Genomic DNA, 68,493 nt, shown 5'->3' with positions numbered 1-68,493 from the left:
AGAGAAATGGGCTCAAGATACCTCTTCCCTGTCAGGAGATCAGCCATAGGAAAGCGACTTTGGCAGGCTCAGCACCCTGCCAAAAGCCTTCAGGGGATGGCTATACCCAAAGCGTGAGTTGGGATATTGCTCCCTGCCTGTCCCCTTGAGCAAGAGCTGGTCACAGCCCCAACCTGCCTCCCCACCAGGGTGCCCCAGCCTGGGGGCACTGCCCGCATGGGGCACATCCCCTGCGTTCTCCTCCTCTGCCTTTCTGCCTCCCCTCCTTTATTTTTAAGCGGTCACCTGTGACCAGAAGAAACTGCACTGTGGCTGCTGGATAAATGAGCGACCTGTACTTTGGTGCTCACAGGTACGGTGGGTTCAACCCCAATTTGCGCTGCGATAAATTAACCTCTGCTGGGTCTGGGCTGAACTGCTCCTGGTGCCTGTGTCTCTACATAAAATCTAGATGGCTTGACTTGTAATCAGTTAATTCTTTAATTCAGACCACAGATACTGAGAACAAACCACTATCACCACTGTCACCAGGCAAGTGGGTGCCCTGAGCCACCACGTGTGGGTACGTTGTGCTGCCTCTGCTGAAGTGAGGTGGGCTGTCCTCAGGAGATGTCCACCCCCATCTGCCCATCTGGGTGCCAGAGGAAGGGCAGATTTAACTTTAGAGGGCTCGAACCAAGTGAAAGGATCCCTTCTTTTTGCTTCTCCACTTTATTACTTCCTCTGTCACAGCACATTGAAGTTCTCCTAATCAAAATACTACACTAGTAAGTAAAACAAAAACAAAAATGATTGCTCTTCTGATGTAAAATGTTCCAATGCAATGTTTGCTTGGTGTGCAGTGCTCTTACATGTCTGTTGTCATCCCTCATGAGAGACAGGAAAGGAGATGTGGGCCAGTGGTTCCAGCTTCCCTGGCATCCACTGCCATTACACAAGTGTGATGTCCTTGATGAAAGGCCAGCCGGGTCCTTTCATGGGGATTTCCCACCTCAAGGGGAATGTGCAAGAGGAACAAGTATGTTGTTTGCAATAGGATCTTTGCGAAGCCTTTCTTGCTGTTTGTTCATGTTATTTCTCCAAGGCTTGTTTATAGAAGACGGTGGTGATGTCAGCTCAGAGCTGTGGAACTCCTTCAAGAGCCAGCACTCAGCAGAAACATTTGGTTTGGTGAGCAAATCATTACTTCTGCACCCCAAAAATAACCTCCCAGAATAAAGTGGGCCATAAAGGGACTGAGGCATGGTCTCACTGCCCAACAGGAGAGTTAGGGTCTTGCACAGATGACTGTACACTGGTGTTTCTCCAAGGCTTGCTGCATTTGTCTGCCCCTGGGATGTGGTCCTGGTGCACTGTGGCCATGGTGTGTGACCAGGTTTTAAACAGTAGGACAGTGCCCGGGCTTCCTGCCTGCAGTGGACACCACTGGTGGGTGCAGGTGGTGGGAGAGGGTGCTGGTGACCGGAGGAACATGTGCTTAAGAACTGGTAGAGAGGAGAACAATCTCAGCTTGTTTATGGCAAAGCTATGGGCACAAACCTTATTCACTGGCAGCTCCCCAAATGGATTTAATTTCCCTTTTCCTCTGTGATTAGATTAGTGGCATAAAGCCATTTCTCTCCATGCAGTGACCTTTGTCTACAACATAACTGATTATTATCCTATGGAGCAAAACCCCACCTTATGCAACTTCCAGTAAAGCATCCGAAGTAGGAAATTCTTCTGGTTCCTTCCTTATTCTTGCAACAGTTTTGGGGAGCTGTTAGGGCCACGTCGCACTTCAGCTGGGCTTTGCCTTTGCTTTCCCCAGTGCTGAGCCACCCACATCAGCAGGGCACGTCCCAGCTGGGAAGGGGGCCGATAAATGATGCTGGGGGGGCTCTGCAGGAGGGCTGCTGCATCCTGTTCAAATCAGCCCAAGCCAGGGAAGCTTTCCTTGTCAGACAAAATCAATTGCCAAGTTGTTTTCTGTCAGAACATATATATTTTTTTCCTGATAGCTTTTTTTGGGGGGGAGGGGCTGGGGGGGGGGCCGTTGGGTTTGAATGAAAATAAACAATGAATCAGCTGTGAAGTGATGCCCCTCATAAGAGCAGGGATGAGGGATATGAGGAAGCAGGAGAAAATGCACATGGTGCAGAAAAAAGAAGGGAAATTCTTGTCTTGATTCAGATCAGAGATTCGGGCAAAGGTATGCATGGAGGTGCCCCCTGCTAGCCCCAGCTCTATCTCTGGGGCAATCCTACCCCAAACCACCTCTGACCCTGACCCCAAGCCCCCTCTTTTCTGCTTCACCATCCTACCCCAGAACTCTCTCCCTGGTGCCAGCCCCAGCCAGACACATGCCCTCAAGCCCCTGTACCTCTCTGTAGGATTTCTGCTCCTTTACTCCCACAGCTGGAAATGCTGAGAGGATTAAAATGCCAAGGGGGTCTAAAAGCCTTCAGGAGGGAATTTGAAATCTGCTTAGCTTGGCCTTTTGCTCCCCACTCCCTGCTCCTCCCAGGGCTCTTAATATTCACAAGAGTTTTATTATTTACCATATTGCAAAACAGCATTTTCTGGAAGGGACGGAATGGTTTGAGAGCCAGGGTTTGGAACTTAATGATCTTTCAAGGTCCCTTCCAAGCCAAGCCATTCTGTGATTACATGACCTGGGAGCATCGTGGTGAGGACAGGAGGAGCCGTTCCCCTTGCCTGCCTGTGCCAGGGCTTTATCTTGAGAACATCTTGAACGATGACTAGGAAACTAATGTCTGTGCCATCGGGAAGGAAAGGGGGGATTGAAGGGTCAAACCTGCCCGTGAGCAGGTCTAACCAATAGTGACAGCATGCCAGGAGAAGCTATTTAATACATAGGTCTGAACAAGGAAAGCACACGTTCATGGAAGCGTGGTTAATCTTGTGATGCCTCTCCAAGGAGTCTGGTTTCCCAAAGCAGCGCTGATGGTCTGGTCTGCACCGTGGGGTCTGAGCATCCCAAGCCAGGATTCCTTGCTTGCCTCTTGTGGCTTCACATTCCATCAAATGGAGCATTTCCACGAAACTTCTTTCTACTTTGTATCTAGCCAATCTGTAAAATAACTCCCAGCAGCTAATGAAATAAAGACGATCATTCCTCACTTTCCCCTTTGCATCAGTTTTTCCAGAAGAAAAGCGCTGCTGCGTTTTCAGGGGCAAGTATTTAGTCATTGGTGCCACATTTTGACTAGGCAAAGGGTCGGGTGTTTGCACAGCTCGTGGCTGTTGAACTGCCCTAACCATGTTTGAGAATCTCAAGCACAGAAGAAAAATTAATTTAACTAGAGTTCAGAAGGTCGCCAGTAAAGGCTAACCCTTGCTGTTATTCTGAAGCCAAATTTCCATTAATTCTGTTCAATGCTGATTCAAGATGACAAAATGTAAGGGAATGCTGGCCAACCTATTTTTCGTTGATTTCAAAACCACCACTACTAATCAACAAGAAAATGGAGTGGCCGTAGGAGCCTTTACATGCAGCCAGGGAAGGTGGCTTCAACCAGGACACGTGTAACAGCCTGTAGTGGCGGTGGCAGGTTAAAAATGGGCTATTGTGAGGCTCCGCGTACAGACAGGCGTTTGGTATTAATGATTACCGTAAATTAGCTAACTGGAAAGGGCTTGAACAGCAAATGGTAGAGTTCATCTTGACCCATTGGTGACCTGACCCTTTTCCCATTCATTGGATGCCCAAACCTCGTTTCTGGCCAGAGCGGCTATCCCAAGGCTGAGCACAATGCCTGGGCCTGGCTGGGCCAGCCCGGCCGGGCTGCCCACGGGCTGCAGAGGGTGATAAGAGGTTCGGTCCTTGCTCCTTGGGCTGCTTCCAGCAGCGAGAGCTGCTCCAGCGGCCATTGAGTGTTGCCAGCCCTGGGATGTCCCCCTGCTCCTTTGGCAACCAAGGGAGCTCCGAAGCATGGGAGCCGGCAGGGTGTCCCCTTGTGCTGGCCGGGTTTCCCCAGGGAACAGCGTGGTCCTGGGCAAGCAGCTCTGCTTGAGCAGGGATCGGGCCAGGTGGACCCAAAGGTGCCTCCAGCCTCAGCCGTTTGGTGAGTTTGTGAAAGAAGCCCCTCTCCCTCATCCTCTTCCCTGGTTGCATCCTTTGTGATGGCCCAGCCTCTCCTCATGGGTACCTGCCCCCATGGAAACAGACTGGTGCCCTGCTTTGTGGCCATGAGAGTTGTGCCACCACCCAGGGCAGAGCCTGGGCACATGGGCTGCAGGAGCAGAGCCAGAGGTGGCCTTTCCTGATAGCAGTAGACTTTCCTGATATGGCAGTCTTTCCCGATTATCAGTATTTGCTGGTTGGTTCCCAGAGATCTTTGGAAACTACTCAAGAAACAGGGGTGAACGTTGTCAGGCTCCAGCAGTGCTTTTGCAAGCAGGTCTTCAGCAGGAATGATTAACCCACTGCACTTTTCTCTGCTCCCCTCCAAAAGCCCACCAAGAATACTGCAATTCCCAAGGTTGCCTGGAGTTGCTGTAACCCCTTTAACCCTTGGGTTAATCAAGCAAACTGGAATCTTTCACTAGGAGGAATGTCACTAATTACACACCCGAGAGGCTAAGAGAGTTTTGCATTGGCCTCTGGCTGCCAGAGCTTAAACCACCGCTGACTTCAGCAGCAGGAGTTGCTGGTGGCGTCTTTGAAGGCAGCTTCTCCACCAAGAAAACCTTGTTCCTCCTGATGCTGGCCCGGCTGGCACTTGCTGGAGAGGAACTGTGCACGGAGAGGATGGAGGCACTGTCCTGCAGAGCTGCTGTGCAAGGCAGAAAGGGTTGCAGTGCTGGTACCTGCCAGCTGGGCTGGTGTTAGCAGCTAGCCAAAAATGCCAGCCCGTAATGGTATGAGACAGTAAGCAGCTCTGGAAAAGAGGCTACAGCCTGTAGCTGGGTTTAGCGATCTGAGCCGGAAAGAGCTGCTTAAAATCGACAGAGAGCTCTTTGTTTGCTGTGTGCAGTTTAGAAATTAAGCAACATTTAGAAGCAAATATTGATTCAAAGAACATCAGCTCCCACTCTCCACTGGCCAGTTGAGCTCATCCCAGGTAGAAAACAGCATGTTGCAACACAGTCCAAACCTGACACCAAATATTTCTCCTAACCAGTGGGGAAACTGGTTTGTGGCGTTTCCTGAAAATAAACTAACCACAATGACTCTGGAGCTGGAGCACAGCCTTGAAAGTGGCCCCTAGGTCCAGAGAGGGGCTGAAAACAAGTTTCTGGAAAGACTGAAGGATGCTCTTGAGGCTTTGGGAGCCGCAGGGAGCTCCAGGCCAGTCCCAGTCCACTGCTGGCCACAGAGAGGCTTGCAGGGCTGATGCTCATGTGTTGTGGATTCCAACTCCTGCAAGACTGAGGGGACAAGCGGGTGGCCCCTCTTCCAGGAGGTGCTGTGGCACTGGGCAGGAGGGCTGGGCTGTCCCTCGGATGCCTCTGCTGACCAGGTATGTGGGCCCTGGGGAAGATTTCTCCCTGCCCCTCCTGGTACCCACACATCATCCCCACCTCTGAGGTGGGAGCCTTTGCCAGCCCAGTGCCTGTCTCGGTCTCGTGTCCTACCCTGGAAATCAACAGAGAAACAGGCAAAGAAGGTCTGGAAGAACGGGTTCCCATCAGGCTACTCTGCTCACCTTCACCTGCTGTGACATGAGCTGTGGGAGAAGACAGATGAGAATCTGAGCCCAGCTTTCGTGGTTGACCATGGTATCTTTGTTGTGGACAGGCTTCAGCCTTGCCTGAGCCACAAACTAGGTAACCCATTTCTAGAGGGAAACAAGCCAAGCTCTCCAGATAAGCCTGAAGTCCTGGTGTATATTGCCCTCTGCCCTCAGCTGATCCCACCTCAGGGTCTGGATTGATTCCCTCCTTTTTTTTTTTTGTGCTCATTTTCTATGCTTTTTCTCCTTAATCTTTCAAGGTGAGCCAGGTCTTCCTGCAAATGCCAGTCCGGTGACCCCTGGACATGGCAGCATTAGCTCCGACGGCCCCCACTGCTGGGAACATCGCTATGGAAATAACTGCTCCAGAGAGTCGGGTGGGATGGCTGTGTTGGTGTGGTTCCCCTGCCTGGTTAATGTTTTCCCCACGTATCTGCACAACCCGAGCTCGCATCCAGCTGTGTTGGCTGCAGGGCGAGCTGTGCTGTGGGGAAGGGCCAGCACCGTGGGGATGCTGAGCCCTCTCCCAGCCGGTTGTGCCAGCTCTATCTTTATCCCAGCCCAATCACAACAAATGTTCCCTCCTCAGGACGCAGCCAAAACTCCAGCCTGGCCTCATCTCAACCACAAACCGCAGCACATCCATGTGGGCTTAGAGTAATAATTTTTTCCATGAAGGGATGTAGAAATAAGTGGTATAATTTTATCTTCAATTTTACCCAACTTGGGGCCAAGCTCCCCTCTTCTCCTGGAGGTCAGATGTGTTTATGCCTCACCAATGGCCTGCAGTTGGTCAGAGGGTGTGTAAGTTGGTATTTCTTCATCATTCATGTAATTTTTAGCAGCATCCTCTTTCTGAAAACAGAACAGTCAGGATCTGTAGAGTTGCAACACAACGAACCTGTGATGTGTAATAACAACTCAGCTTGTCTCATGAAGACATACTGTAGAAGACTTGATGCTTCCTGAATAACAAAGCTAAAGCCCGAGGTGCACTGGCTGAGCAATCTTCTTTCTGATAAAGCTGCCCCTGCTTGCACGAGCCTGAGCCTTGACCTGTTACCTTGAAAGACAAAAAGAATTTCCATCGTTAGTAAGAATTGGCCCTCACTGTTTAATCTCAGGCCTTTCATGCACTTGGGCAAGGCAAAAGTTCTCTTTTTGCACCAAACCGTGCAGCCAGGCAGTGAGGTATGCATCTAACCAGAATTTGTTGAAAGGCATGTGTCTATCTCTGTACAAGACAGAGGACTCTCTGGGTCGCTAAGTGTGCATTTTCTAACACAAAATTTGGAAAGGGAGGGGTCTGATAGACTTTCAGGGGAAGAAGTTGGTTGCACCAAGACATTTGTCTCTCCTGGGCTCCAAAGGGATGTCATTGCAGCTGAAGGCCACCCAGAGTATTTTGCTCTTTGCATCCAAGGTTTCCCTTGGTGGAAGGCACACTCCAGAAAAGGGCATCTTAGAGGCCTGCTGGGTCCTTTGGGGACCCAGGTCTGGGCCTTCAAGCCGAGGTGGTCTGGAGGACACAGCACCAGCCTGCTGTGCCTCTTCCATAGGTCACCTTAAGGTGAGTTTCTTCTCCCCTAAGCTGCCCTGGGGCAGGCTGGGGCAGCAGATCTTGGCTGTGGAAGGCAAAGCCACCCAGGGAGCAGCCACAAGACGGAGAGTGGAAACCCGACATGGAGAAAGGTAGCGTCCAAAAGAGGCGTAGGAGCTGCTCTGTACACGGCCAGTGACATTTGGGGTGACTGGAGGCTGGGTGTCTGGAAATCCAGGAGGTTACTGGCTAAGCAGTAAAGGAGTATATGAGGTAAGCAGTAAAATCTCTTGCAGTCCGAGCCTTTCTCCTCGATGCACTCTGCTGACACTCTTGTATGACAAGGGAAGGGGATGTGGAATGAAAACCACCCCGGCAGCCCTGCCATCCCCTGGGAAGGTACAGGGATGCCTTGGGGATGGAGGTGGGATGTGCGATGCAGGTGGGAAGTAAGGGGGGGTCCAGGTACAAAAAAAAGGCTGGGAACTGCCCCACTGAGCACGGAGCTATCTCAGCATGAGCAGAAAGCAAGGGAATATGGCCCTTTCCACCAACTGCTCCTCTGCTGCTTGAATCAATCCTTTAGGATTTCCAAGTTTTCTTCTGCATCTCTCCACTTTATCTGTCAGGTGGCAAACACTCCGCCTATTGCTGTAACCACTTAGTTTGTGGAGTCAAGACCTCTAGCTTGCTGGAGTTGATATGGATGGGAGAACACAGTTTTTTAACAGGGAGGGAGGTGGTTTAGGAGTGGCGCTGCCTTATAATGGGAGCAAATCCTTTCCCCCCTTGTATATGGCGTGTTGGAGAAGCTCTGGCCACAAGAAGCGCTGCCCTTCTGGGAAAGCAGGGGATGAAGGGATGAGAAATGGGAACTAGCCAAGCTGAGGGAACCACTGCAGATGCTGCTGCCATATCCCTAGGCTGGACCCATGCGGGGGCATCCAGGAGACCACAAAGGGGGGCTGGTGCTCTGGAGATCAAACCCCAGAGCTGGATCCCACCACGACAGCACTCGCGTAGCTGGTGTCTGGTGGACACAGCAGCAGGACCAGCCCTGGCAGCTGCTGGCCAGGGATGCTACTGGGGCACGTGGGCCAGCTGCTGTGGTGCAGGGGCTCCCATTTCGTGTGCATCTGTCAAAGTCATCCTGCAGCTGGTCTTGTAGCCTGTACCAAAGATGGGGACGTGGAGCTCGTGGCAGCATCACGAAGCCAGACATTCATAAACCTAGCTGTGCCCCCCAGTCCTGGCTGCAGGGAGGGAAACGGGGAGTGGTGCAATCGGGTAGAGAGGGTTTGCAGAGGAAGGGGACCCCTGAGCTCAGCATTTCTTCCCAGGATCATCACAACAACAGCTTACGGAAGATGAGGTGTGGTGTTTCCTGCTGGCTGCAGGGTGCTATCGAGCTATCCGGTTGCGGCCACTGGCTTTCTCTGCCTGTGCAAGGAGCTTGCCAGACCATCTGGAAGGAACATTTACTGCCTCTGAGCCCTGCTGCCGCTGCCAAGGGAGTGCAAGGGAGAAAGCAAGCCAAAGACTGTTGGGCACAACAGTAAGTTACTGGCAAACACGTGAAACCGAGGGCTGGATCCAGCAGGGACTTTCTGAGATTAGGCTGTGCAAGGCAGGAGGTAGCCACCACAGAGAAAACAGTCCCTCCTGTGGCATTTCAGCCTGCAGGGGAATTCATATGTCACGACTTGGGAATTTTCCATTTGGAGCCCCTTGTAAAACAAAAACCACCTTGCCTGCTCCGACTCCTGCCTGCGAAAGGGGTTCAGTGCCAAAGAGTGAAAGGCGTCCTAAAAATGGGCTGATCCAGGGAGGGGGGCGATTTAGCGGCTATTGAGAAACAAGGAAGGACAAACAGTGTTAGGTCATTGCTTCTGCAAACACAGCCAGGGCTGCTTCTCTATAAAAGGGGGAGAAAGCGGCTCCAGAGCCATCACAGACCCGGAGGGGACGGTCTGTGACCACGACCACCGCAGCCCCTCCTCGGCACCCGACTTCCTGCTCCAGCATGAAACTTGTGCTCTCCGCTGTGCTGTCCCTAGGGATAGCTGGTAAGTGTGTGCTGAAAGCAGTCTGGGGGGGAACGGAGGAGCCCAGACCTCCCAGGACCACAGGTTTTCTCCCTATCCCAGGCTGTTTTACAGGAGCAACTGCAGCATGTGCCAGACCAGACAGCTCCTAAGTTAAACCTGGCAGCTGAGTAATTAAAACCTGACTGTTTTGGCAGCTATGGGTACCTGTAAATGAGGATGCCTATTCTGAACACTAAAAACAGCAGCTCAGTGCAGGGCGAGGGGAAAAGCTCCCCTCTCTACGCCCCCCCCCCCCGCCCCGGCAGCTGCTGTGCCAGGAGAGGAGCATCCCCATGCGTGGGGTTAAACCAGCGCCAGCCTGCCTGTGCGTTGGGTTAAACCTGAGGGCAGCTGCACTAAAACAGAGCTTAAATAACGAAAAGACCCCTGAGAGGAGTCCCTGCAGGCTTCCCCTGCTGCTCCCCCAGAAGTTTGCTTTGGGGCTGCAAAGTGGTGCTGCCGTTCCTCACCTCTCTGCTCGCCCCTGGGGTGCTGCTCCCCTCATGGACCTCCGAGGCTTCCTGCAGCCAGGGGGGAGGCTGGTGTCCCCCAGCAGCTTGCCCTGTTCCCAGCCCTTCTCCGCTGGGTTTGGGAAACTCCTGGACTGCTTTCAACAAGCGGAGCGCTGTGCTGCTGCCACCGCTGTGCTTTTGCTCGTGCATTTCACATGCGGAGTGTGCCGCTGCAGAGCTGGCGCTGCTTGAAGCACGGATTCCTCTCCTCTCTCGATTCGGGCAGGCAAGGGGCAGCGAGCCATGGCAAGGATACTGCTGCTGCCTACACCCAACATGGGAAGGAGGGAGCAGCAGGTCCTTTCTGACCTCCCATAAAGCACGGTGATGACTGATGTCCTCTTGGGGACATCCCTCCTCCCTGCTGCATGGAAGTTACCCAAATGCTGTGCCACAGGGACTGAGGCACTGGGGCTGCCCTCACCTTTCCAGTGCTCACCAGTGCTGCCAGGCTGAGCAGTGCCATGAGGCAAAGCAGTGGTGTGCTGGCTGTCACCGCTGCTTGTGCCACGGCCACTGGCCAGCATCAGTGGAGGGGCCCTCAGGAGGACCCATACCAGCCCCTGCCCAAGGTGGAACAGTTGCCAGCCCCACATTAAGCTGGCCATGGCTTTTTTTTTTTCAGCCAAAAGGTGAACAATGTAGATTTAGGCAATGAGAATTAGGGCTATGAATTCCCCGTGTGGCCAAAGTCAGCATTTCCACTGGGAGGAGCAGAAGGTGTCTGCTGGTGGAGTTATGGCTCGAAAAGTCAAAAAGACAGAATATTTCAGAGGTGAAAAAAAAAATGGGAACTGCATGGGTTAATTGGAAGATGCATGTGAACAAAATGTGCCTGGAGAAAGGGAAGTGTGCGTGTCGTGGTCTGCACGATCCTGCCAGGAAGGGGCAGAGCTATGTGCAGGTGTGGGACCAGTTGTGCACTTTAACTGCAAGCTTCCAACATCTCTGGTGCTCAGGTTGCTGAAGGAGTCAAGCGTCTGCATTGACCTTCGGTCTTTGCTTGATCAGCCTCCCAGCACAGCCAGGCAGCTGCATTTACTAGTGGGGCACCCTGAGAAGAGGGGGCTGTGCCTGCGTGCGGGCAGTACGGCACCTTGGTTGCTGCCTGTGCTGGAGGAGATGGGGAGTAGAGAGGTAAATAAATCTGATCTGCTGGCCACCAGGGAAGCTGTGTGTGGCAGCTTACTGAACATAGTCCGGCCAGATTAGAGCTGCTCTCCCTCTGGGGTTATTTGCAAAGAGACCGCTTCAGGGGACAGTCTTTTCTTTCTGTTTGGAGTTTGGTTTCTATTGGATTTGTTCTCCTGCCCCTGTGGGTGTTGCCGTGAGTTCAGGCTGCTGGAGTCACCATGCTGAGCAGGGACATCCATTACCCAGGGATGGGGATGGTCCTTCCAGATGCTCCTGAAGGTCCACACGTCAGGTGAGAAGGAAACTCCTTTCCTGTGTGACTTAGGAGATGCACAAAGGAGATCCTGCTGCTCCCCCAAGGCCATGGCTGCAAGGAACAAGAGATGGTGTTTCTCCCCTATTGGTGGCTTTCTCCCTCTCTGAAATGACTTTTATTATTATTATTTTTTTTTTTTTTTCCCACAGCTCTGTGTTTTGCTGTTCCTCCCAAGACAACTGTCAGATGGTGCACAATATCCTCAGCAGAAGAGAAGAAATGCAACAGCCTAAAGGACCACATGCAACAGGAGAGAGTTGCATTGAGCTGCGTGCAGAAAGCAACGTACCTGGACTGCATCAAAGCCATCTCGGTGAGTGGGCAGCAAACAGCTGTGCCGGGCGCTGAGGAGGTTGCAGCAGCACCTTCCACCTGGAGAAAGGGTTTCCTTCGAGTCACTGGTAGCGAGCCTGTGGTCCTGCTGTGGAGAAGGATTCACCCACAAGGATCCAGGAGAGACAGCTGGGAAGTGTTTTCCCCTAGTTTTGTTTATTGATTGAAATCTCTTGCTCTTTAGAATAACGAAGCAGATGCCATTAGCTTGGACGGTGGTCAAGTTTTCGAGGCAGGCCTTGCTCCCTATAAGCTGAAGCCCATTGCTGCTGAGGTCTACGAGCGAAGTGGAGGTAACATTTTTATGTAGCATTTTTAAGCCAAGTAGTGGTAGCAAACTGGTAGTGCAAAGGCCTTCCTTTCCACCCAGTGCTCCCAGTGTTTCTGCTGGGTGTCTGAGCTATTGCCCCTGGCTTCCAGATCCCCCAGGGGAAGGGAGGGAGCCAGTAATGCCAAAATGCAAATCATTTGTTGCTGCCCGTGACCACTGGGTCACTAAAATGGAAGGGGACAGAACCAGTGCCCTGTTTGTGCTGGTAGCTGTGCTGAAAGTCACCAGTGATGCGGTGATGCAGTGGCCGTGGATGGAGATGACCATCAGCAGAAATGCCAGCCCTCCCAAAACTTGGCATGAAAGTTGTTCAGAAGAGATCCCAGAGATATTCATTCTGCTATCAGTGACCTTGAACGGCGCGGGTAAAGCACAGCGGTCCCCACAGCTGGCTGTGCAGCCATCGGCCAGACCAGCTTATAGCCGCAGCAACACTGCCATTAGTTTTTTCCCCCTCTGCCCAGGAGGTCAGCCTGCTTGTACACAATATTCAGGATCAAAGCAACACGGGTGGGTCATTCCTGACCATGTCTAAGACTTGGTCTCTTTATTCATATGTAACTGATGGAGTTGGTATAATTCTAAAGACTAGACGTGGAATTTCAGACTTGTAACGCTTGCATGAATGCTCCAGTGGGCAATGGTGTTTGAGAAAAGACTCTTTTAGGCAACCTTATAAGTATACGTCCGTAACATATGTCCAGTGACAGAGCATTTTGCATGTGATAGTGTTTTCAGGATGCTTTTGACTGCTTGGTGTAATGTACACTGCTGGTTCAATATTGGCAGCATAGCTCACCCCTGAGAAAATGGGAAGACCAGGCTTGTTCAAGCAAAGCTATTAATTACCTTTTCGCACTGCAGGCTCCACAACCAGCTACTATGCTGTGGCTGTTGTTAAGAAAGGAACAGACTTCACAATAAATGACCTGCGAGGCAAGACCTCCTGCCACACAGGCCTGGGCAGATCCGCTGGCTGGAACATCCCCATCGGGACACTCATCCACCGGGGAGACATCGAGTGGGAAGGCATCGACTCAGGCTCAGTCGAGCAAGGTGACGTGGGGAACAGCATGAGAAACGGGCTGATGTTAAGCTGGGGGTGGTGGCAAGGTGAAGGTGGCATTGCCTGATCTGCAGAGGTTCAGAGGCAACTTGGAGAGCAACCGAAGCATTTACTTTCTTTCCGTGTTCCCCCCCAAACCCTTCTAGGTCCTTGTAAAAGGGAGTTTTAGACTAACCATTGCATGTTTCTCCCCTGCAGCGGTAGCCAAGTTTTTCTCTGCCAGCTGTGTGCCTGGTGCCACCACGGAACAAAAGCTGTGCCGTCAGTGCAAGGGGGATGCCAAAACCAAATGCCTCCGCACAGCACCTTATTCTGGATATTCTGGAGCTTTTCAGTGAGTGAAAGTTATTTTTTGTTATACTAGGGACTGCTGTGCTGTAATCAGGGGTCCTGATGAGGTGGAATGTATAGAACTGGGACTGCTGGTAATTAAAGACCCAATTAGCAATAACTGGCAGGCAGTCAGCAGGAGCTGAAAGAAGGAGCTCAGCTGTCTGATTTTGCACAGACCTAAGGATATGTAGCATTAGCCTTGTGGTAACTCTAACTGGGTCTCTTGAGCATTACTTCTCTGCCATTATATTTACCTCCCTGCCAGCATAGCTTTTTTGGGAAGACTGTTGCTCTGCGGTTGCAGTTTATGCCAAAGTAATTTGCTGAAACAGGAGACAGGGAGCCATGATGTCTGTTGTTTTTTGTTTGTTTTAACATTTCTTCGGTTTCCTCTCACCTACAGGTGTCTGAAGGATGGAAAAGGAGATGTGGCTTTTGTAAAACACACAACTGTTCAAGGTAGGCCTGCAAACCACTTGTTTCTTCTTTCCATTCCAACCTGTTGCTTCCACTCCATCCTGGGATTAGTCTACGCTGTGCAAACCTTTGTTTCTCTCCTAGCTTACTTCATACCTCAGATCTTTTACACTCTTGAAACATGTTTTGTACACTGTATTAATTACAGGACTAACTTATCCTTGTTACTGAAAAATATGATTGTGGTGGGGTCTAATTCTCCTTTGGGATTCTTCTCTGAGGAAGGAAAACCTGCTTGATTTAAGTTCAGAAGCATTACCATTGGTGCCATACTGCAGGGGCAGCTGTAGCGTTATGACAGCAAATGCAGGGTGAGCATGAGGTGGGTAGAGGAGCTCACCCATTCCTCTGGGAGCTTTGGTCCACAGCAAGAGTTCACTACCTGCACCTCTCGGAGAGGGAACATGGCCTGGCATTGGCAGGACTGGCAGTGAGCTCGGCGGAGGGCCACCAACAGGGCCACGTGGCAGGGATGCTTGTCTTGTGAGGAGAGGCTCGGGGAGGTGGGCTTGGTCGGCCTGGAAAAGAAAAAGTTTTGGGGGACCTCAGAGCAGCCCGTCTGTACCTACATGGACATTAGCAAGGAGGTGGAGCCAAGATTGTTACAGGGTTGGACTATGGAAAGATGAGAAACCATGGTCATAAGGCAGGGTTTGTGAACTGATTGAAAAGAGAGGTTCGGACCATACGCAAGGAGAAATTGTTTCCCTGTAAGGACAGTCAGGCAATGGGACAGGCTGCCAGGGACAGCCGTGCAGTCTCCATCCTTGGAGGTTTTCAAGATCCAACTGGAGCAACCTGGTCTGCCCTGCTTTGAGCAGGGGGTTGGACCAGAGATGTTCAGAGGTCCTTTCCTACCTGAACTCTCCCATAATCCTGTGCCCTCTGACCTGGGCTCTATTTTCAGCCTTGACACTGGCTATCTGCTGGCCTCTACAGACCACACGTGGGGTCTGACCTCTTAAATCTACTTGTAAGGTGTTTGTAAATCTATTTGTATTCGTATCTATATGCATGTGCCTGGATGTCCAGGCACTACTGCTACATGAATAAATACTGATGGGCTAGTTATGGCAGCAGCAGAGATCATCTCATGTGCATGTGGATTCTTTCTGCGCTGCCTTTGTATGACCACAGTGATCCCATCTCTCCTAACACCTTTGCATTATTGCAAAGAGGTTTGTGCAACTTGTCTGCAGTGAAGAATTCTTCCCTGAGATTCAGCTGGAATAAATCAATGAGAAAGTTGCCCCATGCTGGGCCGTTGTCTGTTTTTGTGGAGATGCAACTCATGGTTCCCCTCTCCCTCTAGAAAATGCCCCAGAGGAGAAGGATGAGTATGAGCTGCTGTGTCTGGATGGCACCCGTCAGCCTGTGGACAGCTACAAAACGTGTCACTGGGCCAGAGTGGCTGCTCACGCCGTTGTGGCTCGGGATGATAGCAAAATTGATGACATCTGGAGCTTTCTCTCAAAAGCGCAGGTACCTGCAGGCTCTGCTTTCATTCCCCTGACATCCGTCTTCTGTCCCCTGGCTTTGCTTGCTCTCTTCAGTTTTCTGAATGCTTTGGTGTAGTTATTTGCTGATTATTTTTTCCCTGTGGCAGAGCAACTTTGGCGTGGGCACAACCAGCGACTTCCACCTCTTTGGGCCACCTGGCAAGAAGGACCCAGTCCTCAAGGACTTGCTTTTCAAAGACTCTGCTATAATGCTGAAACGTGTCCCAGAACTGATGGATTCCCAGCTCTACCTGGGCTTTGAGTATTACAGTGCCATCCAGAGCCTCCGGAAAGGTGGGCAGGATGTGATGTACAGACGTAGTGTCAGTGGGAGATGCATTGAAGGGTCATGATCGTAAAACACATCTGGGGAAAAGAAGATGACTTTCTTTCCCCATATAGTGGGGAAAGTATAGAGTGTATTCTCCATAAAATATTTCCTGTGAAAGGTATTGGCTTGTGTGGTTGGTAGGGAATTGGCATGGTCAAAACTGCTGCTCTGAATAGCTGTTTCTGGGATGTAAGAGTACAGGATCAGGAGGAACATCCCAGGACATCAGGCCCAGCATTGGCCATTCGAGGGAAACAGGGTCCTTCACTTCCATCCAGACTCATCAAGCATTTACTGATGTCCTAGCTGGCTTTCTGTGTCAGATGTCCAACAAATGACCCCTGAAAGCCACTTAACATCCACAGCTGGGCAGAGGTCTCTGTGGTAGGCTCAGCCACCGTGGCCTTTATGGAAGGAGGCACATCGACTTCATATAGCATCAAAACAGGTTATTCAAATGCTACCTCACGAAACCATGAGCAGGTGGTGCTTCTCCACCTCCCTCTGGTCCCAGTCCCAAGGCTGGCTGTGTGCAGATGGCATCGTGGCAGGGTTCCCCTCACCCAGAAACCGCCTTCCCATGGCCCTGTTGTTCGGCAGAGCTCTGGGCTTATTCTTTCTTCTCTGGCCATTTTTTTGCAGATCAGTTGACTGTCAGCCCTAGAGAAAACAAGATTCAGTGGTGTGCAGTAGGCAAGGATGAGAAGAGCAAGTGTGACCGCTGGAGTGTGGTGAGCAACGGCGAGGTGGAGTGCACCGTGGCAGACAACACGAAGGACTGCATTATTAAGATCATGGTAGGTTTTTTTCCTTTTCTTCTCGCCAGGATTCTTTCAGCTGGAGAGAGGCATTGCCTCTTTCAACCTGATAAACCTGATAATAGATCTGGGGGTGAGATTTTACCATAAAATGCTGGGGGCTTTCTGAGAAATAACAGCAGGCAGAAACCAACCTTATCATTGGGAAAAGGCTCAACTAGCTCTTCAATGATTAACATCTTTAAAAAATGTTATTAGACAGAGTTCTTTGATGTTTCCTAAACAAGAAATAATTTTCTGGTGTGAAGTAACCTTTTATTTAGAAAAGCAAGGTGACTGTAGTAAAATATAAACAGAAGAAAGTGAGAAATACATTTTAAGTTCAAATAAAATGAAGTGGTTGTACTGCCCAGAAGCCTTAAAAAACAAACAAACAAACAAAAAACAACGTAATTTGTTGAGAAAGGTTTTTTTAGACTGACTAGCTTGCATCTGTCATGCCTGTTATTTTCCTCTGTACTTAAAAACAAACACGTTTCTGGGATCCAACCAGGGAAATTTTCTGCAGTTAAGAAGTCTTGTTCTCTGATGCAACCAGAGTAGCTGTAATGTTGTGCTTAGTCTCCTGCCATTGGATCTGGCAAATCCTCTGAAATTCTTCGCCTCTAACAACCAGTTTTCCCTTAGACTTAGAGCGTGCCCTGCTTGCTGATCCAGCCTGCAATGCAAGCACTCTCCCCTTTGAGTTGAGTGTCCCAGCCTACAAAGAGCAGTTCTTCTTGCCATTTCGGGGTCACACAGAGAAAGGCCATTTCCTGCTCAGGAGGGGATGGGTTCCGTGGTGTAGATGATGTTAGTTCAGAAAGTTGGGTCAGTACTGTGGAGACAGCACAAAATGCAAACTCCAAAGGACAGGTGAGATAAGGAAACAGGCTGGGAGATGCACCCATGTGAGCCTGTGAGTGCCTGGAGGTGAGAGCTGCTGTGGGAGGCGGCTACAAGCACACGTGAGAGGTAATTTCAGAGCACCCTCTCTTTGCATCAGCAAGAACTTGTCTGGCTGTGTGCTACCCTCTCAGGCCCCTTTGCCCCCAGCCTGTCTCCTCTCATTTACTGTTTCTGCTAAGATCCAGTTTCCAAAAAGAGCTGCCCAGGGGAAATACAGGGTCATTTCATCACTATGTGGTTTTCATTGCAGAAAGGTGAAGCAGATGCCATCAGCCTAGATGGAGGTTTCGTCTATACTGCTGGCGTGTGTGGGTTGGTGCCGGTGATGGGAGAAAGCTACGAGGGTAAGTGCAGTCCTGGTGCTGGGGAAGGGGTAGGTGCAAAAGCATTGGGTTTATTCTCAAACCTAGAAAGCAGCCTCAGTGTTGCATCCCACAGAAAACACATGGCATGCAGGGCAGCTCTACTTGATGCTACATGCCTGAAAAATCAGGATCGTGATCACCTCCAGCTCCTATCTTCTTCATTTTAATCATGATGCCCCTGTCCTTTAGCACTGGCCTTGGTGAAACTAGTTGTCTTAGCACTGAAGAACGGAGAGAGGCTGTTCTTTGTTCTGTCAATTTACTCAATGCAACCTTAAATAGCCACTTCTAGAATGAACTTTCTCCAGAAAATAGTGAGTTTGACTTATTTTTGGATTTACCATATGTTTTATCTAATAGCTTCTTTTTCTTTCCCTCAGATGACAGCCAGTGCAGCAAAGAAGAAGGACAACCAGGTAATTACTGCCAACAGAGGGATAGACAATTGTCCGTTCAGATATAAGAGGAAAAATACATATACAGTCATGAGCTGAGAATTAATGGCCACTCTCCACACAAAGAGTTTTGTAAGAACCACTGTGTACAATACAGATGTGAAAAATCTGGGTGAGAAACTAATGTTTAAATGGAAACTCTGGGTCTGCAAGCAGATAACAAGGCAAAGCATATGGCAGCAGCAGAGATTTGTGCAGAGTTGCTGGAGCACACTGTGCTGTCATGGCCTTTGACATTGCCAGGGCTGCAAACAGAGAAAGAGGGACTGGGCTGTAGCACTGGGGAATTGTTTTTTATAGAAATAGAGAGAGGAGGGAAGGTTTTGTCCTTTGCTAAAGAGGATATGAAATTGGGAGGCACGCATCGTGTGCATCTTGCCACAGCCTTCTTGCATACCTGAGTGCCAGTTTTGTGGGGGAGAAAAGTCAGAGGTAATAATTTCCCAGGAGCGTGGTGGGAATAGATGCATCACATCTGCAAACTGTTTTCCTGTTGCTGTGTGGCCAGTCCTTCATAAGGACAAAATATTTCTGCTACGCTGTGCGTAGCTGCCCTCTCCTAAGTGTAGCTGATACTCTGGTAAGGGAGCACAGTGGGATCCTTGGGTCAGTCCTTAATTCTCCTCTCTTTTCCTTCCAAAAGCATCATACTTTGCTGTGGCTGTTGTGAAGAAATCTGATGGTGCCATCACATGGAACAATCTGCAAGGCAAGAAGTCATGCCACACCGCTGTTGGGAGAACTGCTGGCTGGAACATCCCCATGGGCTTGATTCACAACAAAACCGGGAGCTGTGATTTTGGTGAGTCAAGACATACATTCATTTGTCTGAGTTAGAAACCTGCGAGCAAAAACGTTTTGCCATGCCTCCTCTGATCTTCTTGTGCCTCGAAAACTCTCACTTGGAGAAGGAAATGAGGACAAGTCTGTTATTTAAGGTTTCAGTGAGCAAAGTTTCAGGCTGTTGGTGACTGATTCTGACTAGGATATGGCACATCAGCTGTTTTGTGGGGGCTTCACTTTTTCACCTCTCTCCCCTTCCCCTTTCAGCAGCCCAAAAGGCATTCCCAAAATGGGAACACAGGCTGCTCCGGGTACAGGGCGGCTGCTCCTTGTGCAGGACTCTGTGTAGGAGTAAGGGATAGATTTCTGAATCCCAGAAGGGCTGAGAATAGGGGATAGGGGCTGCTCTCAGTTCAAGAAACCTTAAGGGACTGATCTGACTCCCTTGAGAATAGTGGGTAAAAAGTCTGCATTGCTCAGAAGAGCAGTCTCTATACCCAACTTTCAGTCAGTGAGAATTATGTTCCAACAAAAATAATACGGAGATATTATGGACCAAGGCAAATTAAGCATATAATTATTATCAGCAAATCTAATCTCAAGAACATACTATTGTTGTTAAGTTTTAGACTCTGCCTCTCCATCCTCCTACCTGCCTTTCCTAATGTCCCTTCTTCCCCCTAAGTTCTCATATTGCTGCCAAACACAGTCATGCCTGCCCAGAAAGGCTGGTTCCACACGAGCTGGAAATGGTTTGCAGAAGACACATTCTTCTTTCAATGCCAAGATCATCAGTCACACCAAGGGACAAGATTCCTAGTCAAAGCGTGATGCATGTGATGTGCTGTCTGCTGAGGCACGCTCCTCCTCGCATCGCAGCCTGTTCCCAGTCCCCTCAGCCTGCTCATATAAGATCACCACAAGAACATATTATGAAAGGAAACCCCAGTTTTCCAGTGCAGGAAAAGTAAATTTATTTTATTCCTGTTTTATTCAGATGATTACTTCAGTGAGGGCTGTGCTCCTGGTTCTCCTCCTAACTCCCGCCTCTGCAAGCTGTGCCAAGGTTCAGGGGAAAACCTGCTGGAGAAGTGTGTCGCCAGCAGCCACGAGAAATACTATGGATATACCGGAGCTTTACGGTAGGTGGGGAAAATGCTCAGGTACCTGGGGGGCTGATCAGAGAGGTGATGGGTAGATCATGCATGGGGTTTGGCCTCATGCTGACACTAGTCCACTGACCTTTTCTTTTTCTCCACAACACTGCTGCAGGTATATAAGCCTGCAATATTACTTATGTACTCCATATGTTTTTTCTTTATGCAGCTGTCTTCCCACCATCTCTTCTCCTTTTCTCCGGTGTAGGTGCAAAATGTACCCGTTCTGTAAAAATTAATGTACTGGTCCTTCCAGGCAAAATGGGAGAGACATGAGCATTTTGGCCAGAGCTCCTACAATGACAGTGGTGCCACGCTTAATTACATAACAAATTATGTAAAATAAAGAACGTTAAAAAGTGGAAACCCAGAAACAATGCTGCCACTGCATGCTCCCTGTTAAAAATGTTCCTTGCCTTGGTTAAAATGAACAATTCCCTAAAAAGAGAAGGGACCAGAGGTCAACCCCAGTGCCATCTCCTCTGTACCAACCAGTAGCAGATCAAGTCTAAGTAATTTGTATTGGGCACAAACTTAAGAAGAGAATTTATTTATTTATTTGTTTATTTATTCAGTTACATCTAGTAGCAAAGAGACCCTCCTGCAGGATTTGCAGTCATTTTGGTGCAAGTTTTACTTTTTACATGGCTATTGAAAGGTGCAGCCAGGCACTGCAGAAAACAATGCAAATTCTGCTCTTGGTTGAACTACTTCTTTCTGACAACAAAATACATCAGTTACTTAGTATGTTAAAAGAATGCGTGTGTTTTTCCAGGATGTGTTAAAAGATTTTGTTTCAGATATCCTTAAAATATTCATGACAGGGCTCCTAGACCTGACTATCTTTAGAGACTGATTTCACAAAGTAAGATATGGGTCAGAATCCAACCTGTGGGAAAGGACCAGGACTCCGGCACCCATATCACTTGCCTTTCTTTGTACTTCACAGGTGTCTGGTCGAGCAGGGTGATGTGGCCTTTATTAAGCATTCAACTGTTGGTGAAAACATTGATGGTATGTGGTTATCCTCTTGCAAAGGACTTGGCAGGACTGCTTCCCCCATCTGCGTTATTTTCATTCCCAAAACACTGACTTCAGCTGCACAATTATTCTGGTGGCCTGTTAATTACAAACTCCATATGGCTTCTTTTCTACATGCGAAGTATCTGAGTGTCAGTGCACACACGTGCAGGGACAAATGCTTTGCTTGGGTGTTGAGAGGGTGATTATGCCTCTACTATACAAGATCTCTGAATCTCCAAACCAATTCTCTTCATAGGCAAAAATAAAGAGGACTGGGCCAAAGGTCTGACAGTGGATGACTTTGAGTTGTTGTGCACTGATGGGCGACGAGCAAACACCATGGATTACAAGACCTGCCACCTGGCCAAAGTTCCTACCCATGCTGTGGTTGCACGCCCTGAGAAAGCAAACAAAATCCGTGAGCTGCTGGAGGGACAAGAGGTTAGTGGTACTGACAGTGGGAGGAATGATCTGGGGTGGTTTTTTACACAACACGTTTACATTTTTAGAGCAATGATGCTCTCCAAGTGAGTGAAATGTGGAAGATTTTGACTTAGTGATATGGGGTCAGAGCCTTGTCCCTTAGCCTCCCACACCCTCCATCCCTTCTGTACTTACAGCTGTGTTTTGGAAACTCCTCTGGGGTGCCTGATCTCTGACCCAGCTGTGTCAGGCACAAGGTAGGCAGCAAGCCATCCAGCCCCACTGGAACACACACAGTCCTCCAGCTACTGCTGTCAGCATAACCAGGTTATGTCAGCTCTTTTTGATTTCACACCAACAATGCTGAGATTTTCTCCGCCATCTGGATCTGTTAAGAGACACTTTGGAAGTCAGCTCCTTTTGCTTTCAGCTCATGGTGAAGGCACAGAACCTGCTGGCAGCTCCTCCCAGTGGGATCAGCAGATAGTGAAATACTAAAAAAGAAAAAATTTTGTTTTGCCGGTCATGCCACAAGTGTGCTGCTTACCAGTGAGAGTCCTGCCACCTAGTCACACGGACAGAAGATTCAGTCCTAAACTTTTGGAGCTTGACTGGGGGCTCCCCAGGACAAGGAGTTCGTGGTGAAGAAGTAGTACTAAAAGTGAGGCTTGTACGAGCTGAATCTTGCTTTCTTTCTACTTTTTACATACACTTACCTCTTCATGCCTTATTTCAGAAACTGTTTGGATTACATGGAACCGAGAAAGAGAGATTCATGATGTTTCAGTCTCAAACCAAGGATCTTCTGTTTAAAGACTTGACCAGGTGCCTGGTTAAACTCCGCCAAGGAATAACACACAAGGAGTTCCTCGGAGATGAATACTATGCTTCAGTTGCTAGCCTCAATACCTGCAACCCATCAGGTAAATGTAACAGCCTCAGGACAAAGTCAGTGAATCACAGTTCTTAGCATCAGCCATATGGACAGTTATTTCTGTTGCTGTCCATTTAAAGAAATTTATGTCCATTTTTTTTAAAGAAAAATGAGGATAACTCATAAAGCTGCCAGTATACTTCTCCCAGAGTTTCCTGAGCTAACTTCTGCCAGATTGGAAACTTGTTCTGGCATCAATGGGAATGAAAGATTTTTAATTACCTTTAGAAAACATGGAGTTTGAGAAGTGGTAAAAAGAACCCACCCTGTCCTGTCAGTCTGTGTTCAGTGTGATCTGTGGTTAATGCTCACTTCTGGTGGTATGGTGGATATGTTTTCCACGGTATGACAATGCTGGCACAGTTGGCTGTGCACTGGTGGGATGGGAGCGATGTTGTGTTTTCTGTTTAAATGCGAGGTCTGAATTCCTCCCTGTCCTTTCCCTTTTCAGATCTCCTCCAGGTGTGCACCTTCCTTGAGGACAAGTAACAGGATGGGAAGGGCCCTCATTGAAGGGGGAGGAAACCTAGTGCCGTGACTCCTTTTGTGCCCTCAGCTCCAACACTGACCCACAGAGGGCCCTCTGCCTTCACTGCTTCCTCTGCCCTTCTCCATCACTCTGAAAGTGGCTATTTGAAACTTCACGGTTTTCTGCTGCTGTCACAGCAAGGAATAAAATCTCAAAGTCTAAAGAGGTTTCCTGAGATTTCTCAAAGCAGTTATTATGCCCACTCCTTCCCTGGCACCTCTTGCTGCAGGCCAGTGGCAGACTCCAATCTGGCTATTGCCATTCAAGGCTATTGTTGCCCAATAGCGAAATTCCTTTCAATATTTTCTAAAGCAAAATGGATTAAAGGTGTCCTAGAGTCTAACTGACAGACATTTTATATTATCTGTGCTTCTGCTTTACCCAGATTATCCCATTATGTCCCCAGGAGACAACAGCTGCCCGTTGTGTTTGGGATATAGAAAGAGAGAGAGTGTTTATGTGAGGGAAGCTGAAGGGTAGAGAGTATAAAAAAACAACAACAATAACAGCAATAAAAACACAAAAATATAGTGGTTGTAAGATGGAAGGTGTGAATGGAAACCACTCCATCTCATATCTCAGTTGGGTGGATATGAATAGTGCAGAAGCAGAGTTATTTCCACCAGGCAGTACATTTAAAATGCAGTATGTTGCTGTGGAGAGCCCAGGCTTAGACTTCCTTTCATGAGAAAAATTGAGGACCTGTTTGGAAACCTGCATTTTGCTGAGCTTCTGCTGAGCTACAAAACAAACAAACAAACAAACAAAAACAGCAGGTAGTAACCCTCTTTTCAAGGCAGGCATAGAAGAACTGCTGAGGACAGAAAAATGTTGAATTCCCGTTTTTGCAGGAATTAATATTTTGATGGATTTGCAGTGATGATATTTGAATGCATATGGCACATATTGCAAGACATCCACTAGCCTAACTAAAGATTACTTTTGAAGACAGAAAGTTAAAGTGGAAGCAATGATATTCTGTGCTTTGCACTTTTGTAGGTTCAAGTATATTGGACAGATGGTTTGTTTAATCTGTTCTTAAGAATCAGCAAAGAGAGACAGTGTCCCTGAAAGAGCCTGTTTCTACAGCTAACTACTGCTACAGGTGGAAAGCTTTCCCCGAGAACAAAGTTCCACAACCTTCCTGGGCAGTCTGTCCCACTGCTTGCCTGTCCTAAGGGGAAGAAGTTTATCTCATATCCAGTCTGAACCTCTCTTGTTTCAATATGCTTCCCTTGCTTCTTATTCTGCACCACTGTGAAGTGCCTGGATCCATCTTCCTGCCACCTGGAAGAAATGTGGCAGCTGGTGCCAGGTCTGCCCTGAAGCCATCTCTTCTCCAGCCTCAACAAACCCTGGTCCCTCAGCCCCCAGGGTCATGCTGGTGGCTCTCTGCTGAATTTGCTTTTGTTCACCAAGGTCTTATTGAAGTAGGGGCCCAAACCTAGCCACAGCAGCTAGGTGTGGTCTAACAAGTGCTAGGCAGAGGCCAGCAATCACCACCCCAGCCTGGCTGTGCTCCAGGGATGTGGTTGACATCTCTGCTGCCTGGGCAGATGCCGGCTACCCATGCCCACCACCACTCCATCACCTTCTGGTGACAACCTGGCAGTGGGAAGAGCCTTCAGGGTGCCAGCAGCAGCTCTGCCAGCAGCGGCTCTGCCCGCAGCCACCCTCCAGACCTCCAGCAGAGCTGGGGGATGATGCTCCTTCAGTTTTAACCAATTTGGGATGTTTTTTGCCATCTCTCCATGGTGGCCTCCTCCCTCTGCTTCCCCACCTATGTCCCTTTTCCCCCTCTGGCCATCCCTGCCTCTCATTGTGGCTTTCCAGTACTTGAAGGGAGTGTGTAAACAGGAGGGGGAACGCCTGTTTATATTTGTTGATAGTGACAGGACAAGGGGACATGGTTTTAAACAAAGATGGGAAATTTAGGTTAGATATCAGGAGGAAGTTTTTCACTCAGAGGGTGGTGAGGCACTGGAACGGGTTGCCCAGAGAGGCTGTGAATGCCCCATCCCTGGAGATCATAGAATCATAGAATATCCCGAGTTGGAGGGGATCCGTATGATCTGTGGAAGAACTCTATAACTCAAAGCAAATAAGTTATGAAGTAGGTATGTGGTTTATTTTGGGGCTGGGCACATAGCTCCCAAACGCATGCACACCTTAACGCAGCAACCTGCTTTGGTTATATGCAGTAAAAATTTACAAATGCAGGAAGTTTCCCAGTGTGCCCATACCTATTCATAACCTATCCCCGCTTTGTATTAAAATTAGCTCCAAGCAGCCATTTCCATAAACTCCTCCCATCTGCGCCTGCGTGGTGGTGGTCGTCGAGGGGCTGTGGGGATGAAGGCTGAGAACTCCATCACCACTGCTTGGCCCCCTGTACAAAGGTACAGACTCAGCTGCTCCTTGGCTCTTGTCCAAACCACAAGGTGGGTCTGGGATGGTTTTTGAGGCAGGTTCCCCATTTTTGTCAGGAAACGCCTTCTGTGAGGGGCTGCGAGACTCCTTATTTTGGTGAGTAAGCAAAGACACGCGGCAGTATCAATTTTAATGGGATTAAGTAAGCAAAGACACTCGGCAATATCTATTTTAATGCGATTAAGCAAGCCCCCATTCTTCTATCCCAAGGACCACCGAGCCCAACTCCCGATGGAGACACCCAAGACCAAATTGGACGAGGCCCTGGGCAGGGGTTGGCCCTGGAAAACCCTCAGGGTGCCTCCCCCGCCAGCCCAGGACTACAACTCCCAGCAGCCCCCGCGGCAGCGCGGCGGCGCCTCAGCAGCGGCGGCGGGACGAGGCGGGACGGGGTGAGGCGAGGCGCGGCCATGGCGGGGGCGCTGGAGCCGTACCTGGACTCGCTGCGGCGGGAGCTGCAGGCGCCCGGCCCCGCCGCCTTCTCCGTGCTGCTGGCGCTGCTCCTGGTCGCCCTCACGCTCCGTGAGTCGCGGGGCCGGGCCGGGGGGGCGGTGCGGGGCGGCGCGGGGCGCGGCGCGGCCCCCGGTGTCTGAGGCCGGCCTCGCTGTGCCCCGCAGTGCTCTGGAGGCTCGCGCAGGCCGGGAGGAGCGGCCGCAGGGCCGTGCTGCTGCTGGGGCTCTGCGACGCGGGCAAGACGCTGCTGTTCGCCAGGGTGAGTGCGGGACGGGCCGGCCACGAGGCTCCCTGCAGGCTCTGCACTCCCTTTAACCCCCTCTCGTCGTTTGGTTCTGGTTTTTTCTTTTCTTTCTTTTTTTTTTTTTCCTTCCCTCAGCTGCTGACGGGCAAGTACCGGGACACGCAGACGTCGATAACCGACAGCTCCGCCGTCTACAGGGTCAGCAGCGACAAGGTGAGCGAGCCGCCGGCTGTGCGCTCCCAGCGCTGCGGGAGATTTTCTGCTTTGCCGGCTTCCAGCTCGGAGCCAGCCCCTTGCTCGGCCTCAGCAGGGAAGGATTCCTTTAGGCAGTGTGCAGGCAGGAGGAGGTTGGCAGGTATTGGGGGCTCCTTGTCTGCAGAGGTGTTTCTTTTTCCTCCTTTTTTTTTTTTCTTTTTACAAGAGGAAAAGGAGCATCTTATAAAGCTGAGTAGAACATGCAGCACTGAGTAAAATATGCAGTGGAGAGAGGGGTCTGGCACGGAGCAGGAAGAGTTGTGAGGAAGCGTTGTGCTGTTGCGTTGAGTTTGTTTGCTTGGCATTCATTTCACTCCCAAGAAAATCCGTATTTGGAAGGTTTGCAGGCTTAAAAATGGCCTTCAGCTGAACTTCATCTGGCCCCCAGAAGGGATTGGTTATTTCCAGATGCTAGGCTGCTGCGGTTATTTTCCATTTACAACGATCTCTTTAGTTTCAGAAGGGTTTCTTTTTCTTGCCGGGTGCACACGTGGCAGTGAAAGCATGAGCTGACAGCATGTTACCTGCTGGTGAATTTTAAAGGTAGATGTTTTTCTGCTTTTTCTGTGGCAATCTGTGCTAACAAAGGTAATAATAAGGGGTTAAAAACTTAGTAAAAAGAATTGCAGGGCTTTTTAGTTTTTTAAATTAATGTCTCTTGAAGATTGAGCAGACAGATATTTGGGGTGATGGAATGCTGTAAGACAGGCTGCTGTTTTTCTGATCAAAGGTTTCCATTAAAATACTAAAGCAGTGAGCAGACGGGATCCCGTGTAGCGGTTTTTCCCCTCTCGGGAACAGCACGTGTTTTGCTGAGAACGGTGACGTGGCCCTCTGTGGTCACATCTGTCAGGAACCTGCGAGAGGCATTTGTTCTCTTTAATGTCACTGCTTTGGCTGGCTGGCTGCCCGTGGAAAGAGAAGTGATTGCTGCTTTTAATTGAAGAAGTATCTTGCAAGGCTGCTTTTGCCTTATTTCCTAACAAAGCTGTGTGCATGTAGGTTGGCTTGCAGTTGGGTAGCTTGTCTGCCTGAATAGATGTCTCGATGCAGAGCGGGAGGCTGTGGTTTTGCTGTGCAGAGGTATATTCGCCAACAGAGACGGTGTAAATCTGCCCTTTACTGAGTGAAGCAGCCTTCCTAAAGCTCTGCCACTCGCACTGTGTGCGTGGTGCTCGCAGGGATGGCTGTCTGGAGGAGGAGAGCGTGGAGCGTGCTCATTTCTGCGCGGTTGTGCTCCGTCCTCACTGCTCTGCCGGGCGGTTTGCTGCTGTCGCTCTCTCCTTACCGAGTCCTGGCCGCGAGTGTTGTTCCTCAGTGGTTCTAAGACAGCACCTCAGCCTGTCATTATTGTTTGGGCCGATGGAGAGACTGCACCCAGGGGAGTGTTACGTGCTTCTGTGCTGTAGGGGGTCACTCCCCACTGCTGCCCCAGCTGGAGCCCACCACCAGACTGGTTTTCTCCAGGTGCAGGTGTTGCTAACAACCTCTCGCTTCTGTTCCTAGAACGCTAATGTGACTTTAATCGACCTCCCAGGCCACGAGAGCCTGCGGCTTCAGTTCCTGGAGAGGTTCAAGGCTGCAGCCAGGTAAGATGCAGGCGGTTGGCAGGGGAGGAGGACGCGGGGGATGAGCCAGGTGAGGGTGCCGTGCGCTGGGTTGTGAGTGTGTGTGTGTGTGTCCTGAGAGTCAGCTCTACTTTGAGGCACTGGGGGTTCTGCTTCCCCCACTTGCCTGCCTTTGTAGTGCATCAGGAGGCAAAGCAAATGCAGCAGGGAGGGTTTGGGGATGCGGTATGTCTTTGGGACAGAGAGGGACAGGTTTCCTGCTGGGTGTGAACACGGGGTGTGTATCAGCCCCCATGTCCTGACCTGCTTTTAGGTTGAATGACGCTGGGTGTGGAAACAGCTGTCTTGGCCTAGGCTGCGATATCTGCAGGGGAAGGTGGTGACAGAGGTTTGTGCACAGCACCTGCTCCCTTCTCTCTCCTCCAGAGCCATTGTGTTTGTGGTGGACAGCGTAGCTTTCCAGCGGGAGGTGAAGGATGTGGCAGAGTTCCTGTACCAGGTCCTGGTCGACAGCACAGTGCTCAAAAATGCGCCCGCGCTGCTGATAGCTTGCAACAAGCAAGGTACTGTGGGAGTCCTGAAGGTGGGAATGGAGGTTGTTCAGTCCCTGGGTGACTGTTGGGGTTAATGGCCATGTGTGACAGTGAAATCACGATTTAGGAGTGCTGCTAGATTTTCAGGTCTCTACAACTTTCCCCATGGAGGTGTGGATCCCTGTAAGTTAATCAGAAGCTTTTTGCCAGAATCAGGTTTGGTGCTTTCAGACAATGAGAAAAAACAAATTCTCTGCCTTATATCAGGCACTTGACTTGCTGCCATTCGTTCCCACGGACACAAAGCTCCTCTCTCCATTATCTTAGCACAGACACTGTTGTTGTGCCGTTAGGTCTAACGACAGCACGGTGTGAGCAGGCCTTGCTGTAACGTTAGGAGCCTGAAGCAGGTTCTGACTTCTGACAAAACCAACGAGCTAATTTCCTTTTCTCTTCTCTGTCTAGATGTCACAATGGCAAAATCAGCGAAACTTATTCAACAGCAGCTGGAGAAAGAGCTGTAAGTGTGAAATTGGATCTTAAACCTCTCTGTGTATTTCTTTCTTCTCCTTTCTGTCTCTTCTGCCAATGCTCAGTGAGCCCCTTGAGCCACATCTGTTCTTTGAAGATAAAGAGCATTCTGTTTTGTCTGTGTAGGTGTAATCAGGATGTGAGAAGATTGCTTGATCTAGGACTGCTGCAGTCTTGGAAAAAAAAAAAAGGCAGTGTGTTCCTTGCTAGAAGCTGTAGCGTGGAGAACGTCCCAGTCCTTACCTAAAAGTTTCCAAACTAATGCGTGTTCCTGGAATGCAGCTGTCTCGTTGCCCTGCTCTTTGGCCGGTAGATGGCAGCAGGGTGATTTGTACCGCTTCCTCTTCACTGCTGAGTGCCTAACCTCCCGTCTGTAAGGCAGTTGAAATCCTGGGCAGAGATTGCTGTTTGTCTTCCCTAGCCTGGCATTTGGGAGGCAGTCAAATCACAGTGCGTGATCCCCGATATCATGGTGCCTCCCCCTGCCCAGATGACCTGTTGAACTAGTGAAGGTCTTGAGCACTGTGGGCCTTTGAACTTCAGGCACCTATAGTCAGACAAGCAGCTCTCGCAGCCCAGGTTCATTCCCTAGAACGAGAACAGGTTTTTGCCTCTTCTGAAGTTCTGCTTCTCTCTCCAAATTGACACTTGTGGTTGGAAGTCATGCCTCGCTGAGGAATTGAGCAGCAGCACTTCCCTGCGTTAGCCCTTCCCACCAATTTGCCCCCACCCATTGCAACTCAAATGTTTTTGACTTTTTTTTTCCCCTCAGCATCCTAAATTAAGTCTAGTACAGTCTGCAGTGCCTCCAGGTTCATGTTTGCATCGGATTCGCATGTTTTTGCTGAAGAGGGGTCAGACCTGGGGATGAATGAATTTGCTAATACACAGCTCAATAATTCTGCTCCCTCTAACGTGCTTGGTTTGTATCCATCTGTGCTCTTGGCAGGCTGATCACATTGATGGATAAGATTCACTTTGTGCAGAGACCACATCTCAGCAGCTGTCACACAGGTAATTTGTTCTGGTTCATGGTTCTTGATCCTCTCCTTTCTCTCTCTGCAGCAACACCTTACGAGTGACCCGCTCTGCAGCCCCCACCAGTCTGGATGGCTCCGCCGCAGGGGGCCCCGCTCAGCTGGGGAAGAAGGGCAAGGACTTTGACTTCTCCCAGCTGCCAATGAGGGTGGAGTTTGTGGAGTGCAGCGCCCGTGGCAGCAAGGGAGAGGAGGGAGATGCTGACTTCGAGGGCCTTGAGAAGTGGCTGGCCAAGATCGCTTGAATGGAGAAGGGCAGGGCAGGAGGGAGAGATGTGGGGAGGCTGGGTGGGTGGGACACGTGGAGAGTGAAAGGAAAGAGATGGTTTGAGGCACTTAAATCTCATCTTTTAGAAGATACTTCTGGAAATTTCTAGAAAAAGCTGGAAACAAGCATTGCGGTGTCTTCCTGTGCTGCTTATGGCCTTGGGAGTAATGTAATATCTGGTGTGATTTCTCTGACTGTGTCCATCACGCTGCAACCTTTTTTTCCTCTTCCTTCATCTTTCTCTGGGATGCTTACCCTGCGGGCTTCTGTGTTTCCTTGAAATGTTTGGTCTTTTCATGTGACAGCTGCCAGGCAAAACAGGGACAAGAGCACTGCCAGGTGAGTCTTCTAGAGACTGGAATCTTTGTCCTTTTCCGCTTTGGTTTAGCGTTGCATCGCTGTTACTTCTGCTTACTTACCTGCTGCCCTGTCTCTGTTGTGCAGTTGCTGAGGCGAGTAAAAAAAGCTGTTTTCCTCTATCTCCTACCTCCCCATTCTTCCAGACTGGTGCAGTCCAGTTTCTGTGGGACTGGAGCGACTTAATAAATCCCCAAAGCAGGCTGGCTCATCTACCTCTGTCACTGTGCACTGCCGGTGTCTGGCTGCGGTGCCTTTGTCCTTGGGTGATTTCTTCTGTTGGATGGTTCTTGGGAGTTTTTCTTTAAAATGAGGGCTACGACCTGAAAGCTTGTTTCCCTCTCCTCTGATGGACATGAATGCACACTTTCCATATGACAGTTACAGAAGGGTCTTAGCTTCAAGCAATGAGGAAGACGCATTTTTAGATAGATGCCTATGTTGTTGGTGAGATCTGTCATGCCACATTGTTGGTTGTGCGATCCCCTGCCCGTCTCCTCCTTAGTGACTGCAATAAAGAGACCTTTTTGTGTTTGTAATCAGCAGTTGCGGCGAAGTGAGAGAGAATACTGGGCAGATAGCACACTCGTGTGCAAGCGTGATTCCTCCCTGCAAAAAGATGCGTGGTGCAGAAGGAAATGTGATTTTTTTCCAGTGCTTGTTTGTGGTGGTTGAAGCCAGAGGCGCTGCTGTATGCGTGCTCTCACTCGGGGAGTGCTTGTTGCTCTGGCTCTTGCAGCGGCTTGGCTGGCTATTTGGAGGCTGGAAGTGATGGTGGTGGTATCTTAACTCAGCATGCGTTAGACCTGACCTTTCCAAAGGACCCTTGCTCTTGCCAGGAGTGTTGGTTATCCAAAGGGAAATGTTGCAGCAGCATTAGTGCTGGCCGTGTGGGAGATGAGACCCTGGTGTCATGCTGGCTATTCGGCTTCCCTTTCCTGAACAACAAACAGCCTTAAAACACCAGGCAGTCACCCTGCCCAGCAGCTTTGTGCTTTTTTGGGGTGCTAGTTCAACATGGCTTTTCTGTGAGGATGATTGCTCTACAGGATGCCGTACTGGATTTGCAAGGTCTTATTGCATTGAAGCTTTTCCTCCATTTTTCTTGCTTCCTTTTTTGTTTGAGGGAAGGAGGGACTGAATGGTTCCTGATAGACCTTTTCTGTCCTCTGCAGACATCTCTGGTTTGATGCTTCCTTAATCGCTCAACTGATCTGTTGTGTTCTTCTCCCTTCTTTCTGGGCATCCTCTACCTCCCTCCCTCCTCTCTTGCATTCTCAAGGGTTAGTAGTGGTGGGAAGAGCAAGAACAGCCTTTTCTGCAAAGACCTGTGCTTGCGATGGGGCTGGGCCTGGCACTTCTAGTCTTGTGAACCTGGTGTGTCTTCATGGGCACCTGGCCCTTTCCTCTGCAGCTGGGAGTGCTTGGGGGTGGTCCTGAGCAAGGAAGGGGCTGTGGCCTCCCTCCTGTGTAGGGAAAGCTCCAGGCTGGCTGGTGACTGCAAGGGAGAGCTGAGGCGAGGCAGGCCTCCAGAGCAAGCCAGGAGGTGTTGATCCGTATGGGAGGTGGGGAGGGTTCTCTTGATGAAGTACCTTCTATCTATCCTTCTATTTGCAGCCAGACCATTGCTGCAACTTGTTTTGCTTGAACTCTCTTTGCTGGAGCCCCTTCACAGGACACCGGATTTCAATCCCTAATGCTGAAACGAGAATCTTGCTGTCTTTGGGTGGTAACTGTGCATAGACCCTTCTTCCAAAGCGGAGGCTGAGCATCAGCTTCTGGTAGGAGAAGGTAGTTCGAGACCACAACCAGTTTTAAGTTATTCTTTGATAAATATATTCCTTTAATAATAATAATAAAAAAAAAGTGTTTGGGTAAATGTTTGTGCTCCAGTCCTGATTTGGTTGTATTCCTTAAATAAAAAGTGTTTGGGTAAATGTTTGTGCTCCAGTCCTGATTAGGTTGGTCTGTCTCTGCCTTGACTCTTCTCAGAGTTGTTCAGGTGCACACGTGCTGAGGCTTTGCTTCTGCTCAGCACAGCACTGGGGGTCCCCTTCCTGCTTGGTGGTCAGGTCTGTTTTGGTAAATAGCAGTGCCTCCTTTCTTCTTTTTTCTTTCTTGAGGGGTGAGTGTTTTGTTTGCATTTATGTCTTAGTCTGAGTGTTCAAGAAGTGATAATCACATAGACAAAAAAAAACAAAAACACTTTTTATTTGTACAAGAAAATGCACAGGAAAATGCAAGCGAGCTGCAGCACACTGTGTGCTGAGTGGCTGAGGGAAGGAGCAGAATGGGAAACAACTGAGTTGCTTTCTCCTTTTTGTCAGCTTTGTGCGCTGTTTTTGTTCTTACTGGTAAACATTGTTCTCAGGCTCTGGGTTAGGCTAACGACCTGCCTCTGTGCTGTAGGGACAGTTTACAAACATAGGAGAGCACTGGTGGGTCCCTTCCAACTTGAGGGATCACTTCCTGCCCAAGCTCTCTCCCTACCAGCGTGGCTCTGGAACCATCCCAATTCCATCTCTGTCCTGGCTCCATAACCCAGGCCCATTTCTGTCCGGGAGACCCAGCTCCATCTCCCCATCCAGTTCCAGGCTTGGTCTCGCCTCCATCTCTTCTCCTGGCTCCGTCGCTCTTCCTCCTCAGCAAGTCCCAGCTCCTTTGCCCTGTCTCAGCTCCATCCCCTCATCTCGGCAGGAGCTGAGTGCCACCCCTCGCCCGCCTTTGGGTGCGAGCGTTCCCCCACTTATCACCTCCTTGATGTCCTCTCCGTGAAGGACGCCCGCAAGTGCACAGCCCGACCCTGTCTGGCAGCGGGACACCAGGATGGATCTTCTGTCCCCAGGCCAGGATCAGGGCTGTGGCCGGCTGTAGGGGCTGTGGCGCTGGGGCAGCACCCTGCCACGGCCGGCTCTCCTCTCCGGTGGTGAGGGTGAGGAGCTGGGAGCTGCAAGGGGAGGCAGGAAGGTCAGCGGATCTGCCCACCCTGCCTGGCCTGCAGAGGCCCCAGCTTTGCGGTCCTTCCCTGAGAGGGCACGGAGAGCTCTGCTGCCCTGAGCCTGAGCACGCCGTGCCCCTTACCAGTGCCCGGGCCAGCGCAGCCAGCGCACTCCCACTGCTGGGTGGTGTCCCCAAGGCCGGAGCATCGGCGGTGGGTCCCGCTGGCGGCACAGGAGGAGCAGAGCAGGAGCTGCCAGGGCCTGGGGAAGAAGTTGGGCTGGTGCCTACGCAGACCCCAGCAGGCAGCGGCGCCACAAAGGCCCCCAAGGCTCCAGAACCATTGCTCATGGCTCCCCAGCAGAGGGGAAGGTGCCTGGGCAGAGCCCCAGAGCCACTGCACGGCTTGGTGGAGATCTGGCTCACAGCCCCCAGCAGCCGCGGAGCTGCTGCTGTGGATGCTCACCCTTCCTCTTCCCACTGCTCCCGGCCTCCCCTGTACAGGCACTGCCTGGCATCGCAGCGGCCATGCAGCTGTGGCAGTGCCAGCTCCTCCTCCTCCTCCTGCTCCCAAGCCGGCTTTCTTCAAGAGAAAGTAGGAAAGAAAGGTCACGAGCTCATGGGGCACTCAGCAAGTGTCAGTGATGATGCTGGGACAGGGCTCAGGGGCATCCCTGGCAGCAGGCCAGCGCCCTCCTGTCCCCCAGGCAGCCCCTCTTGTTGGGGACAGTCTGCCTGGGGGGATTAGGGCCAGCCTGGCACAGCGCTGGGGCTGTGCCCTCTCCTGCCTTGAGTGGGGTGGGAAGGAAGGAAGGAACGTACATGTCTGGCACGCGGATTCCCATCTGCGCCATCTCAGGGACAAAGCGCTCCTGGTCCCGGCAGTGGGGGCACGCAAAGTGCCTGAGGCCCGCCCGATACGCCTGTCCCTGTGGAAGAGAGACTCCCCGTGTGAGCAGGATGCCGCTCTGGGCACATGGTGTCCCTGTGGGCTGGCAGAGGGAAGGGCCTCCTACCTGGATGCAGCCCCGGTGGAACCAGGCGTGCTTGCAGGAGGGGCACACCATGGTGGTGTAGGAGAGGCTGTCCTCCACCACCTCCATGCAGATGATGCACGTGGTGTGCCCCTCCTGCAGCGTCTCCACAGTCTGCTGCGGGCGGTGCTCCCAGCAGAAGGAGCTGGGTGAGGATGGAAGAGTTGAGTGAGGCCAGGAACTGCCAGAGGCCCTGCACAGCTCTGGCCAGAGCCTGGAGAGGACACCACCTCCCCAGGGGCATACGAGGCCCCCCTGTCAGCCCTTTCCTCCCCAAACGAGCCCCCCACCCAACATTTCCCCACATGTCCTGGCTGGGGCTCTGTTCTTCCCTGCTGGGCCCTGGGGCACGCGTGCTACACTGGGGACTCTGCCTGCAGGGCGGAGGCAGAGGAGGCTGCAGCCCAACGTAGGGCAGCTCGTACCTGTACTCCCCAAAGAACTGCGAGATGCAGCCCCGCTGGGAGCTGCAGGGCAGGTGGAACCGGCGCGAGCACCGCTTCTGCCGGCAGGCGACGGTGGCCCCCTTCTTGCGGCAGATGCAGCAGCGCTGCAAAGAGCACAGCAGCCCCGTCAGTGACGTGGCCAGGGCCACTGGGACTTGCCCGGAGCTTGTCCAGAGCCTCGAGGATTTCTTTGCCAGGGCTTGGGCTCAGCTGCCACAAGCCTCATCTGCTCAAAAAAAGCCCTCACCTTGCGAGCTGCCCGCCTCACTACCCGCCTGATATCCGCGGAGAGGAATCTGAAGATTCCTTCCCCTTCAGCGCCTCGCTGGTACAGGCCCTGGGCTGGATACTGGAAGACAGAAAAGCCCCAGAGCTGCTCAGGGCAAGGAGATAGGGACCATGGTGGGGAGGCTGTGCTGGGAGCGCAGCAGGAGGAGGTGACAGCCAGCGAGCAGCGCGCTGGGGATGACACAGTCCTGTGGGCTCCAGGTGCCAGTCAAGGGGTTGGGGAAAGGCGCGGGCAGCCGCGGGGAGCTCACCAGGCAGTGCACGTGGGCGCAGACCCCGTCCACCTGCTGCATCAGCCCGCAGCCATCCAAGCTGGTGTCCGAGCGGTGGCACAGCACGCACTCTGGGGGAGGCAGGGCGGCAGCCATGGATGAGAGCATCCCCCCACTGAGCACCTGGCAGGTGTCCCCGAGGGACGCCCGCAAGGGCCTGGTCGGGGGCTCCTGGCAGGGCGTCCCCGGGTGTCCACAGCCCAAGCGGCTCTGCACAGCCCCAGGGGGTGCTCAGGGCCCTCCACCTCCAGGGAGCTGCTGGGGCATCTGCTCTCACCGTCCTCCTGTGCCTCAGGGGCCTTCTCCTCCTCTACGGCAGCCATGCTGCGCAGCAACTCCTCGCCTCGCCTGGCCTCGCCTCGCTGCCAGGAGCTGCTGCCTCCACGCCTGGCGCTCACTAGAGACGCAAAGTCCCTCACAGACTCGCCTGTATCACTGGTGTCATTGTGCTCCCTCAGTGACCTGTCACTATGAGGCCATGGAATGGTGGATGATGCGGCAGGGCCCAGGAGCTCCCCCAGCCTCACAGACACCCCCTGGGCTTCCAAGCCCACGCTGCAGCCTCTTCATCCCCGTGAATGGCCGTGGTGGCTTGGCCTAGGCTGGCGGCCAGGTGCCCACCCAGCTGCTGTCTCGTTCCCTCCTCAGCGTGACAGGGAGAGAAAATACAAGGGAGAAACCCTCGTGGGTTGTGACGAGGGCACAGGGAGATGGCTCACGGGCTGCTGGAGAAGCAGAGAAGTGAGAAACAAAGAAACAAAATGAAACAAAACAACAACAACAACACCTTTCCCCCAGCCATCCTCTTCCACCTCTTCCCCCCGAGTGGCGTAGGAGAACGGGGGAATGGTGGCTGCGGTCAGTCTATAGCACTTCATCTCTGCCGCTTCTTCTCGGTCACTCTTGTCCCCTGCTCCAGCGTGGGGTCCCTCTCACGGGATGCCGTCCTTCCCAAACTGATCCGGTGTGGGCTTCCCACAGGCAGCAGTGCCTTGAGAACTGCTCCAGTATGGGTCCGTCCCACAGGGTCCATCCCTCAGGAGCACACTGCTCCAGCCCGGGTCCCCCCCGGGCAGCAGCTCCCCCTACATCCCCTGCTCTTGCATGGGCTCCTCTCCACGGGCTACAGGTCTGGCCCCGAATCTGCTCCAGCAGGGGTCTTGCACAGGCCTCAGCCTCTGTCAGCGCAGGGCCACCTGCTCCCCCGTGGTCTCCTCCACGGGCTGCAGCGTGGACCCCTGCTCCACTGTGGTACTCCATGGGCTGCAGTGGGACAGCCTGCTGCACCATGGTCCTCACCACAGGCCACAGGGGACTTCTGCTGCGTGCCTGGAGCACCTCTCCTCCTCCTTCTTCACTGATCTTGGTGCCTGCGAGGCTGTTTCTCACTCCTTTCCCTCTCCCAGCTGCTGTGTAGACGTTTGTTTTGGTTGGTTGGTTGGTTTTTGTTTTTTCCCCCTGTCTTTAATATACTCTCACAGAGTCGTTGCTTATTGGCTTGGCTCTGGCCAGCACCAGGGCCCTTATCTAACATGGGGCAGCTTCTAGAGTCTTCTCACAGAAGCCACCCCTATGGCCCCTGCTACCAAAACCTTGCCACAGAAACCCACTAGAGATGTGAGGCTGGGACATGAACTAGCAACAATGTCACGTCCAGGCCCAGTCCTGCCCAGCCTCTTCATGAATGATCCGCATGGCGGAGCAGGGCGTGCCCTCAGCAAGTCTGCAGCTGGTCCAAGCTGGGAGGAGATAGGGATGCACCAGAGGGTGGTGCTGCCCTGCAGAGGGCCCTGGGCAGGCCGGAGAAATGGCCTGGCAGGATCCTCCTGGAGTTGACGGCAGGGAAGCTTGAAGCTGAGGCCCTGGGGAGGAAAGCTGGAGACCCCAAGGCTTGTTGGAGTTGCCCCAGCTGGAGGACTGGGTCCAGTTCTGGGCTCCCCAGGACAGGAGAGCCATGGGCCTACTGGAGGGAGCACAGTGAATGGCAGCCAAGCTGGTGGAAGGACTGGAGCATCTGTCCTCTGGGGAGAGCTGGAGAGAGCCGTGACTGCTCGTTGTGGAGAAGGCCTGTGGGGATCTGGCTGAAGGATATCGATATGCGAAGAGAAGGTGCAAAGGAGATGGAGCCAGGCTCTTCTCAGTGGTGCCCAGTGTCCACATGGCTGCAGGTGGCCCTGCTTGAGCATGGGGGTTGGAGCAGGTGACCTGCAGAGGTGCCTTCCAACCCCGACCCCACTGTGTGTCCGGTGGTTTTGCAGGGACCTGAACCAAAGCGCGGCCATTCAGCCAGGCCCGAGCAACGGGGCAGCTGTGAAGGACGCTGCAAAATGGGCTTGGCCTTCTGATGGCCAGATGGCCAGCCTGTGACTGTGTCTGAGTCTGTACAAGCTCCTGGCTGCTGTCACCATGCCACCGGGCGATGACAGGGTCCCCAGGTGTACAGACAATGCTCACTGCCGTGCCAGGCCCTTCTGCTGGGCAGCATGGCTAGGCTTCTCCTGGGGACGGGCTGGTGGTGGCAACCACAATTACTACATGATTAAATGTTTGGTGTTCCCTTTATAACGCAACTGCCTGCAGTCATTCATGCAGCAAATGGGGGGTTTAACACAGCCTGCTCTCAAGTCAAAGCCATCCCTCATGCCTCCATCACTTTGGGAGCAGCAGCAACCACCCTGTCATGCCTGGAGAGCAGTTTGGGAAGGTTTCCTTTCCACCCCGTGTCTTCCCTTCATCTCAAACCAGTAGATCTTTTTATGCACCGGGAAACAAACAAACAAACAAACAGGATTTTGTTTTGCACGTGTGACGAGTTCATGTGGTCTGGCAGCAATAAAGCCCAGGAGTGCCCTGCCTTGATCTCATGCAGCAGGGAGTGAACATCCCCCAAGGCTCCCTACTGTGCTGAAGCCCCCAGCATGGCTCCATCTCTACTCGCCCCTTCCCTGTGGCAGCCTCATGACCAAAGGCAGCTTCCCCACTTCCAGCCCAGCTCCATCCCCCATGGTGGCTCCATCCCCCATGGTGGCTCCATCCCCCATGGTGGCTCCATCTCCCATGCCCAGCTTCTTTCCCCCATCCCAGTTCCATTTCCTCTCCCAGCTTCATCCCCTTTCTTGGCTCCACTGCAATTCCCCCTCACCAAGACCCAGCTCCATCCCATCATCTTTTCAGGAGCTGAGTACCATCCCTTGCCTGCCCCTGGGGATGGCTCTGGGCAGGGTGGGAGGCGATCAACAAACCACTGCAGTTGGAAAAGTGACCTTTATTAAAAAAACAAACCAAACAAAACACAACACAATAACCAAACCCACCCCAAAATGTTCTGTAGTAGACCGCAAGTGACGGCTTTTCACAATGCCTGTGCGCGTCCACGCTGACCTGTGCAAGAGGGGTGGGCAGGGGCAGACAGAGAAGCCCCCAGGACTTGGTAACCATTCACCCTGCTCCTGTCCTTGCCAGGGGGAATCACCTGGCTGGAAAAGTCACAGTGGAGCAGGGCCAGGACCACTGCTGGCATCTCTGGGTATACAGGATAGGGCTGCGCTCCAGTCCCATCTACCTCCTGCTCCCTGGGGAGCCTGAAGCGATGGGTGAGACTTGGATCAAGAGCCTGGGAGGAGCTGTTCCACGATGTGTCCCAGGTGGGCAGCCAAAATGGGACTGGCGAGGACCAGCCCTTGCCGGGAGCACAGAGATGCCATTGCCATGGGCTGGTCGCCGGCTGCTGTGTGTGTTGCGAGAGGAGTTCAGAGCTGCTATCGTGAAGTTGCTCCCTTACAAAACAACAAAAAAAAACCACCAAAACTCCCCAAAAGACAAGGTAGTTGTGGTGAGGATGGGAGGTGCAGAGTCAGTCCTTGGGCAGGCTACACCAGTCCCGCTGCCTTCTCCTGTACATTGTACTCCTTGCTCCTCTTCACTTTCCAGCCGATGAGGGCGAGGAGCACGGTGCCCACCACTTTGTACCCCACCTGCAGCCCCAGGTATCTGTTAAGAGAAGAGGATGGAGATGTCCTATCTGGAGGTGGCCCCCCAGCTGTGCATGGAGCAGTGCCAGCTTGAGGGACCATCCCATGGCAGCCTCAGGTACCGGGGCTGGGGACAGGTACCTGTTGCGGAGGAAGTCGTTGTTGTAGTAGGCGCAGAAGCGGCGCTGAGAGCACTGTTTCTGCCAGTAGATGCAGGAGGAGTCGATGAGGGCACCAAACATTGCTGGAGCCGGCAGCCAGGCTTTGGAGAGGAGGGGACCGAGTCAGGCTGCCTGCGCTGCCTTGCTCGTGTGCTTTACTCACTGTCCCCAAGGAGATTCAACACCTCCTGGGGCTCCAGCAAGCCTCTGAGCACCTTGCTGCCCTCCCTCAGCCTCATTAGGAGATGGACACTCACCTAGCAGCCTCATTAGCAAGAACTGAACGCCGATGGCAAATGACTTCTCCTCCTGGTTCACCACCCTGCAGGGGAGAAGCCACAGGAGGTCAGAGCTGGTGGCAGTGGTGGCTCAGCTCTCCTGGTTTCGCTGCCAGGTTTAGCTGTGAAGCCAGTTCCTCCTCAGTTCCCCATCTGGGGAGGGGAAGCAGAGGCACCCTGGAGAGGTGGGATGAGCTTGCACCAGGGAGGAGGGGTTGGGTTGAAAAGTCAAGAAGATGATAAACCATAGTGTTTTGTTTTTAAGGAATGCTCTGCTTGGTTCTCCCAGTACATCAAACTCAAGGAACAGCCTTGCTGAAATAGGAAACACTGATTTTTAGGAAATTGCCCTGATTTCCAGGGGTGGTGGAGGAGAGTGGGGGGGTCTCTCTGCAGGAGCACTCAAAGCACTAAACCAAGGGGGATCCTGCTTCTTGCATACCCTCATGGGCAAGTTTCTGATGAGCAGAGAAACCTGCAAAACTTGGTCAGTTGGTGAGAAAGCACCCTTCTCCTTCTCAGACCTTTACGCAGCTCAAACGTATTTCTCTGCAGGCCCCCCGTCCATTGCTCACCGTAAAACCATCATGTAGAGGGGGTTGTGGGACAGGCAGGCTACCAGGGCGGCGAAGGAGATGAGGAAGATGGCAGGAAGGAGCATGTGGGAGCAACTGAGGGGACAGGAGCCGGTCTTGGCGGAGGAAAACCCATTCCCGGCAGAGATCTGGGAACAGTTCCTGTAGGTCTGTTGGAAACATTTTAAGAAAAACAACAAAAACACATAAAACTCCCAAAGTCAAGCAATGCACCAGACCGCATCACTTTGCATAAGAGCGGTGAGAGCACCAGCTTTGATTTTAAGGCATGGCCACAGCATCCTGCCGAGCGTCCCGGCCTCCTGCAAGGGGACGTGCCACCATTTCCCATTTGTCCCAGCAGACTGCCAGGGCTTTCCAGCCATTCCCTGAGCAGGGCTCAATGGGAAAGTTGGCACAACTGAGCACCGAGGAATGCTCAGCGTGAGCATCAGATGCCTGAAGGCACTGGACTTCTTGCTCTACTTGGAGGTGTTTTATGGGCGACTTGTTCAGAATGTTAAATTGTTGGGAAAATGGCATGCTCATGCTCTCCAGCCAGCCCTTTACCAGCCAAAGGGAACTCCTCCATCACACCTTTTCAGGAGTCCAGCCCTCCAGGTAGACACAGATCTCCCTCCAAACAGCTCTACCACATTACTATGTCCAAGTTCCTACAGCATTGCAGCAGCCTCTGCTGTGACCAGCAAGCAAAGTGCACTCCACCTTGCCAAAACCAAAACCTGGAAACACTCTGGATCTTGGCATGGACACAATGGCTTGGCTTGGTGGCCATGCTCCCGTCCCACTACTCACCACCTGTTTGGGAGCAGAGGAATTAGTGCTGCTGTTGGTGCAGCCAGCGAAGCAGGGTGAGATGTACTCCACGTCGTTTTCTCCGCACACCGGGTGAAAGATGTGCTCGGAGCAGTGGCACCCACTCGGCGCCTTAACCTGTGGCTGGGAACTCAATGTTCTGCCAAAGAGGAGAAAATAAATAAAAATAAATAAAATGAAGAAATAGGACAGGAGGAAAAACAAAACAAAACAAAAAAATATCTTCTCAGACCTCTTACTGGCTAACCAGTTTCCCTGTTCCTATGTGCGCTGGGATGCTGCCAGCAGCAGGCTGGCCTTGTGCCAGATCCTGATCCCCTGCAGGTACCTCTGCAGTGTACAGCGAACTTAGCAGTCCATAATTATGTTATGTCTGCAAACAAGTGCTCACACACTTTCTCTCTCTCTCTCTTTTTTTTTTTTTTTTTTTTTCCCCAGCTGAAAACTAATCAGCAAATGCCTGGAGAAATGTTTTCTGGGCTTCATCCAAAACCACGCAAACAGATGTGCAAGGAGCCTCAGCTGGAAACGCCATCCAGACAGCAACTGGAAGCGGGCTCACTTCCAAACAAACCTGATGACAGTGTGAAAGGCAAGAGGACAAACTGAATTATCTGTTCTGTCTTGCCTCCCTGCCCCGGGGGTTTCATCTGCTGGAGCAGCGCAGTCTGCCTGACCCTTCCTTGGGGAAGGTGGGCATAGACACCTTACTCCCAGCAAGCTGGATCTCAAGGGGAGAGGGGGCTTCATGCCTAAGCATTGCTGCTGTTGCAAGGGGGGGAGTTTCTGCCGTAATATGAGGCCACAGCTACAAGCAGTCAGAGCAGCCTGCATGCTGAACTGGACTCTTGCAGGTGTTGCAGAAGGAGAAGCGGGGGGGATGTCAAAGCTGGGACTATGAGAAGTGGAGAACCCAGCTGTTGTCAGGAAGTGAGCCTCTAGCAAAGTCTCTGATGAGAAGGAAGGGTCTGCTTGGATGTGACGCCCAAGGAGACAACCCCCTCGGGTGTGTTAGGCAACAGTTTTGTGTTCCTAGCTCCTTTCCAGCCAGCACAAGGCAGCTGCTGCAAGCGGGAGCACAGACAACTCCATCACAGGCTTTCCCAAGCAGCCCTGTGCCACTCGTGGACTGACTCTCCCTGTGTAGACACCAGCATCTCTGCTATCTCAGGAGCTGCTAGAGGTGGAAGGATCCACCTCAAGCTCCCCAAACCCTACAGCCTCATCTCTCCCATCCCATGTGCTACGCAGGACTGCAGAAAAAGCAAGGGCTGAGCTAGGTCTGTGAGCTAAGGACCCTGGCCCTAAATATGAGACAAATCCCTGCCTTATTCCAGCCTCCTCTTTTCCTGCAAGCCTCTCCACCAGCTCCCCATTCCACCTGCAAACCCCATAAGCACTGGTGTGTCCCAGCGGGGCTGATGCTGGCAGCAAGAGGTGAGTGCTGTGAGGCTAAGGTGCCTTCCAAAATTTAGCACATGTAGCACCTGATCCTGAACTGAGGGTTCAAAGCCTTGCTCTCTCACAAGAAGCTGGGATGCCAGTGCCCTGGTGGGTTTTCATATACTCCTGAATTAACTGTATATGCCAGTGTACTGTTAATTAGCATTATGCATGCTGTTATACATGTATTAACAGCACACGCCTCAGCACAAAATAGAAACTTGCAGTTCATGCATGAGTTTGTTTGCAGAACACTGTTGGTTTTTGTTTGTTTGTTTGTTTGTTTGTTTTGCTTCACTGTGGTTATTTGAGTGGTTTTTAAGTGCGCAAGGGGAGAAGTGCAGGAACTACCCTGTCCCTCACCTCTCCACCATACTGTGAGGCAGGAGGCTTATCACTGGCAAAGGGAAACATGTCTGAAAGCCCCTTGCTGATATGCTGGCAGTGCATTGAGAAATGGCCTGTGTACAATGCACTTGACAGCAAGCCCGGGCTGGAATCTAAATGTTGTTTCAGTAAGTAAAAAGATGTGGTGACAGCCAGAAATTTCCACCCAGGCAAGCAGAAAGGTGATGTCTAGCCAGAACGGAGTGTGCTCCTTGTGGACACGGTCACTGACACTCCTAATTTCCCCCTAGAAATACAGGGTTAGAATGAAAAAATATACCCTGTTTGTTTGGTACAGAACACTCAGGAAAAAATGCCTCCTTTCTGTGCTGTATAGTGCTTAGATCTCCTCCAGGCAGCAGGATCCAGGAGGAGGTGATGTCTACCACCTTTTGGCCTCCATCTACATGTACACCCTCCTCCCCTCCCCGCCCCCAGATAATCAGGTCAAGAGCTGGAGAAGGGAGGAGTACAGAGCTGGAAACAACCCTGCGATACCTGGAGGGGTAGATGCCATCGATGTGCACCGTGGAGCAGCCCATGAAGAAAATGGGCAGGCAGATGAGGATGGAGAAAACGAGCACCACCACAGAGAACCGGGGGATGGCTCGGAGGGAGAAGGCAAAGCGTTTCATGATGATTCCTCCTAAGAGCATCCCAAGTGCTGCTGCTGGCAGGTTCACAGCTCCTGCAGAGGAATAAAGGCATCAGCCAGGGGTCCTGCCTGCCAAGCTCCTCTCTGCTGGCAAGGGGTGGAAGTGGTGGCTTTGAGGAGCTCGTGGTGGTTGGCAGAATCCACAGACTCCACTGTTATCCAGGACAGACCCAATCCCAAGGCAGTTGACACCTATGAGACACTGCATCCTCAGGAGTCTGAAGATGCAAGATCGAACTTCGGTGTGAAATCGCTTGCTTTTTGCCAGCTTCTTTCAGCATTAGAGAGATCCAGACCTGCTTCAACTGTGTAGCAGGGCTGCACATTTCCAACGAGAGCAGTTCTGACCCTCGGGAGCAAATGAATGAACGTATCCAGCCCCTGCTCACCTATGAGAAAGTTGGCATACGAGGAGGTGGCGCCGTACTGCTTCTCGAGGAACTTGTTGAGGAAGGTGGCGAGACCCGCGATGACCGAGGAGAAGCTGCACTGAGCAAGCACTAGGAGGATGAAGAGGGGGTTGAGGAGCAGCTTGAGGAACACCTTTGGGAATCCTGCAGGGAAACAGCAAGAAAAATGTATTTTAGCAATGTGGTCCTGATATCAGCAATTCATGCTGCCAAATATCCCACCTTCAGACTATTCCCAGTGGGCTAAACAGGGGATGTGTAAGGGGATGAGAAAATTGAAGGGGAGACACCCTGATTTGGCCAGGCAACTTGCAGGACCACAGCCAGACTGCCCTGAGATGGGAGGATGAGGGCCAGCTCTGCCCACGGCCCTTCCTGCCATGCTTTCCAAACCCACAAGCCCCTGAGCACTTAGCAGCCCCAGTGCACTTATTTTTCTGAAGCAGGGGCCATATCCCTGGGTGGTGCAAGCAGAAGAAAGAGCAGGGATTGTGTCCCCCTGCCCAGCCAGGACAGCCCTGGCTGCCATCCATCAAAGCTCAGGGAAACAGAGAAGAGGGAGCTGACAGTCGCAGGACATGACTGCAGTGGCTAGGGAGGGAGGGAAGGGGCGAATTCAGCTGTAAAGAAGTCGTTATGGGCCTAAGAAAAGTCATTAAATGGTCCCTCAGTGCTGCTGACTTTTAGCAAGAGGGAGGCAGTGTCCAACCCCCAGTAGTCCTTAGGGAAGGACTCTGCAACCCTGGCGGTGCCTGAGCTGGCATCTCCACCCAGCGCAGCGGAGATAAGCGTGAAAATGTGATGTGGTGGACTCTGCCCATTCACCCTCGCCTCTAAGTGCCAACACTTTACTTTTTATAAATTCCAGCAGGGAGGTTTCTTCGAGCCCCCTCTTCTCCATCTTCCTCAGCATGCCAGCCTCCGAGTTGGGGTCCTGGGAGGGGAGAGAAGAGCATCCTGCCTTGAGAGAGGAGCACAGGTGCCTGGCGAGTGCTGTCCCAGTGTGCAGTGAGGCCAGGGAGCAGCAGAGTCCATCACAGACGCCTTTGACCCACTGCTGAGACCAATAGTTTTCCTGCCCATTGCAGCAAAGGAGTGAGTTACCTCCAAAAATCACTGCAGACAGTAGAGCTGCAAGACAAACGCCTGGGGATATTTAAGAGCATGGAAAGCTTTGAAGCCTGATGAAAGGGAAGATATCACTTCTTAAATTCTGCAAAAAGTCTGGAAATGGAAGTTGGAGACAGGCCAGTTCTAGTCTGATGGGTCCTCAGACTGTAATCTTGAAATATTTGGGGTTTCATTTTGACCTTTAAAGAACTGATGATTACACAAGTTCAAAAAAAAATAAAAATTAAAATTAAAAAAAAATAATAACACTATTTTTTGAGGCTTAACTAGTGGGGCTTGGCTTTGAAAACACTGAAGTGGAATGTTTTGATAGCTTTCTGCCTTTTTTATTTGTTTTAATGGGAAACTTTTCTCTGCCACAATTTTTTCCAAAGAAAAAAGCCCATGTTTCAAACAGTGAGAGTGGCCTTGCAGAATGTGTTGCAGTGGGGTGTTGAGATCTGGCCATTGCCAGCAGACAGGGGGAGAAGCAGGTCAGACAATCCAGGAGGGTCAAGTCACCAAGAACAGGGCCCTGCCAAGGTGGACTGCATGCAGGAACCCTGAGAAGACATCGCCCAGCCCCAGGGTGGGGTCTTACCTCTCCTTTCAGCATGTACCGAGGGAAAAAGAAGTAGGGAATGGATGTAAGCACCAAGCAGCCGGAGGAGATCAGCAGCCCCAGCCACCAGGCCCCGATCCACCGCTGGTCCTTCGGTGTCAAGGCCACCGTTGCTGCAAGACACAAAGACTGATCGTCAGAGCTCTGCCTCTGCATGTCCAATGGTGAAAGGGGCAAATACCCATGCCCATGCAAATATGGACCGGTGGAGCACAAAGACATGTGGGTGCACCCCCAGGGTCTCCCTGCTGGTGTGGCAAATGGAGGGAGGTGAGAGCTTGCACCAGCTCTCGTAGCAAGACGAGCCCTGGGTGCGGGTCCCTCCACTCCATGGTTGACTGTGGTCGACGTCTTTCTCTTCCCCCAGCCAGAAGCCAACCTCACTGGCCCCCACCTAAACAACGTGGAGCCTCCCCAGTGCCCACAGGATGCGCGTAGTCAGCATCGAAGCACACTGATGGCACAGGTTCAGGCATTCCAGCCAGCTGCTGATTATGGGGCCCTGGCTCCATCCTCCTCTGCCCGGGTGCACGGTTGGGTTTGGAGCACGTTATCTGCTGGGGCTGCCCAGGCGAGACGGGGACCGGGAAAGGGCATAGCTGCTTTCCTGGAATCATCTCCTCTCCCATTGTTCCAGGCTTGGTAACTCTCTACATGCAGAGCCCTGTGCTGGCAGAGGAGCATTTTTAATGATCCTGGTTTCCGAGTGGACAAAACTCCGGGTGCTCACACCCTTTGTCCGGAAAAAGGAGGAGACAAACACCGTTCCATCCCCGATGTGGACATCATCCTGCTGGGCCAGCACTGCTGGCAGGAGGTCGAAGGATTGCTTGGCTTGGCATGGCGAGTGCATCTCCCCATCGTCAGCACATCACGGGTGGGAGAGGAACAACCGTCGGGAATAGTGCCGGGTGTGGCACGAGGGGTCCCACGCCCCACCGAAACAATCACCCTGCTTCCCCAAACGGCACCGATCCGCTCCGGGCCTGGACGTCATCACGGAGCGACTGGGCACGGGATGCTAAATCTGTCTGCCGCCGCAGGGAGTGAGCCAAGGCTTTTTGCCGTTTCCTGCCTCGTGCTCATTTATTATTCTTATCAGGCACCAGACAAAAATGTCAGGCAGGCTCTGATCTCTCAGAGGAACACAGGAAAAGCCACATTAATGGTGGAGCTGGGGAGAATTCTTTAGTGATTAAGTTACCAGGAATAACAAGCACACGTCGCAGATAAAGAAAATAAGCCCTCCGGTGGCGCTGACCTGGTCCCATCTCTGTGGATGCTGGTGACGGGTGGTGGGGAGGAGGCTGAGCAGATTCGAGCCTTCCCATGCACACGCAGGGCAGTGGCTGCCCCATGCTTGTCTTCTCCCTCCCTGGATGCCTCAGATGTTCCTGCTCCTTTCCAGCACTGTGCCGGGGCAGTGCGGCACTTCCTCAGCATGGAAGCGGTGGGCGGCAATGACCATCGCGGTGAGCTGGGCATTGAGATGCCCACACTGCAGGGCACTGCTCCAGTGGTGATCTCAGGTCCAGCTGTAGCCTTTCTCATGGGGAGATGGAGCAGAGAAGTGCACTTGGGGGGGTCTATTCGAGGTCAGGGCTTTGCAGGAAAGCAGGTTTTGTGGGTCACCAGAGCAAGGCATGCGCTCCTGCCACCGGTTCTCTCACAGCAGACTTCTGATTCACAGAGGGCTTTTAGGAAAACCACCCCTACTTGGTAAATACTCACCAATGTCAACTCTTCCAATATCCACGAAGAGCCGCAGCACCACAGACCCCAACAGGTATCCAAAAGCAGGGCCGAACACCGCAATGGCAAAGAGGATGGCTGAAAAAAGGAGCAGAGAGTGAGGAGGTAACAGTAGCTGCACTGCAAATAAGGCTTTGTCCTCCTGTGACATATCCATAAAAAGTTCATAAAATGTCCACTGAGCTTCACAGGTGATGGAGACCTTCATCTCCCACAGAAGGCTCAGGAAGCAAAGCCAACATCTCAGCCTTTTAGAAACGAGGAAAAATGTTTGGTCAAAACATCTGGGGAGGTAAAATATGTTGATTCAGGGAGAGCAGAAAGAGCAGAAAATCACCCTCAGTTCTGCTGAACTATTTCTGCTCAAAAAACAGATAAGTTAAACCCATCCCAAAAGGTCAAAATATTTCCTTTTAAAGTCTTCAGAAAGAAAGTATTCAGTTTTTCTTCCTGGAAGAAATTCCTTGATTCAAAAGGAGACAATTTGCCTGAGACTTGGTGACCATTTCTGTGCATTTTGCTGGTCTGGAGCTTATGAGCATGTTGGGTATGAAAGCACCTAGAAAGCACCTAGTCCCATTGCTGTGCCTCTGGCTGTGCTCCTCATTTGAACTTTTTTTTTTCTTTTTTTTTTTTCTTCTTTTCCCAAATAGGCAAGGCAGCTCATTTGTTCCTATAGCATAAACCTAGTTGTTTAAGTGTAGGATCTTTAGAGAAGAATTTAACCTCACACATAATTAGCGTTCCCCCCTTTCATGGGAAGACACTGAGACCTAAAACATAACAAAACAGGCAATGATATTTATTTTGTTCTGAGGCAACCTAGATGCACAGTAGCCATACCCCCCATCATGGACGTTCCCATGGGCCTAAACTGACCACCTATGCAGTCAAGACCAAGCCAGCCCCGTTCTCCAAGACAGGGATGCATTGTGCTGCAGTACGCTAGGAACCAAGTGTCTCGTCTTCATCCACGGGAAGAGATGGCAGCCAGGACTTCAGAAGAGTCCCAGCGTTGTGTGACTGCTAACTTGAGCCCCGTGAGAGCAAAGTGTGCCAGATCCTTCGTGGAAATGTCACCTGGCAGGTGCTGAGCAGACAAAAAAGGGTCTTGTGGTCCTCAGCAAGGACACACCACCTACAAATGGGAACTCTGACTGTCCTTTCTTACTACCAAGGCTTTTTCTGAGACACTTAGTGAGAAAAAGGGACAAAGAAAAAAACTCATTTTGCCAGTACAAATTTCTATATTTGAGCTGCAAGAAGCAACTAATGCCTGCATGGGAAACTTGCTCCAGAGCTCATACGTGGTGCAGCAGCCCTATCCAGCAGGAGCCTGAAGCAAAGCATGCCTGGGTGGGTCTGGAGACCCTGCCAAGCCCTTGAGCACTTGTCTGAAGCCAGTCCTTGGGATTCTATTCCCAAAGGCTTTTCCTTCTCCTTAAGTGCTTACCTTATTTTGGAACATCCGCTTTTGATTCCTAAATCACTCTGACACCTTTGGCTGCTTTAACGACATTGTTCATCACTGGGAGGAATCAAGTTTTTAAATAAACTTGTGAACTAAGCTCAAATCTCACGTAGACACACCAGCCCCAGCTGGGCTCTGGCATTCACAGGGGAAAAAATGCAGTTTAACACGGAAGCCAGCACCTATCTCTTTGTGATCAGAAGTCCTCCTGAGCTGGGGAGCCTGCACTGGACAGGGACTCATGGCCAATTCCATAGCAAAAATGTCAACATTGCTGCAAAACCTGTGTTAATTTGCTCCTGCAGGCTGTCATACCTCTGGTTAAAGCACGATCTTCTCCTTGCCCTGATTCTTCGGCTTCCTCACGCTCACACCATAAATATAACCATAAAGGGAGTAACTGACTAACAAGGGGAGAGGCAGCCCAGCACCTTCAAGGAGGCTGAGCTCATCAGAGTCCCACTGGGTGCTCAGCCTCTGCCCTGGAGGCCACAGGTGCTCCAGATGAGCACCTCTCCAGCTCAGCCCTAGGGCCTTAAGGAAACCTGGAGGATTGTGTCCTGTTCTGGGCTCTCCAGTACAAGAGGGACATGGAACTACTGGCGTGAGTTCAGAGGAGGGCTACAAAGATGGTTAGAGGACTGGAGCTCCTGTCGTGTGAGAACAGGCTGGGAGAAATGGGCCTGTTTAGCCTGGAAAAGAGAAGACTGAGGGGAGGCCTCCCCAGTGTATATAAATATCTGAGGGAGGGTGTAGAGAGGATGGAACCATTTCTTTTCTGTTGTGCCCAGTGACAGGACAAGAGGCAATAGGCATAAACTGAAGTGCAGGAGGTTCCAGCTCAATATAAGGGGGCACTTTGCTGTGAGGGTGACAATGCACTGGAACAGGTTGCCCAGAGGGGTTGTGGAGTTTCCTTCTCTGGAGATATTCAAAACCCGCCTGGATGCCATCCTGCACAACATGCTCTAGGTGATCCTGCTTTGCAGGGGGTTGGACCAGGTGATCTTCAGAGGTCCCTTCCAACCCCACCGATTCTGTGATTCTGTGAAGCAAAGTGATATAAGAACAATGCCCCTTCCACTTACCAACATAGAGTGGGGAATTGTTTGCTTCTGCAAAATCATCGACGTAGGATATCCCAAAGGGCTGGATGGGAACCGTCCCAATTCCAGCCAACAGCTGGGCAACGACCATCATTGCCCACACACTGCTGGCCTCCTTCTGGGGATCCTGGGTGGCATTTGGGCACACAAACTTGTTCTCTGCATAGCAGAGCTCAGCCTGGACCTTGGTCTTGTTACCTGGAATGGAAAGGGATAAACATTACAAAGCTGGGCACGCATCCTGCCTTCTCCAACCCCTGCATCGCCACAGCTACAGGGGCACAGGGTGAAGGAACCCGCTCAGGCTGGCCCTAAATCCCTAATTCCTCTTCTGCACAGCTGTTTTTGCCCTTGCTCGGGTACTGTGTGGCCTGACAGGAGGAGTGACAACATTGCTGCTGTGGTGTGGAAGCCCACCTCCCCCTCTGCCCATCAGCCCTGGCCAGGACCCCCCAGACACCGCACTACATTTGTAGGTACCAGGAATCTCTCAAACCTGCCGACTAGGAGCACGTTGTTTTCTGTTGGGGTTTGGATGGATCAACCCCTTTAGTTAGCACTTATCTCTCCCTTCCCCATCCTTTGGGGCACTCAGCTCAGGGAAGCAAAGAGACCAGCTGTGATTTTTATCAGACTTGAGGGCAGGCTGATAAGAAAAGAAGGAAGCAAAGTCATTTCTCTTGTCTGCTGCAACTGCGGAGGAGAAAGGTCGGCCCTGCAGCCCAGCTTCTGTGAGTCACGGTCAAGCTGTCAGTGGAGGATAAAAAGCTCTTCATCAAAGCCACAGCAATGCTGGGCTCAGCCAAGTGACAAAAGCCCTTGGACCGACAGTGTCGGAGTCGGTGGGAAAGTATAAATATTCGCTGATGGAAAAACCTGTTTTGCATGCAAACTGACGGTGTTGTAGAGCAAACAGAGTAATCCCTGCTCTTCTCATGTTAGCTCTTCCCATTCGGGTTTATTATTGTTTGTAAGTGTTTCAACATTTCTATCACATCTTTCTCATTAATATAATAACTCTGGATTTTCTACACTTCTGAGCAAGCAGAAACAAAAGGGAAACAAATATTTGCCAGGTGATTAGGGGTTTTCACTGGCATAGTGCGGCGGCACATTCCTAGTAGTAGGTCACCACAAAAATCCTGGTGTGAGTTCATTCAAAGCCGCGCTGTTGGAAGGGTCTGTGCTGCCAGACAGAAGGAGCCTCTTCAGCTAATAAAGATTTTACTGCAGCAGCAGCGAGAGCTGCAGAAGTTTAATGAGGACAAACCTAATCCAGGACTGTTTTTTCAGTGTTGATGGTCTTTGCTCCCTCGTGGGACCAGGAGCAATGCGCTGTGGGGTGGCACCCCAAGCAGGACACCTTGCCCACCCAACCTCCGTTGTTCGCAGTGCTCAGGAGCAGCCTACATCTGTTCAAAGCCAGACCCTGACAACTTCATGGGGGTCTCCACCCTCCTCAAGGCTGTGGTGTAGACTGCAGCCAGCTCTGGAACATCTTCCTGGGCTGCATGACTGGGATGAGGAGGGCCAGATCGTCCCACCAGCAAGACCAGGGTGTCTGAAGGCACTGACAGACTGGCCATGGATGGCATCGTGGCAGGACCAAAGCACTGCTTCAACTCGCTTGCATAACAATAAAGAGCAGCTCCTGCCCTGATTCCCGATGGGTTCATAGCCTGACTCATGAACTTACAGCTCCCTCTGTTAGGCTGTCAGAGACCTTGGTATGTGGCACCTGATCCGCTCTCTGGACTGACTGATGCTAGGTGACACCCGAGCCGGCTGTGAGCCAGCAGGGGGCTGGTTTGCACATCCCCCTGGCTCTTTCTCAGCCCTGCTGAGAAAAGTGACCCTCATGCTCTGCTCTCCCAGACTGGGAAAGCTGGTGCCAGCAGAGCTGATCTGTGCACCAAGACACCACAAAGTGTGATTAAAGCTGATGGCCCTCAGCAGCTCAACCCGTGGCCACCGGGAGCAGCTTCCCTGATTGCAAGCAAGAACCAGGATGCACACACATCAGCACTGCTCTTTCAAGCCTTTGTGTCAGCCAGATAAATTCCTCTGCCCTCGAAGCACGTGAGGACTGACCACATGCCGTAGCTATTATTGTCTTGAGCAGATAAGACTGATGTGACTGAGACTTCTGGTAAGAACCCAGCTCAGCTTTCAGGAAACCTCAAGGCACTGCAGAGCCTCTGGGCACCCCCAGGAAATGCACTATTGCCCCCAGAAACCAGAAGGGAAGCAATTTTTCTGCAGTCACAGGGGACATAAACAGAAGACCCATCATTGCCCGCATCCCAGGGCTCCTGCCCCTGTCTGCTGCCCCACCTCTGCTCATCACCACTTTCACACTCTCTCCCTGGCTCTTTGGGCAGTCATTAGTGATGATGCCGTCACCGCCAACAAGCCCTGCAGCTTCAGAGCTGTGGTTGGACCTCTTCAGATGCTACAGAGAGCAAACCTGTTTCCAGCATGCTCAGGAGCAGGCTGGGAGGACACCAGTACCCATGCAGAAACCAGGGATGTGACACACTTAGAGATCTGGAAAGAGGAGGGTGAGCATAGCCAGGAGAGAAGTATGGTAAAAACACCGTATTAAACAAGGTAAATAATTAGTTTTCCAGTCTAACTATTTTATAGTGTCCACACTGATAATGATACACTTCTCTTACTCAATGCAGAGAGTCCTTACTAATGTTCCTGGGGGTGGCATGTCCATGATGCCTGTCTGGGGGCTCTCCTTGAGAAGGAGCGAGCCTTGGCATCCTGTGGACAGCCCACAGACTCAGGCAGGGAGATGCCTCCCTCTGGAGGCCTTCAGGAGCATCTTTGGGGAATTTGGGTACTTCACAATGACCAAAACACTCATAACCTGGAACTGTGGCTCAAACAACATGTCCAGAAGAGGCAGAAGGGATCCCACATGTAATTATCATATTCAGAAGGGGTTGCAAAACTATACTGAAGTTGGGCTTAAAATAGTAAAACTCTGCCTTAAGCCTTTCCCTCCAAACACTGTGTTTAAGTTCTGTGTGGGGTGGATACCACACTTTTGGAAGAGGCATGGGAAACCCAGCCCAGAGCCACTGGAGGTGGATTTGTGATGGGGCAGGCTCCCAGAAGAGCAAGATTCAGAAACCACAGAGCCTTGCAGAGGCTGAGGTGAAGGTAAAAGATGAAGTGGATGATAGAGGTGGGCACCTTCACTTGCATTAAAGGTTGCCTCTTCACTGATTGCCTTTTTTTGACTCTTGCAGGTAAGAAGGGCAGGTTCGAAATGTAGTCACCACCCAGCATGATGCAACAGATTGCTACATCCAGTGTTTGTGCTTCGTATTTTGGTCTTGCGAGGTTGTTGGCCCTCAAACAACTAAGCACTTCAGAAGTCCTACACATCTATCAGACTTGTTGGGAAGAAACAAGGAGCAGAGGAGCAGGGCCTCTGAGCGGGTCACGTGAAACCTGGCAGAGCACAGCACCAGAGTGCCCTGGAGGAGGAGGAGGCATTGTACATCTCTACTCCAAGACCCAGGAGCAATGTTGGCCCTTGGTTGATGCCTCTACTCTGTGTGCTTCTGTAAGGAGAGGCCTCCCCAACTCACCCTCTCTGCTGCACTACACAGGTGGCCACAGCTGAAGCCGGGGAAGCTCCTCAGCTCTGTTTTCTCCTGATATCTCCCTCCCCATGGAAGGGCACGGGCACTTACCGGTGCTAATGGCGGTGTATTCGTAGGGATCTGAGAGGAAATGGGGAAGGGTCACCAGGAACGCTCCCAGCGCCAGCAGCAGCCCCCCAGCTCCGATCACCCGCGGGCGGTGAACTCGGCTGCCAAAGTAGCTGACAAAGATGATGAGGACCACGTTGCCAATCTGGAAAGAGCACAGTGAGATGAGGAGGTGGTTAGAAGATGCCACAGAGAAGGTCAAGCCCTGCTCTGTACCTGGCCCCCCATGACCATGTCCAGGTGGGTGGAGAGCTCACATAATTGCTTACCAGTTGTGGTAATTGTGACCCCCACAAGAGTAGGAATGGGGCAACCCTCAGCTTCACCCTATGTATTCATAACAATTCACTGCTGTCTTCTTATCAAAAGCCAGCAGGACAACTCCTTGTCTCTGGTAGCCTGTGTGTATCCCTTGCAATCACAGACTGCTTCACAACCTGCCCGTGATCTGGCTGGGGCTTTGTTCAGCACCCACATGTGCTTCCCATCCCATAAGATGTGGCATAAACTAATGATTCCCCCAAATCCAGAAAGAAACAAAGTGCATTGCCTTCATTTCCATGATTCTCAGAGGACACAAGCCAAGCCACAAAGTACAGCTCATTGCAAATGTTTGTGACACTGGGCATTTGCAACTGCAGATATTATCTACAGTCCCATCCTCCTTGATCAGCTAAAAGATAAGAAAACGCGCGGTCTATTCTGTATATGAACTGCAGTTTTAAGATAAGAAGATGAACACCAAAAAAATTGCCATTACATGGCTTTTTGTCAACTTGGGACAAGCTAAACATTTTAACCCTGGTGAATGTCTAAATATTCTTTTTACACATGTTTACATAGGCTCCCTTGTTTGTCTCTGTGGTTTTTGTTCTTGGAATTGCTGCAGACTAAATGAGAAACGATAATAGTCCAAGGCATGCAGGGTTTTTGTTTTGATATTACATCTCCAGGCATAAAGTCAAATAAGTTTAAGTAACTTGGATAAGGAGCACAAGGGTTACTGGTGCATCATTGCGGTGAGGGGTGGGATACTCTGCAGGGCATAATTGCACCAACTCCAGATTACCAACGTTACAGCTCCCCATACCGGCTCTCTTCCTTTGCACGGTTTGAACCCAGACCCAATCAGTGGGAAGTCCTTCACTTGGTCTCAAAGGGGTCTGAATCTGTCTTTTTAACCTCAGACATATGGACTGCTTGGGATAAGACCTGGGCACCTACTTCTCCAAGGAGCCAGGAGGATTCCCAGTGCCTGGCCTCCTGGTGGAAGATCACATGCGGGATGACCAGCCGCATGCAAGGTGGGCAGCCACCAAGAACTTTGTCTGTGCCATCAAGAAAAAGTCTCTCCCAGCAGGTCTTTTCCTAGCTAGCCTTGAAGAGCTACCAGACAATTCATGACACTAGGAACCAGAAAACCTTTTCCAGAGGAGTAAGTGGTTAGTGCCTGGGAGAAACTCCTCCATTCAGGCATTTGTGTCCACACATACCAGTGCCCTTCTAGTGCCTTGTCAAAACAGCTCAGGTGTCACTTTGTCCTGAGCTGGGCTCTCCCCCTGCCCTCAGATGATACCCAGTATGTCTCCATGCCTTGACAGAGCAGACAGGTGACAATTTTGCACAGCAGAAGGTATATATTCTTATGGTGTATACCTCAAAGGGTTGTGTATCCCCCTGTGCATCCAGAACTGCTTAAAGATCTTGTCATGGAGTGACTACTCATCAAGTGTCAGGTTTAAATCAGAGCTCTTGCCACCCTGAAGCTTCATAAGAAGGTCAGCAGCACTTTGCCCACAGTTCAGACTGAGGCCAGCTCAGCAACAGCATGATGCCAGTGAAAGACAGTCCTTTGCCACTGGGCTGTCAGGAGCTGGGAGCCCTGGAGAAACGGGGTGGCTCTTGGAGAGCCTGCTGGTCAGCGTCTCCTTTTAGAGAAAGTTTGGAAAGGCTCAGGCCAGGGCCATTCCTCAAGCTGATTGAAAAACCTGTGAAAACAGACACTTTAACTGGAAGTTGGTTATAGAGTGGTAGTTGTGTGGGTACTACTCATAATAACATACTCCTCTTCCTAGAGGCTGTAAGCACTGTGATCAAAAGAGAATCACTCTGCGTGTCTGCTCTCTCCCAGCCATGTCTCTGCTGGAGGTGGATGGCATCCTAAGAGTGGAGTGGTCTCCTCTAAAACATCCTGCTTGCTGCTGCCCTCCATGGCCATGTCCTCACCACATAACCCTACCTTAACCCTCCTGGCACGTGGTACAGCAGAAGCAAAGCAAGAAGAGGTGTTCAGGTACACAGCAACAGCTGTTTCATCCAGCACGTGTAGGCACAGCCAAGGAAACACTGGATGTTAACAACCCCAAGGCCCTATCCTGGGAAGTTCCCCTGTTCTGGACATGCTGTGAGGCCCCTGCACAAGCACCTAATCCAGTTACCTCGTGCAAGCTGGAGATGAAACCTGAAGAGAGACTGGAGAGCCCAAAGCGCTTCTCGATGGTGGTGAGGCTGCTCTTGAAGTTGGCACTGTAGAGGAGCTGGGAGAGCTGCAGAAGGCCATGGCACAACACAAATACCTGTGGGCAAAAAAAGAATATCCCAGTCAGTACCCATTGGCTGCCCAGCTGATGCGGTGAGCATGTCCCACCCGAGGGATTTCAGAGTCGCACTCACACGGACCCAAGCTAGCTGGCACAGCTGCACCTCCAGCGCACAACGAATCCAGATCCCTAACTCATTAGCTTTGACAAATGAGTAACCGGGTGTTCAGAAGAGATGGTGAGGAGCCCTCTTTTTCTTTCCTCTGCTCCATTGCTGCCAATATTCATGATTACTGGCACCACAGCAGCCCTTGGCAGAGGAAGGATGCGATGCCTGAGCTGTGTGATGGTGAGCCCAGGAGGAAGACCTGCCTGCGAAACGGAGCCGCACTGCTTTCACCTACCTGAGCCCCAGCCTCTCCCATCCACCCTCGGATCCACTCAGCTGCAAAGCAAATCTGCAGAGCCTGCTCCAAAGGGTGTTGGCAGGAAAATGTTGGTGCAAGACTCTGAAAACCCCGCAGGGAGAAGGTGAAATATGCACCACATCTTCTCACTGCTGGAAGCCCTCTGCAGTGTTCTAAAAACAGCACCTTTCCCTCGAGGTGGTCTCTCAGTCAGGCCAGAAACCAAGCCAGATGGACACAGAGCATCCCAAGAGCAGAAGAGGGAATACGAGGATTTATGGGGCAGGAGCACGGTGCAACGAGCCGGGGTGGCCGCAGAGAGGAAAGCGTTCTCGGCCGGGGATGCAAGAAGCAGCTCACAAGTGTCTTTTGATCTATATATAGTTGGAACAGTTTTCTTTTATTTTTCTTGGAATGGAATGTGTCTGCATGGTGCCAAAAGTATTTTAAAATCATTTTTGAAAAAAAGGAAAAAGGTCTTTTTAGTTAAATTCACAGGAAATCAAATATTTGCTGAACACCGGAAGTGTGTCCCACAAAGATAATGTCGGGAAGCTCAAGATGATGGATGGGGGGATCAAAGGTACTGCAGTGCTGACAAATTCCTTATGTCCTTGGCTAGGGGAACGGCATTACTCCTTATTACTATTTATTTGAAATGGCAGTAGCGGCCAGGAGCCTGGATTCATCACATGAAGTCCGGCACAGAAACAAAAAATAAAAATGAAATTGTCCGCTTTTCTGTGTCCTTACGGCAAGGATGTGGCTTCTTGGGAAGCTTCTGCAAGGTGGGATGGCACCAGGCAGAAGACAGAGCTGGGCATCCAAAAGCATAAGAATCAGGAGTGAACCTTAGGGCAGAGATGAAGGGGAAGGAGAAAACATTGTAAATAACCTGGAGACCACACAAAAGTAGATATGATGAATGCAAAAAGAGGGACAAGGGGTCATAGGAACGAGGCCAAGCTCTCCATCAACATCTTGGCAGGATGTCAGTAGACTCAAGGATGCACCACATGTATGGCTGGCACTGCAGCAGCTGAGCAGGGGAGGACAAGGTCCCCATCTGGGACTCTGCCATGACAAAAAGTCGCAGAGTGGCAACATGGGGCACGACGTGGGAAATGCTGCCAGGCAGGTGACAAAATGGAAGTGAAACAGCTGAGAGCAAGCAAGCTCTTGAAGCTAAGCAAACACTAAATCTGCCAGCTACCAACCCTGCACCCAAAAACACCTCTGAGCACATGGTCCTGCTGGTGACAGCTGAATCTGTCACCTTCCCTTTCCCAAATCCTGGGCTCACGCATAATCGATGAACGCAGCTCGGCTGGCCTGGAGCAGAGAGGTGACTCCTCCAAGGAAGAGAAGCCGAGAGGGGATCGTGTTGCCAGAGAACATTAATTTTTGTTCCTGCGGCTCTGGCCAGACCTTACTGAAGTCATTCGGATGAGGAAGCATTAGGGAAACAGAGGAGGACCGGGACCGCCTAAGACGCAGAGCAGCTGGAGGCAGTGATCTCCCAGCGCAAGGCGTTAGCTGCAGAAGCAGAGCTGTTTACCAGCGGGGCGGAAAGAGGGTGGATCACCATGGCTGAATTTAGTGCAGCAAATGTCAGCCTGATCTCAGGGCAGATGGAAGGAAGAGAAGCGTCGGGGAGATAGATGTGCTTGGGCTGGCAGATGGATCTCAAGAAATGCTGGGCTTGGCGGAGAAGACAAAGGTGGAGGACCGTGGGGAAGCCACGCTGACAGAGCTTCACGAGGGGATGTGGGGCAGGAGATGGGGCAGGCTGTAGTCAGAGAGGGCAGGCAGGAAGAGGCAGAGGGATGGGGAGAGCCAAGAGGACAGGAGGGGAAGGGTAGATGAGGGTTTTTGTTGATGTTTGTGAAGAAGCTGGGGTTGGACTGCCACCCAAAACAGCCAGAGCAAAGGAAAATAGCCATAGCTCCAGGACTCATGCAGCTGGAGCTTGCCTCTTCCAGAGGCACTTTGGCTGTCCGGTGGTGAGAGACTAAGACCTTCCCTGTGCTCAGCAGGCTCAGTGCCAACTAAAATGTAGACCGCCCAAACCTTGAAGACTCTGAGCACAAATAGCTGTGATAGGGGAGCTTCCTTGGCTGGTGGTAGCGCTCTCCAAAAGGAGCCCATGCACCTCCTGGCCTTGGTACTAGCCAAGATGCTCTGGCAGGGAACAGCAAACCTCTGGTGCTGGTGGAGATGCAGAGAACTGCTCTGAATCCGTCCCCATCCATCTCCCCGCATGTTGCTGCTCACCCTGAAAGCAGCACAATCACAGCTGCTTCCCCCAGCAGCGACCTGGTCCCACCCTGGCCCCATGCACCCACCGAGCACCCCAGCAGGGGAGGGAGCTGCTGTCATCCGTCTTTCATAACACTTCACAAGGAAGGATGTTTAAAGAGCCAAGCAAAGTCCTTTGAAGGGAGGTGAAGGCGTGGTGGGAGGTGAAGGAGCTGGGGACACTCCTAGGAAGACAGCAGTGACCCCGGAGCAGATGCTCCCATCAGAGCCTGGTGGGGTTCTGGAGCCACGGGCAGGTCCCATTGCAGGCAGCCGGGGCGCAGGGCGGCGTGCATCCACCCACACCAGGACACGTGCACAGAGCCCCCTCTTCATCATCCTGACGTTTCCTTCAGAGCGCCGAGCGGTCCTGACTCCAGGCTGTTTATACAAAGCACTTGACTCCTTTCCAAGACACACTTTATTTAAAAGGGAAGAAAATGCCTCAGGGTGGAGGTCTGCCTTGCGGACACCCTGCTCCCTGCACCGGGACCAGCACCACCCAGGGCAAGGCTTTTCCATGAGGCAGACAAACCCACGCCATCACAAGGAGCAGAGGGGATGATCCCACCACAGTCTGGACCAAGGTTCAAAGCGGGGACATGCCAGCTCTGTGGGCGATCCCAAATCAGGGCTCTGGGAGGAGAGACTGGTTCAACCAGCCTCATGCTGAACCCTTTCCGATATCCAAAAAGCAGACAATAAGGAATTGGTCAGAGACAGGGGGTGAGGTGAGCCTGCCCTTTAGATGAGCTTCTGGGGACAGGAGGAGGCTGGGGCTGCTGGGGCTGGATGCGTGCCCCAGGAGCAGCCAGTTTTGGGGCACTGCTGGTAGGCAGCCTGCACTTGCACTGCCCTGCACCATGCACCGGGTCTGCTAAGCCATGTTCTCTTATCTTGTGGCACTCTCTTTCCATTATTGTTTATGTAAGATAACACACTGTTAACACTGTCACTGGCCTTAATGAACCGCTAACTTAGGTAAGTTGAGACTGGACTTCAAAAAAGCCTGTTATGAAAGACGGCTGTTTTGCAAGAGTTTTTTGGGGGGACATCACCAAGGCAGCCAGCAAAATGCTTGGCAAGAGGCTAAGCAAGAGAGAGAACAAAATGTGCTTGATAAGCCCAGCATGCATGTGCTGGACGCAGGTCAGAGTGAAGGCAAGGTCAGGAAATTCTGGCTCCTGGATATTTCAGAGGAGTGAAGTGCTTCTACGGCACCTCCAGGAAGGAGCCCAGCACTGCTCTGCAGGGACAAGGGTTCAGGAAGACGGTGGACTTGATGAACTTTTGACTTTATGGTTGGACTTGATAACCTTCAGGGTCTTTTCCAACCTAAATAATTCCGTGATTCTAAGATGCTGCTACGTGCAGCATGGGCACTGCCCTTTCCTCTCCACTGCCTGGAGGACTGATTCAAGAGTTAATTCCTAGCTCTGCTTCCACAGCTTCGTGCTTTGGCAGTGGCACCCATGCCTAAAGTCATCCCTCATCTCGTTCTTCAGTCTCTTCACCTGCCTGGAGACAGGGAAGGTGGACGTCCTATGGGACAGGTCACCCTGCGATGAGCATTGGGAACACATGCCATGGTGGGGTCTGCACCCACAAAATGCTTGGGGAAAACCCAGCTGGAGAGAGGAAAAAGAGCCGGCTGTGTCCAATGGAACTCACGAATGGGTCCCACACTCTCCTCTTCAGCCATGCCCATGTCTGCAAGACAGGGATGTAACCACAACCCAGAAAAGAGCAGGAGAAGCAAACATGGGAACAAGCTGGAGAAATGCTGAAGAAGCAAAGGGTAAAATGGGAATGAAAGGAAGAGCTTTTCCTCCCAGAAGATGGGATAATTTGGGGAGAAACAAGACCATAGTGAGAGCAATGAATTTCAAAACAAAGCCAACTGAGCTGTTTTTTACTGCTTTTAAAATACCTAAGACTGAAGACCCACACTCACGGCCTCCCCACAGAGCCCTGGGGGCAACAGAAGCAGCCCCAGAGGTTCCAGCCTGTGCCACCTCCTCTTCCTGATTCTGCTCTCATGCACTCACACCACTGCTCATGTAAGTACCGAACAGCCACTAATGACATAGATGGAAAGAGCCAGAGCTTAATTTATTAGACGGCCACAACAGCTGCCTGGGGAGCTGTAAAAAGCAGCGGAGATCCTTGCAGAGGCCATCAAACTGCTCTCAGCTGATTGATGACACCGAGGTATGACGTGGCCAAGAGCAGTTGTTGCAGGGAGATGCACAATGAATCTGGCTAGAGTAAATATTTAGAAAGGACGAGGAGTAAGGACGCTCTGTTAGCTCTTTCTGCCTACGTAGTACTATCGGGCTTGTATGTGGGGCTCCTGAGGGCTGAATCAAAATCTTTTGACTTCATTGGAAAGTGTCCTACACTACTGGAGACCAACAGGCTGACTTTGGGGAATATCAGGCCATGAATTTGCCCTCATTGTATTGAAATTCACCCTCTTCTCCCAGCTGAAGTGTTGGAGGAGCTCTAAAAGTCACAACCCAAAGCAGGAGAACCCAACCTGCCCACCTCTTGGGAAGTGCCTTCAGGCTTCCTCTACTTTACTCTCACAAACTTACAGGAGGAAAAAAAAAAAAGGGAGAGGTGGGTGCATGCATGTGAGGCTTTAGGAAGTAATAAGAACATCCCCAAAATGATCAATACTCTGCTGTTTCTTTTAGAGCTTGTCTATGATCAACACTCGCAGCACTAAATGATTCTCCTGCAGTCGTGTGGCTGCAATCACTCATTCAAAAAGAAACACAGCTGGAAATGAAAACACATGGACACGCGCGGGGAAATACATCCCTCCTCGACATCTCTTTCTATATGCAGCTGTCTACATCTCTACCAGAAAGCACCAATGACAGATGGAAAAATAATTAAAAAAAAAAAAAAAAGAAACATAAATTACAAAAGCAACATTTCTACCAAGGGAAACAACTACCCTGCCACAGAACGCATCTTAGCACAACACCTCACAACCAGGAGCATGGTCCCATGGCAGAAGCTGGCTCCTAAAATTTTATTTCTCTTGCAAAATATAAACAAATAAAACCGGGATTGTCTAAAGCAGGCTGCTGCCCACTTTATTAGTTGCAATAATGACTGCCTACTGCCAAGTAACCCGAGGTTTACAACCACAAGCTGTCAAGTGCAAAGCCAATGTTTGCTCTCGTTTCAGCGAACACGTGTGGGATCTGCAGGTCCCGATGCCCTTGCAGGTTCCCCGCAAGCCCGGCTTTGCTCAACTGCTGTAGGGGGAGCGCTGCAGGCGAGGAGCACAGCCCTGCCTCCCGGTGCAGGTGCCCGCTGCAGGAGGGAAGGGGCTTTTTGGCTGGGGGTGTTGCTGAGAGCAGACCTGCAGATGTGAGGTGCGCGGGCTGCCTCTGCTCCTTCCTGAGCTCCTGCTGAGAAAACCCTTCTGCTTGCACAACGCGGGGCAGGTCTGTAAGCAGATCTCTTCCCACAGCCACACCGCAGGAGCAGGTCGGCCGTGTGGTTGGGCCTTTGCTTTCACTTCTCTTTGTGCTGCGTCAAGTCCGATCGCGATCTCCCTGAAGATAGCTTCAGATTCGCTCCGTCTTCCCCGGCCCACAAACGTATGCAAACACTCCTCTCACACACCCTCAGCCCCGGCCATGCCTCACGCTCCCTATCAGTGACACTCCTCTCCTATTTTACTTGTGATAATCTTATCTTTGCTGACCACTCCTTGATTGTGTTTGGGCACAGAACCACCTCGCCCCTCATAAAATTAGCTTGTTGCATGTCCCTAGACCTTGATCCCATTAACCTTTCCAACCTGATTTACCCTCTGGCTCTTCCTCTTCTTTTTCCTCATTCTGCTGCTGATGTTCTTCCAGGCAGTCCTTCCGTTTTATGATCTGATCCCAACAAAAACAGATATAAATATAGTCTTGCATCCATCAAAGCCCAGCCTTTTCTTTCTGGTGCCAGCACCATCAGCCACAAATGTTGAGGACCCCAGCCACACCAGGTACTTCTCCCTCTGCCACCACACTCGTCCTTCATTCTGCTTGCTTCTTTGCCACAAAGATTTGCCCAAGTCCCTCCTTGCACAGCAAGAACCCAGTACTGAAATACCCTCTGATCTTCCTGGTTCATCATAGCCCAAACCCACAATGGCCACCTCCTCTCAATGCTTCCCTCTCCAAACCTAAAGCCATACTGTGGGCCAAATGCCAACAGCTTGATGCATCTTCCCTTCTTCCTCACATTTCAACAGCTACATACAGCAATTCCTAATCTCTTCCAACAGGATGAGAGCACGACCGTTATTTCTGCAGGCTTCTGAAATACACTCCTCTCAGCAAATTCCTTCAGTTCCTTTGAAGAAAAAGGCAAAACTTGCCCTGAGCTGCTGGGACCTCAGGCCCCAAGGCTTCCAGTTCTGCAGAAGACACCCTGCCTCTCCAGAGAGGGCAGAGCACCTCGCTGCGGGCCATTGCACCCCTCCGGCCACATCACCTTCACCCTGGGGTCCTTGGAAGCCTTGGCATCTCTGGGACCCCACAGTCTCCTCCTGGTCCCTCTCCTCCAGCCCCCGACACTGCCCACCTCCCTCCCCTTATCCATCATGTTGATGCTGAGACTGCTCGAGCAGAGGCATGTTCAACGAGCTGTGTTTTTGTGGAGTGCCTTAAAGCAAAGTCCCACAGCCCTTTTCCCAAACAACCTGCCCCTCTGACCCTGCTGCTCCTTCTTCATCGCCACATGCACCCAGCCCCTCAGGGCACACGCTGTTGAGGCAGCTCACTGCCTTGGGCTCCTTTATGGCACCCAATTGAAATCTGTTCCAAGGGCTTTTAAATCCCCCTCGCAGCCTTCTTCCAGCTGACATGAGGGGTAATAACCCCCTGTTATCCTCCTGGCTCCCTTCCCACATTGGGCAGTCTGTGGGGTCGATGCCTCCTGCCTGCCTTCTCTGACCGAAACCACTGCAGCCCAGCTAAGTGCCAGGGCGTTTATAAAGCTCTCCTTGTCACATCCCTGGGGATCTAATACAAGCAATTAGCTATCAATTAAAGTAGTGCAAAACCACAAAAGAGACAGTAAAGGGAAAGAAGCCAGGATGTTTGACAGGGGAACGAGGTGCTGCAAATAGGGAACCCCACGGCAATAAACCTGCCAGTGGCTGTCCAGAAGGACAAGGTGGGCATGGATGTGACAACGGGACAGCAGCTGGGGCTCCGGCCTGGGGTCATCCATGGCCATGCTTGGGTATCAGAAGGATTAACCACCCATGTCTCCTCCACCTTTCCAGCCTGTTTCATTCCTCTAGGCCACGAGCCCCAGGGTGTTACATTGCCACCAGCTGCCACCAAAGGTTGGCCTCATCCTGCATTTGCCACTGCAACCCCTCGGGTCCCAGCACCTTCAGCACAACCCTGGAAGCTCTGTGGGGCTTCAAAGTAAGCGGCTGCCCTCGCTCATCACCCCCCCTCTGCCACCATCAGGGGGTCACTGAGATGTCCGGGCTTCCTGGGGTGACAGGGGCTCAGCAGCAGCCTCCCAGCCCCTCTTTGGGACTTTTGCTTCCTCTCTTCAAGGTGACAAGTGGACAGCTTCTGGAGGGCTTCAAGCTCCCCTCAGTGGGTGCTCAAAGCAAAGAGGAGATGAGCAGCATTAATCCAGCCAGGGGATATGGAGCAGATGGGACCATCCTGCTCCTGACCTCCAAAAGCCTGCAGTAACCGAGCCAGCAACAACAAGGAGCCCAGAGCAACGGGAACACGGAGCAGCAAGATGTTTCACAGAAAATCAGCAAGTACATAAAAAATCATTTTTTATTTCCAGCCTCAGCCCCGCAGAAGGCACTTTGAAAACAACGTGGCACGTAAGCCCCTAGAACAAATGCGAGCTGCAGGACTAGGACTTGGAGCCCACTACAACAGGAGGATTGGGGAGTGTTGGAAACACCACCCTGGCCAGGAGCTGCCCTCACCTACAGGAGGGTGCTGGGGCTGGTTGATGCCACCCAGCAGCTGGCTCTGATGGGAGGGTGCCAGCAGCTCACGCACAGCCAGGACGCCAACTTTTACAACGTGTTATCCGCAGCACCAAGGGCTCCTCATGCAAACGAGCCCCTTGCTGTATGCCTTGCCCTCCGAGGACCCACCCAGAGCAGAACAGTTTCCCAAACCTGGAAATTCAGTCACGACACTTTTATTTTCTGCCACTTTTCAGGGGGCTGAGAGTGCTGACAGCTGCAGTCAGGCTGCTGCCTGCCTTGCTACCTCAAAGCAGGGTTTGTGTTTTTAACATGTATATATATTTTTAAAGCAAACCTTGCAACATGGGAAGAGTGAACAGGTCAGGAAAGGGTGGGAGGCGGCATTGCCTGTCCCTTTATATACATTTGCTCCTAAAAGCAAGAACCTGTCACATGGGTGGCTGTCCCAGCTCCACCCCAGACAGTACACATCACCCATCCAACGTCGGCGAGGGTACTTTGATAGAGCCTCAACCATCCTTTAATATCCTGCATGGTGCCAGCGTGGGGCTGTATTAAGATGAGGTTTATTCCTCTCTATTTAGAAAAAAAAATAATAATAATAATAAAATATATATATATATATATATATATATATATATAACAACGCACCTCCTGCTTGCGGGGTCACCCTGCCTGTGACACCCCGGTGCCACCCACCACTGAGGGGTCCTGCACGCAGCCCCTGACCAAGCATCCTTGGAGAAACAAATTTACATTTGGTGGTGGCAGGTTGTGTTTGCTTGCTTGTTTTTTAATCCTCGTAATTTTACAGCCTTAAACAAAGCACTGCATTTAGCAACGCTTTTACAGCTTCACCCACCTGAACCACAGGCATTACCAGTACAGCCTGAAGGAGGCTGGGGCCACCTTTTTTCACCAGTCCCCTCTGCACCCCCCATACATGCAGCTCTCCATTATCCTGTTTATTACCTGGGGTGATCTCGAGCTCTTCCTCCTACAGCTCACAACCAGAACGGGCCATCAAGTCACCCGCTGAGACAGCAGCAGGGACCTTCGGGGATGTGGGACTGGATGGACTGGCTGCCAACGCACTCCTGGCGTGATCGCCCGCGAACCCAAAGCATCGTCACTTGGCGACAAATAAAAAACAAACCCATCCTGGGCCGTGACGCCTTGCACCCCGGCTTCCCAAAGCTGCACTTAGCTGGGAAGTGCGGACAAAGTCTTCCTCACAGCACTGCTGGCATGCTGCAAACCTACACCCGTGTTTGATAACACCAGTGGGAAGCACACGCAGGCAAGGGATCCCCCTCTGCCACAGCTGTTCTCCTGCTGTGCACCCCAAAATTGCGCCTGGCTGCCTCAAACACTGCAAGGCAAAGCAGGGAAGTCCCCCTCCCTGCTGGGGATGTGCCAGCCGGCCCTGCCGTTCACAAAACCACTCTTCTCCCCGCTAAAGCTTTTCAAGCGAATCGGCGTTATTATAGGGCAGTGTTTTCCTTTCGCACCAGGATGTGGTTAATCATTCCCTAAGTGGCGGCACACCGTGTCCTGGATGCGACAGGCGAGCCCCACAGCCCACAGCACGCCAAGCCCCTGGTCCTCCGCGGCGTTATTCGGGACCAAGGACGTGAGATTCATTATCTGCACCTTTGCAATCAGCCTTCGCTTTACCAGCAGCTTGCACCAGGGCTGCTCTCGGGGCCAGCCTCCTCCTCCCGCATCGCCGCTGGAGCACCGCTCCTTACCTTGATGTTGCAGAAGATACCGCGGGAGCAGGTGCTGGAGCTTTTGGGGACGTCGACCGGGGACTTGCTGGCTTCGGGGTGGACTCCCATGGTGTGCTGGCCTCCCTGGGCTCCCCGAGGAGCTGGGCTCTGTGTGCAGGCTCCCAAGACGGAGAGCGCTCGCCAGCGCCGTCCCGCTGTGTCCCGTCCCGCTCCGAAAACCCTGCGAGCCCGCGAGTGAGCCAGGCAGCGTGAGCGCAAAGTTTTTATAAGTCTGCTCTCGGGAGTGATGATGAAACCCTTTCTCCTCCCTCTTTTCCTTTGGGTGTAGAGGGAACTTTAAAGCTGCAGGAAGACAACGTGAGCGTGCAGCAAGCCGCTGGGTGCCCACCGGATCTGGGCTTTTTGGGGATGAGGACTGTGGTGAGAAATCCCTCCCTTTGGCAAGGAGTCACAGAGGAAAAAACAAACAACACACACACACAAAAAAAAGCCCCAAAACTCCTCCTGCTTCTCTCTCATGGAAAAAACTGCATTTGTGTGGTTCCTGGGTGCTGTTTTAAGTAATACCTCTCTGGGGCTTTGTTTATGCAAAGCACTGATTTATTATCATGAGGGAGAAAAAGTGTCAGAGGGAGAAGGGCTGGGGGAAGCCAGCTTCTAGCACTCTGTCAAAATTATCTTCTTTCCTCATATGAAGCGGGGAGGTGGGAGAGAGAGCTGGAGGACCCCCTGGGAAATGGGGTGGCCTGAGCCTGGAGAACCCAAACCTCACCTCCCTGAATAGTTTCACTGCTGTGGGAGTACTGGTGGGTCCCAGGGAGGGGGTGCCCACTGAGCACAGGGTCCCACTGGCACCCCAAGGTCCTGCTCGGGGGGTGGCTAGAGTAGAGCAGTGCCAGGGTGGGGGGCAGCACTTCCTCTACAATGTGGATTCCCCAAAACCCATGGGATCCTTGGCAAAGGAGGGCGGAGATGCCGAGGAGCTGGGTGAAGGGGCCCTGCTGGCACTCGGCGCCACCAACGGGTGGCTGCTCACCACGAGAGGGTGCCTTGCACCCATGGGAGAGGGACCCGCGTGCTCCCCTCTGCTCTTGGGGCACAGCACCAGTCCCACCAGCCCTGGGGCTTCAGAGTGGTGCAAAAACCCACATGGCCAAGGGAAAATGAGCTGCTTTTGGGTGTCTGCTTCCTGATGGCCAGAGAGCACCATGTACAGGGACAGGCGGACAGTCCCTGCCTGCAGCTGGCAAAACAAGCATCCTTTTTTCCAATCTTTTTTTTTCTCCACTTTTGCTATTCCGATCCCCAGATTTGCTGGGTTTAGGGTCAAGATGCAATGCCAAGCC

At 51.7% G+C, this 68,493-nt stretch overlaps 4 protein-coding genes across 4 annotated transcripts; 2 read left to right on the top strand and 2 right to left on the bottom strand.

Annotated features, from left to right (window-relative positions):
* Positions 1-9,132: 9,132 nt before the first annotated feature.
* Positions 9,133-23,175, top strand: TF (transferrin). Its single transcript, XM_082767576.1, has 17 exons — positions 9,133-9,284; positions 11,417-11,580; positions 11,785-11,893; positions 12,796-12,987; positions 13,196-13,331; positions 13,734-13,789; positions 15,120-15,289; positions 15,414-15,600; positions 16,280-16,434; positions 17,594-17,687; positions 18,089-18,124; positions 18,807-18,965; positions 19,944-20,088; positions 21,053-21,117; positions 21,383-21,567; positions 22,286-22,472; positions 22,935-23,175. The coding sequence occupies exons 1-17, from the start codon at positions 9,242-9,244 to the stop codon at positions 22,970-22,972; spliced, it is 2,121 nt and encodes a 706-aa protein (XP_082623702.1). The 5' UTR covers positions 9,133-9,241; the 3' UTR covers positions 22,973-23,175.
* A 2,639-nt stretch (positions 23,176-25,814) lies between these two features.
* SRPRB (SRP receptor subunit beta) lies at positions 25,815-32,619 on the top strand. Its single transcript, XM_082767505.1, has 7 exons — positions 25,815-25,964; positions 26,060-26,154; positions 26,275-26,352; positions 27,901-27,983; positions 28,389-28,525; positions 28,961-29,015; positions 30,092-32,619. Exons 1-7 carry the CDS (start codon positions 25,853-25,855, stop codon positions 30,306-30,308), a joined length of 777 nt encoding a protein of 258 aa, XP_082623631.1. The 5' UTR covers positions 25,815-25,852; the 3' UTR covers positions 30,309-32,619.
* Positions 32,620-33,540: 921 nt separating this feature from the next.
* LOC309881361 (PHD finger protein 7-like) lies at positions 33,541-35,988 on the bottom strand (the record flags this gene model as incomplete). Its single annotated transcript, XM_082767228.1, has 9 exons — positions 33,541-33,635; positions 33,770-33,888; positions 34,092-34,208; positions 34,448-34,554; positions 34,642-34,804; positions 35,085-35,209; positions 35,353-35,454; positions 35,645-35,736; positions 35,943-35,988. The coding sequence occupies 9 exons, from the start codon at positions 35,986-35,988 to the stop codon at positions 33,541-33,543; spliced, it is 966 nt and encodes a 321-aa protein (XP_082623354.1).
* Positions 35,989-38,921: 2,933 nt separating this feature from the next.
* Positions 38,922-67,506, bottom strand: SLCO2A1 (solute carrier organic anion transporter family member 2A1). Its single transcript, XM_082767438.1, has 14 exons — positions 67,166-67,506; positions 56,613-56,750; positions 54,157-54,319; positions 50,426-50,641; positions 47,846-47,944; positions 46,094-46,227; positions 45,235-45,316; positions 44,362-44,526; positions 43,816-44,005; positions 41,467-41,626; positions 40,651-40,820; positions 40,055-40,119; positions 39,778-39,898; positions 38,922-39,655 (listed from the first exon to the last, which is right to left on the bottom strand). Exons 1-14 carry the CDS (start codon positions 67,253-67,255, stop codon positions 39,535-39,537), a joined length of 1,914 nt encoding a protein of 637 aa, XP_082623564.1. The 5' UTR covers positions 67,256-67,506; the 3' UTR covers positions 38,922-39,534.
* Between the last annotated feature and the right edge of the window lie 987 nt (positions 67,507-68,493).

The sequence above is a fragment of the Aythya marila genome, assembly GCF_965140915.1.
Source record: "Aythya marila genome assembly, chromosome: 9".
In the NCBI taxonomy this organism is placed as follows: Eukaryota; Metazoa; Chordata; class Aves; order Anseriformes; family Anatidae; genus Aythya; species Aythya marila.
Note: the sequence above shows the minus strand (reverse complement) of the source record. Positions and strands in the feature narration are given on the sequence as shown.

What these genes read in the sequence shown, in the direction of transcription:
- TF (XM_082767576.1), top strand. Translation starts at nt 9,242, where the DNA reads ATGAAACTTGTGCTCTCCGCTGTGCTGTCCCTAGGGATAGCTG. An exon ending in AACCGGGAGCTGTGATTTTG is followed by an intron (nt 18,966 to 19,943) that starts GTGAGTCAAGAC and finishes TGTTTTATTCAG; the next exon opens with ATGATTACTTCAGTGAGGGC. An exon ending in CAATACCTGCAACCCATCAG is followed by an intron (nt 22,473 to 22,934) that starts GTAAATGTAACA and finishes TTCCCTTTTCAG; the next exon opens with ATCTCCTCCAGGTGTGCACC.
- SRPRB (XM_082767505.1), top strand. Translation starts at nt 25,853, where the DNA reads ATGGCGGGGGCGCTGGAGCCGTACCTGGACTCGCTGCGGCGGGAGCTG. An exon ending in CCTGGTCGCCCTCACGCTCC is followed by an intron (nt 25,965 to 26,059) that starts GTGAGTCGCGGG and finishes TGTGCCCCGCAG; the next exon opens with TGCTCTGGAGGCTCGCGCAG. An exon ending in AGACGCTGCTGTTCGCCAGG is followed by an intron (nt 26,155 to 26,274) that starts GTGAGTGCGGGA and finishes TCCTTCCCTCAG; the next exon opens with CTGCTGACGGGCAAGTACCG.
- SLCO2A1 (XM_082767438.1), bottom strand. Translation starts at nt 67,255, where the DNA reads ATGGGAGTCCACCCCGAAGCCAGCAAGTCCCCGGTCGACGTCCCCAAA. An exon ending in TCATCTCCAGCTTGCACGAG is followed by an intron (nt 54,320 to 56,612) that starts GTAACTGGATTA and finishes TGCTCTTTCCAG; the next exon opens with ATTGGCAACGTGGTCCTCAT. An exon ending in TATTGGAAGAGTTGACATTG is followed by an intron (nt 46,228 to 47,845) that starts GTGAGTATTTAC and finishes TGTGTCTTGCAG; the next exon opens with CAACGGTGGCCTTGACACCG.